Raw genomic sequence first — 72,089 nt, 5'->3', positions numbered from 1 at the left:
GAGCTTTAAATGATGTCTTCTAAGTTTTCCCAAAAATTGCACCAAATTCGAGTTATTTGAGATTGAAAGTTCTCCATTTCGAAGTTCTTCGAAAATAACCATCCTTTAAAGAGCAATAACTCAGTAGTTATTGGTTCACATAAGCCTTTCTGACGCGATTATTTTTGCTTTTTTATTATCCATAATTTTGTTCTTAAGGTGCGATTCCGACATCGACGGCAGGCGGCAGACGGAAACTGCAGGGCGGCAGTTGCTTCGCTGTTAAAGAAATTACTTCCCAAACCACACTAGACCATCCATTAAATAAAGTTGTTCTACGTATGTTGCACTGGACATAAAGCACTATTGCTACTGGGCTTAAAGGTGAATCGGAATTATAGAGGCAAAATAATAATATACTATATTTAAAAATTAAACATTGTCGCACACTATCCCCGTGTTGGACCAATAGGTTTTAACGGGTAGTGAGTAAATGATTCTTTATTTTCCAAAATAAACATGTAAATAAAAAGTAGAATGTAATAATGTAAAACGTAGAATGTAAAATTAAAATGTATGTATTTAATTCGTGTACTGTAAAATTTATAAACTTTATCCAGATTTAGCCATACCGCTCACACTCCCTCTAAGGGGAAAATTGACTCATCCCAGAGACCTACGATATCAAAAGGATTGAGCTCTGGTGGGACTCTTTCCGTGTTATCGAGAGCTAGGTGACCTGGTATGCTGGAGTATCTCTCAAAAATTTTCGTACACAACTGGCCATCGAGAGTAGCACAGCTTTCTGCATGGTCTTATAAAGATCCCAATGACCTCATTGGGATGTCGCCGTGCAGAGGTTTACCTATACAGGTGCGCATTTTTTCGTCTTTAGTGAGGTGGTTTATGCGAATTTCTGGTTCCCTCAGTTTGATCGGAGCTGTGTCATCCACTGCGCAAATAGCGCGCTGTATAGTAGATGTCTCAGCTTGCATCTGAAAATAAGTTCTTAAATTAACAATTTCTTTATCTAATTGCTCACCTATATCCATAAGTCCTCTTCCTCCTAGATTCCGTGATAATGTCGTTCTTTCTACTGCACTTTTAGGGTGGTGTTTTTGTGCCGTTGTGTGAACGAAATGATAAACTTTATCCAGATTTAGCAATACGGCTCACACTCCCTTAAAGGGGAAAATTGACTCATCCCAGATACTTACGGTATCAAAAGGATTGAGCTCTGGTAGGACTCTTTCCGTGTTATCGAGCCCTAGGTGACTTGGTATGCTGGAGTATCTCCCAGAAATTTTCGTACACATCTGGCCGTCACTAGTAGTACAGCTTTCTGCATGGTCTTACATATATAGGTGTTCATTTAGACCTAGCTTTTTATGTTTTTGAGGAGGTTCTTCGGAATGACTCAGTAATAGACATAATAATAGGTATCGACTGGGTACTTTGCATTCTCTATTGTCTTCGTATTTGAATTTCCAGATATCTGTATTTGGCGATATTTTCAGTAAATTTTGTTCGCAGATTATTGTTGTTAGGTATCGCCACATCAATTAGTGTTGTTTGTTCTGTTAATTTATTAACTAGTACGAGATCTGGTCTATTATGTGCCACTGTTTGGTCTGTGAGTACAGTGTGGTCCCAGTATAGCTTGTAATTGTCATTCTCAAGCATACTCTGAGGGACGTATTGATAATATGGGAGATGGTCCGTCTGAAAAAGTCCCAGCTGGGTAGCTATCTCCTGATGAAGCTACTGAGTCATGCCGTTCCTTGTATTCAGTTGCAGCAAATGCCTGACAGCCCCCTGTAAGATGTTGGATGGTTTCTTGGGCTCGGCATCCACATCGGCATTTGTCGCTCTGGACCTGAGGGTTTTTGACGATATATTTCAGGTAATTTTTAGTTGGTCTAACCTGATCCTGAATGGCTAGCAATGAACCTTCTGTTTCAGGGAACATCTTTCCCGATGTCAACCAATAGTTCGACGCTGTATTGTCGACATAGTCTTGGCTGACCTCATTGGGATGTCGCCCGTACAGAGGTTTACCCATTCAGGTGCGCAGCTTTTCGTCCTTAGTAAGGTGGTTTATGCGTATTTCTGGTTCCCTCAGTTTGATCGGTGTTGTGTCATCTACTGCGCAAATAGCGCGGTGAAGAGTACATGTCTCGGCCTGCATCTGAAAATAATTTCTTGAATTAGCAATCTGTTTATCTAATTGCTTACCTATATCCATAAGTCCTCTTCCTCCAGAACAACATTAAAATGCTTATTTTGATAATAATGTTGATGCCCTTTTGGATGCAATTTATGCACTTTGAAATACAATTATGCATTTCCACCCATTTTTGAATAGCAGATAGACTTTTTCTCTGACAGCATCCTGAACATAATGCAAACATTTGAAGGTCTTGGTCTAATAATAAAATCTTTTGCTTCTTCATGTGCCGTGCTCGATTATCGAGCGTTGGCTATCAAATGGGCTATAGTAATTTTGTTGACGGCAGCTCGGAAAAGGGATGTAGAGGATCTGTTATACTATTCTCTCAAATTTTTAAGCCATGACGTTCTTCTTCGACCTGGCCCGCTTCTTCCGTCTACCTTCCCTAAAAATATAATATCATAATATAATATTAACAATAAAATAGTTAAGTGAAAAGCAGAGTATAGTGCAAGTACAGAAGCTAAGGGATACTAGTGAGTTTTGTCCTTAGTCTTAAGTATTTAGTAGTAATTCAGGATATAAAAAGTTGCTGATTGATCGTATTGTTTTATCATAATATGATGTTTTTCAGTATCTTATTGGTGTTTTTTTAATAAAAAATAACATTACGTTAACAGAAATACACTTACTAATAATACGTAAAAAAAATAAATATAGCTTTAGATAAGTGGAATATGATAAAATTAAATTTATAATGTAATCTTACATTTTTTATTGATGTGTACATATATGTTATGATGCCATGTCATGATGATACGTCTAACAATAATTTTGCAATGTATTTTAGAATAGAATAAACTTTGTTAAAATATCTAACGTCTGTCAGTTTTTATATTTGTAAGTGCCAAATTAATCTAGGCACCAAATATGGGTCACCGTGGTATTTTCAATTCTGATGGGTCCCCCAATGTTTTATATATTTTTGGCTGCTCATTACGTAGGTGGATTTTGATCAGAGTGGTCAAAAAATAAGTACATAAATTGTCTATAAATTATTTATAGCTTCTAAACTGAAAGATATAAAAAACATTTTTCAAATAAAATTTGTTTCCCAATAAAAAACAAAGAAAATAATGTTCACTTAAACTTAAAAATTGAAAAATAAGTAGGTTTTGAATGTTTCTCTATCACAACTCTTTAAAGCTTGATTCGTAGACTTTCAAACAGAATTTGTTAAATTACTTTATAATAAATATACAGAGTGGGCCAAATAAAAGTAGCCACCCCGATATTTGGCAGTATTTATTAGATTTTAAGAAAATAAAAAAACAGGTCAATTGTACAGAGTGGGCCAAATAAAAGGAGCCACCCCGATATTTGGCAGTATTTATTAGATTTTAAGAAAATAAAAAACAGTTCAATTTTTGATCTAAAGGGGACACATTTTTACGATACAAACATCTGTCATTTGTCAACTCCCTCCCTTCCACTTCCCATACCCGTTATTTTTAAATAGGGAATAGGGGTCGTGCGCTAGCTCATTTGAAAGGTTATTCAATTCTCTATTCAGTAATATCAACATCGACTTAAAAATGTATACAGGGTGTCCAAGAAAAAAATATTTTAAATTAAATTAATTGACACAAAAAGAAGAATGCATGTAATTTATTTAACTCAGAACACATTCTACTGCTGAGAGAAAGCCGAAAAAATGTTTTTTGATAAATAGACACTGCTTTTTGCTTAATTTTACTGTTCAAGCTTCCACCCATCTACCTCTTGGTAGGTTGAATATTGAATTTAAGCAACAAACAGTGTTTATTTATCAAATAAACATTGTTTTCTGTTTTTTATCAGCAGTAGAATGTATTCTGAGTTAAATAAATTACATACATTCTTCTTTTTGTCAATTAATTAAATTTAAAATAATTTTTCTTGGACACCCTGTATACATTTTTATGTCAATGTTGATATTACTGAATAGAGAATTGAATAACCTTTCAATTGAGCTAGCACACGACCCCTATTCCCTATTTATAAATAAGGGGAGGGGAAGTGGAAGGGAGGGAGTTGACAAATGACAGATGTTTGTACCGTAAAAATGTGTCCCCCTTAGATCAAAAATTGACCTGTTTTTTTATTTTCTTAAAATCCAATAAATGCTGCCAAATATCGGGGTGGCTCCTTTTATTTGGACCCCTCTGTATATTAATTTGTATTAAAGTTATACCCGTTTGCAGTTATAATTTTCTTAAAACATTAATTTGTTTATAATGATTTTAAGCAAATTTGAGAAATAAACATTTTACTTTAATTAACAGTAATGAGAGAAGAACTCAAAAGGAACATTTTGAGTTTAGAAAAATTATTTTTTTATAGTGGCTTTGGCAGTTTGCCATATTAGTCGGAGAGATAGAAGCGGATTTTGTGCGTGATAAGTAATATGGAAAAACTATACGGGGATATGTTGAATTAGTTGTGTACATGACTTTCACCAACTGCCGGAAACCAGAGTTGGGGCCGAGGGTAGTTATAAGGGGTAAAAGACGCGGATTTTATTATTTTTTTTATGACGCTCATGACCCATATAGTGCACCAAGATTTGGGAATAAGTAGGTCATGACGTAACTAAGTATAATCTCTAGGGGCGAAACGCTGCGTGGCCGACAAAGGGGTGGGGGTAGGGGTGAATATAAAAAATATAAAGGGTTTTTTGCGACGTTCGTGATTGACATAGTGGACCAAAATTTGGAAAAAAGTAGATCATGACATTACTAAGTAAAATCCCCAGAGCCGGAAACCAGAGTTGGGGATGAGGGTAGTTATAAGGGGTCAAAATCGCCGTTTTTATTATTTTTTTTTGTGACGATCATGATCGAGAGAGTGCACCAAAATTTGGGAATAAGTAGGTCATGACGTAACTAAGTAAAATCTCCAGGGGTGGCACTCTACGTGGCCGACAAAGGGGTGGGACAGGGGTGAATACAAAAAATATAAGGGTTTTTTTTGCGACGTTCGTGATTGACAGAGTGCACCAAAATTTGGGAATAAGTAGAACATGACATAACTAAGTAAAATCCTCAGAGCCGAAAACCAGAGTTGGGCATATGGGTAGTTATAAGGGGTCAAAATCTCCGTTTTTATTATTTTTTTTTGTGACGCACATGATCGAGATAGTGCACCAAAATTTGGGAATAAGTAGGTCATGAGGTAACTAAGTACAATCTCCAGGGGTGGAACGCCGCGTGGCAGATAAAGGGGTGGGGGTAGGTGTGAATATAAAAAATATAAGGGGTTTTTTGCGACGTGCTAGATTAAGATAGTGCACCAAAATTTGGGAATAAGTAGACCATGACTTAGCTAAGTAAAATCCCCAGAGCCGGAAACCAGAGTTGGGGATGAGGGTAGTTTTAAGGGGTCAAAGTCGCAGTGTGTATTATTTATTTTGTGACTCGGCACAACATTTGTCTCCCACGCAGCGTTCCGCCCCTGGAGATTTTACTTAGTAATGTCATGATCTACTTATTCCCAAATTTTGGTGCACTATCTCGATAACTAACGGCAAAAAAACCCCCATATATTTTTATACTCACCCCTGCCTACCACCCCTTTGTACCCCAAGCAGCGTTCCGCCCTTGAAGATTTTACTTAGTTACGTCATAATCTACTTACTTCCAAATTTTGGTGCACTATCTCCATCATGAGCGCCACAAAAAAAATAATAAAAACCCCGAATTTTACCCCTTATAACTACCCTCGTCCGCCACTCTGGTTTCCGCCTCTGGGGATATTACTTAGTTATATCATGGTCTACTTATTTCCAAATTTTGGTGCATTATCTCAATCACGAACGTCGCAAAAAACCCCTTACATTTTTTATATTCACCCCTGCCCCACCCCTTTGTCGACCACGCAGCGTTTCACTCCTGGAGATTTTACTTAGTTACGTCATGACCTACTTATTCCCAAATTTTGGCGCGCTATCTCGATCATGAGCGTCACAAAAAAAAAATAATAAAAACGGAACTTTGACCCCTTATAACTACCTTCCTTCCCCACTCTGGTTTCCGGCTCTAAGGATTTTAATTATTCATGTCATGGTCTACTAATACCCAAATTTTGGTGCACTATCTCAATCAAGAACGTCGCAAAAAACCCGTTATATTTGTTGTATTCACCCCTACCCCCACCCCTTTGATGGCCACGCAGCATTGAGCCCCTAGAGATTTTACTTAGGTACGTCATGACCTACTTATTCCCAAATTTTGGTGCACTATATCGATCATGAGCGTCATAAAAAAAATAATAAAATCCGCGACTTTGACCCCGTATAACTACCCTCGGCCCCAACTCTGGTTTCCGGCCGTTGGTGAAAGTCATGTACACAACTAATTCAACATATCCCCGTATAGTTTTTCCATATTACTTATCACGCACAAAATCCGCTCCCAGCTCTTTGACTATATAGCCAGTTTTATGATAGGAAAATGTTCGTAATGTTCGTAGGTTTATTTTTTGGCCAAGATATAGATATACAATACAGTGATGAGCGTGCTAATAACAGGCAAAATAGCGCAAAAGATGGAAAACGTATTAAGTTGTGAGATAAAAAGAAATGAAACTAGTCGAGCTGGGAAATTTAGCGATATTAACCTAAAAATTTACATTATATTGATTGTTTCCCACCTTTAGACGTATCGGACGAGTTTAGCAACTGCCACTGTCGCAGTGACAGTTTTAGTTGACATACTCCTATGATACGTGTAAAGGTGGGAAACAATTATATGATAAAAATGTTTATGTTAGCAGAGAACTGCAGTTCTCGCTAGTGGCGCACACCTACACCCCCCTACACGCGACACTATATATACACGAAATTTTCGATTTTCTAAATCTGACTGATTTGAAAGATGGACCAAGTCCCATCTTAAAGCTCAGGAAAAGACTCACCCATTCATATGTCAACCATGCATTTTGGTCCAAGGGTGTGGATTTTACGGCCCTTCCTATTTAGGGTCAGTTTTTCGTTCTCGTCCCCAAAACTTAGAAAATTTAACTCCGACCTTTACGGCTTCTAATAGTACTAATCATTGCCTTTCCAAAGCATGTCTAATTTTGAAAATCGGTTATACCGTTCAAAAGTTACCGAGCTCAGAAATATGACTCAATTTCTATTAAAAAAAGGGAAATGTTTGTGGATATGTATGTATGTATGTATGTATGTATGTAATGTATGTATGTAATGTATGTAGAAAAGATAAACCGATCTTAATTTTTTTTTCTGCGTTTGAAGAGGGGGTGAGGGCCGATTCAGAACCGGTGTAGTTTGTAAGTTTTAACCACCCATAAGCCAGCTATAGGACTTGGTAGGTAAAAAACGGTATATTTTTTGGCTCTATATATCTTCGGTTCAAGAAGAGACATGAAAACAGCAAATACACCAAATCAATAGTGTTGAGTTAAGCTTTCAAATTTAAGCCGTCAGGATCAGACATACACACGGCTTAGCCGAAAAACTGAAAAAAAACTTTGAAAATTTTGGTTTTTCGACAATTACTTAAAATTTCAACCTACAAATTACGCCAATAACTGAGCGTTTGTTTGAAGGACTCTAGACGAATCTAACGGTGTATACCTCATATCCGGGAAAATTTGAATTTTTAAGTTATAGGCTTCATAATTATGATCAAATCTATTTCTTATCAAACGGTTTTTCAAGCTCAATAATTCCTGTAATAGCTTCGTTTATCATACTTGACCTTAGATGCATCAGATACAACTTGTCAATACGATTTAAACTCGTGTTTAGTGAACAAAATCGGTTAAGCCGTTTAGAAGGTATTAAGCTACAAAAGTATAATCCAATTAACGAATATTCCCTAAATGGTTTATGTAGTTGTAGTGGTTACGACGCTAATTTGATCTGGCAACAGGCAATCCGAGTTCATTTACCGGCCATCCCAATATTTTTTTTTCAATCTATTTCGAATAGAAAAAAAATCTAGTGTACATTCGATGGAGACTAGATCATTTGGGAGATATGCGACAAAGGCGACCATTTACAAAGCTTAACGTGTAATCGAGAAACATTGCATTCAACTTCATACATTTAATTTATAAATAACTTTGAAAAACTCCTGATACAAGAATAAAGAACCGCTAAACGCCGTAAAAATGAGTGGCACATACAATATTCCAGCTACAAAAGATCTGATAAGAATATTACGTGGCGCGAAAATTTATTTTCATTTTGATGCAAAACAAAATTCTAGTTTTATTTTAAAAGACTTTTCTATAATATTTGCTAAATTTGAAGTAAACGCGCCACAAAAGAGTTTCAAATTTCAAACTGTATCAAAGTTACTGTTTTGTGGCGCGTTTTACTTCAAATTGGGCGAATAATATGAAAAAATCTTCTAAAATAAAGCTAGAATTTTGTTTTGCATCAAAATAAAAATACATTTTTGCGCCACGTAATATTCATATCAGATCTTTTGTAGCTGGAATATTGTATGCGCCGCTAATTTTTACGGAGTTTAGCGGTTTTTTTATTCTTGTTATATGTATACAATGTAATCATAAATATAATTCTTGTGATTGAATCATCATAAAATACCTCGTATCCTCTTTCTTTCCATCTCTAGGACTGGATCCCGCGTACCAAAAAAAAAGTTTATTAATAGCAAGCTGAAAATTTGTAAAAAGCTTAACGGTGTCTAGTCGGACAAACTTTGATGTACGGAATCACCGGAACAGGGAAAGTTTTAATTGTGGAACAGGTTACAAGTTTCGAACGTCAGACTACGAAAACGTCCCATGTATTTTGTCGGACAGAACTGCCAATTGATTTGTTACTCTTTCATTGATCTCTCACGCAAAAATCAGACTGCTATTTACCACCAACATAATTCCTGTCATTTGACATGTTCTACGTGTCGGACTTATTAAAATGCTTAACATATTTGCCAAACAAATATTTTTTCATATATTTATTATACAGAGTGAGCCAAAGAAAAGAGTCCACTTCGATATTTGGCAGTATTTATTAGATTTTTAAAAAATGACGAAACAGGTCGATTTTTGGTCTAAGGGTGACACATTTTTACGGTACATACATCTTTCATTTGTCAACCCCCTCCCTTCCACATCCTTCACCCCTTATTTTTAAATAGAGAATAGGGGTCGTGTGCTAGCTGATTTGAAATGTTAATAAATTCTCTATTCAATAATAGTTATTTATACAGAGTGTCCAAGAAAAATTATTTTGAATTATATTAATTGACACAAAAAGAAAAATGTATGTAATTTATTTAACTCAAAATACATTCTACTGGTGACAGAAAACAGAAAAAAAAGTTATTTGATAAATAAACATTGTTTTCTTAAATTCAATATTCAACCTACCATGAGGCAGATGGGTGGCAGCTTGAACATTGAAATTAAGCAAAAAGCAATGTTTATTTATCAAAAAACATTTTTTTCTGTTTTGTAACAGCAGTAGAATGTATTTTGAATTAAATAAATTACATACATTCTTCTTTTGTGTCAGTTAATTTATTTTTTTTCTTGGAGACCCTGTATAAATGATTATGTTAATGTTTATACTACTGCTTAGAGAATTGAATAACCTTTCAAATGAGCTAGCACACAACCCCTATTCCCTATTTAAAAATAAGGGGTGTGAGAGTGGAAGGGAGGGCGTTGACAAATGACAGATGTATGTACCGTAAAAATGTGTCCCCCTTAGATCAAAAATCTAACTGTTTCGTCATTTCCTTAAAATCTAATAAATACTGCCAAATATCAAGGTATCAAAGGTTTTCTTTGGCCCACTGTGTACAATGTTTGCTATTGAATAAACTTAAACATAAAAATAACCTGCCAGTTTTTACAATCATAAACTTGTCAGGAAGGGTTCAACAATTAAAATCACGTTTTACAATTAAAATTTCTCCTGCTCCAGTGTTCCCATACATCAAAGTTTGTCCGACTAGATACTGTTAAACTATTAACAAATTTTCAACTTGCCATTAATCAACTTTTTTTGGTACGCGGGATCCAGGCCTATTACTTTTTTTTATTTTGTGTACTAAATGAGAAAAAACATGAAAAACTAAGATTTCAGAAATATAACTTGAAGGGAAATTGGTCTTATTTATTAATAATATTTTTACATTTACATGGTGGTATTAAATTGTTCTTGGAGGCATTAAAAGTGAAATTTTTGGAGCTTCAGTGTCTCATTATATATATGATATCCATATAAAAGTGGATCGAGTTCTTTAACAGCATCATTATTGCACATAAATTTATTTCATGTGTAACACAACGTGCCTTGCGCCTCAGAGCTCGCTATTAATATATCTATATCTTGTCCAAAAATAAACCTACGAACATTTTCCTAAGCTCAAGATATTCCTTTTAAATTTTTCTGATATTATTGTTAATTAAAGTATAAATAGAGACAGAAAAAATTCTCAATAGGTCGGAGTGCAGAATCCTTGTAAACTATATATCTATTATTTATTTATTAAGCTCAAAAGGTCTTGAAGGCCTAGGGCTGAAAGATTTAATTTTTTTTTCAATTTTTAATTTTTCTTACAATTACTATTACATTATATATTTATAACACTATATCCTATACTACTATACTATATACAATATTACATTCATTTATATAAAACACTTAATATTCCTTATAGTCTTTCCATACATTTCTTGACCACTTCCTTCCATTGCTTTCTGTCCAAAGCTTTTTCTTTCCAGTTCACAATATTACTCTTTTGTAAGTCTTCTTATACGCTCTCTTTCCATCTCCTTCTTGGTCTACCTATTCTTCTTTTTTGGATTGGCTTACGTGATAGTACCATTTTTGGCATTCTTTCCCTTCCCATTCTTTCAATGTGTCCTAGTGTTTGATTGCCGTCGTTATTTTTGGTTCGTTATATAGTTCTTCAAGTTCCTTATTATTTCTTCTTCTCCATTGACCATCTATTTTCACGATATCTATTGCCTGAGCTTTTTACAAGATTATAAAGACACAGGTCGATAAGTAGCGGATATGAAAGGATCTACAATATACGTCTATCATCTTATCTAGATAAAATGCCAACAGAATTCTGCTTCCTTATTACTCTTCTTCTTAACGTGCCCTATCAAGTCCCCTTGACGATGGCGATTAACATGGCTCTGTCTCGAGCTATTCTAAATAGTTGATCTGCTTTCTTTATTCCTGTCCACTCCCAGATATTCTTCAACCAATAGGCCTGCTTTCTACCAATTCCTCTGCGTCCTTTTTTTTACCCATCATAATAAGTTGAAGAATATTATACTGGTCTCCCCTTACTATATATATACACCGTTTTTAGGCGTCAACGCCCTTCCGGTAGGGATCTATGGAGGAGTGTCACCGAGCCGCAAGCCCTTATCCCTTGCCGTACCGTTCCTTCATAGGCCGATCAGACACCAGCTTATTCCAGACCAAGTCGTAGATTCTTTTTAGAATTTTAGACTACGACGTCAGTCTTTTTATTTTTCTATTCAACGGGCTGGGGCTCGAACCTCGATCGCCTCGACCGCATATCCACTATAGATTTGTCAATCGTGCGCCTCAGTCCGCTTGGCTAATTTGATCGACATCTGATCTGATCTCCCCTTACTACGTGTCCAAAATAGGCCATCTTTCTATGTTTGATGTTATCAAGCAGCTCGCGGGCAGCAAATGCGGGTAGCATTTGCTCTCTTAAGGACTGCCACATTTGTCAGCATAGCCGTCCATGGTATTTTCAGTATACTTCGGTGCAGCCACATTTCAAATGCCTCCAGACGGTTAATGGTGGATATTTTTAATGTCCATGCTTCGACACCATACAAGAGGACTGAGCAAATGTACCATTTAATCATGCGCTTTCGAAGTTGAAGTTGCAAGGTATCATTACAGAAGAATTACCTCATTTTTTAAAATGTCGTGCGGGCTATCTCGATTCTACATTTTATCTCTTTATCTGGATCTAGTTGTTCAGTAATATGGCAACCAAGATATTTAAAACTGGGTACTCGTTGAATTATATGACCATCAACATATAACCGTAAATCTTGATGGGTCAAACGGCTAAATACCATGTATTTTGTTTTTGCACAGTTTATATTTAGGCCAAACTCTCTTCCAACTGTGTCAATGGCATTTAAAAGGTGTTGTAATCCATTCATATCATCACTTAAAATAACGGTATCGTCTGCATATCTGATTGTATTTATCAGAATTCCATTAACTTTCACACCCCATTCCAAATTATGCAGCGCTTCCTTAAATATTCTGTCTGAATATAAATTGAAAAACAGTGGGGGCAGTATTCGCGGTGTGCAAGTACTTGGAAGGGAATTGAGAAACGATCGTGCGCGAATAGCGGAGAAATATTGCAACTTTCTTAAATAATTCATATTGTCAAATTGACGTACATTTCATATCTACTGTCATTGAAAAAGAAAAAATTATATGGTGCTCTACAACTACAATATTGATATGGTATGCAATTGAAGACCTTGGGACCAGAAGGGGACAAGCCACAATTTCGTCAAAAATGAGTTAAAGTAGAAATCGCACACTTTAAGACCATATTAATGTACCAAACAGAAAATTTCAGCAGTTTTCTCATAGATGGCGCCGCTGTAGTTAATTAAGTCCCGTTATGTCACCATTACTTTATATTGCAACAGAAGGAGACAAGCCACAGTAGTAATCAACATGGCGGCGGAACATTCCCGTGCATGTAAACGGAAAATATACTTTTATGAGTTTAATTCTGAACACAGTGACCAAGATCCGTTTTTAAATAAAACCTAAGATGACAAAGACTATACAGTATCCGGAAGTAACAGTGATTGGGAAAATATAAACTCAGGAACAGTAAGTTTATTAAATGTGTGGCTTGTCCCTTTATGTTATATTTTTCGAACCTAAAAATATTAGGATTGTTCTAAAGGTTTTTTGTGGCTTATCTCTTTTTAGTAAAATACCAACTTTATTGTAGGAAAATGAATAGGTTTATACCCCACAGACTTCTCGAGTTCTCTTGCCAACTCCAGAATAGAAAGCGCCATCTAGATGGAGGCACAAGGATACCCAACGACATAAAAAATTAAGCGCAAGACTAAAAAAAATCTAGTTTACGAATATGTATATAAATACAAAAGGGAAGAAAATAGAACCAAAAAAATTAGGTGCACATTGCGGTTGCAAAAAGCAGTGTAGGCAGAAAATGGTGCTTGCCAACAGATTCTACCAGATATTGAGAATAATGAACCACTGGAAGACATTGAACATTTGGACGACATTTCAGATATTGGAAATTGTGACAACTGAATTATTTTATTGTTGCATTTTATGTTCATATTTTAGAATATAATTTTTTATACAAAAGAGGATAAGCCTCATATTTTTTCAAAAATGTTCAAAAACTCAAAAACCGTTAAATAAACATTTTTGTTACTTTTATTGTGTATTTAATATCATATTTCCAATTGATTATGGGCCTTACTACCAAGAAAATTTTAAAAATTGGATTTCAGGATTTGAAAATAAGTTTAAAATGATGTTTTCTCCAAAATATTGTTTGGTGGCATGCCCCCTTCTGGTCCCAAGGTCTTCAATTATTATATACAGGTAAATTTAATTAATTGTATTTTGCATGCAGTACTGCATTTTAATAACTAATTTTATTTACTACATACAATTGCTTACGTTTTAATAACATATCCTGAATCTTATTGTTTCTGCTTATTATTTTTTTGGACTATGGCCTTGACAATTATCCAGTAGCTAGGACTAATATAATTGGCCAATATAATTAAAAGTGCGAATAAAGTTGCAGAGCGTAGAAATAGGTGTCGCTTTGCTGAACTTGCACGGTCCCAATACAATCCTGTCTGACACCTCATTGTATTTTGTTTTTGAAACTCCTTTATCCTTTAATATTTTAATTTATTTGTGATGTTGTACTCGATCAAAGGCCTTTTCATAGTCAATAAATATAGCAAAGACGTCTTTCCTTTGATCTCGGCATTTCTGCAATAACACATTTAGTGAAAAGAGTGCGTCCCGAGTTCCCAGTCCATTTCTGAAGCCAAATTGTGTTTCATCCTGGTCTTCTTCACATTTATCTCTGATTCTACTGTGGATGATACGTAGAAAGATTTTCAAAGTGTGGCTCATAAGGCTTATCATTCTATAATCGCTACAGTTTTTCGGACGTTGTTTTTTTGGTAGGGTTATGAATTCGGACTTTAACCAATCTTCAGAAATATCACCAGTCGAATAAACATCATTGAAAAAATTGACTAGTATTCCAATGTTTTCCTCATTTATGAGCTTTAACATTTCTGCAGGTATGTTGTCGGGACCAACGGCTTTCTTGTTTTTTGCCAATTTTATAGCATGTAGTATTTCTGATTTTAGTATTTCTGGTCCTTCATCTTCATATAAAGTCTCCAGTTTTTCGGGTCTATCATCATTATACAGTTCATTTATACAGAGTGTCCCGAAAAGATTGGTCATAAATTATACCACACATTCTGGCGTCAAAAATAGTTCGATTGAACCTAACTTACATTTATTATTTTTGTGGCAGGAATATCTTAAAACAAAATTATAGTGAAGTTTGTCCACCCCATAACAATTTTATGGGGGTTTTGTTCCCTTAAACCCCCCCAAACTTTTGTGTACGTTCCAATTAATTCATTATTGTGATACTATTAGTTAAACACAACGTTCTTAAAACTTTTTTGCCTCTTAGTATTTTTTCGATAATCCAGTTTTTATCGAGATGCGGCTTCTTTTTTAATATATTTACATAAACATTTTATGGGGGTTTTGTTCCTTTAAAGCCCCCAAACGTTTGTGTACGTTCCAAGTAAACTATTATTGTGGTACCATTAGTTAAACACAGTGTTTTTAAAACTTTTTTGCCTCCAAGAAACCCATTATGAACGGCCGACACGGCACAGCCCGGCCCGGCACAGGACAGTCCAAATTCATTTGTATAGTTTTAAATGCAACGTAACCCATTATGAGTGGCCGGCTCGGCCCGGCACAGGCCAGCACGCAAACGGAACGGCCAAAATTCTCCGAGGAGAATAAAATCCGTTGAAGTCGAACGGCCAGTCGGCGCCAGTGCGTCATAATTGTTGGTAATAAGCAGATATATTGTTGATTTTTTAATTGAAAGCGCGTTGTTTCTTTTGAAATAAAATAATATGGAAGAACTTTTCATTGAGAGTGTCAGAGAATACCCATTTTTGTATGATGCATCGGACTCAAGTTATCATGATAGTAAGAAAAAGGACAATATATGGGTACAAATATCCGAAAATTTTGATCAATGGACAGGTACGTACATTATCTTTTAACCATCAATTCGTTTTTTTAACATGATGCATATTCATTAATATTGTGTAGTTTACGTCTTTTAAAAACTTTTATTTTACGATAGTTTTTAAAATATATGATAATTTTTCCGGTGCCGTGCCGTGCCGGCCGTTACAAATGGGTTTTTGGACGTGCCGGCCTGTGCTGTGCCGTGCCGGGCTGTGCCGTGCCGGGCGTTCATAATGGGTTTCTTGCTAGTCTTTTTTTGACAAGTCACCTTTCATCGAGATGTGGCTTCTTTTTCAAAATATACCTAAAAATGCAAATTATAAATAAATTTTCAGATTATTAACAGGTCTCTATAATCATACTTAACCATACACAAATATGTGGTGGATTCGACAAATATTCAAAATATATCGATAAACACTGGCTTATCGAAAAAGTACTAAGAGGCAAAAAAGTTTTAAAAACATTGTGTTGAACTAATGGCACCACATTAATAATTTAATTGGAACGCACACAAAAGTTTGGGGGGGTTTAAAGGAACAAAACCCCCATAAAATTTTTATGGGGTGCACAAATTTCACTTTAATTTTTTCATAAGATGTTGGTACCATAGGAATGACACATGTCCATTTTCAATAAAAAATCTCTAGGAGTTTTCGATATATGAAAAAAAATCGATTTTAATTTTGTAACTTCAAAGGGCTGTAACTTTTTTTGTGTGCACTATTGTATATAGGTAAGTGAGGTTTAATCAACTTATTTTTGACCCCAGAATCTGTGGTATAATTTATGACCAATCTTTTCGGGACACCCTGTACAATTATACCAGGTATTTCGAATTTCGTGTTCGTCTATCATTTTTCCCGATGAATCGGTTATAGTATGTGGAGTTTTCTTATGATAAAGACCAGCTACTTCTCTAACTTTTTTAAACATATTAAACGTATCACGTTTTTCATTCAACTTTTCTAATTCCTTGCATTTATCCTCCATCCATTTTTCTTTAGCTACCTTTATTTTTTGTTTAATTAGTTTCTGTTTTGTTATCTTTCAGTTTTCTTCTCTGCTCCATCAATTCCAGGATTTCATCAGTCATCCATTGTTGTTTTTTGTGCCTCTGCATCGTTGTTGTACAACGTTGTTGCCTTATTACTCAAATTACTCAAATATGAGTAAAATAAAATAAGGAAAGACAGCTTTAGATTAAATTGGAATCGGAGCTACCATCAGTTGACCAAGGTTTCTGCTTTTCAGCATCTTCAGAGCCGCCTGTGGTGCATCCCAAAGCGAACTGGGTCGCAGCTGTCTAATTATGCATATTAAAAAAAATATTAAATGCGCACGGACGCGTTAGCGACATCTATCTAGAGACAGAGAAAATTCTCTATAAGTCGAAGTGCAGAATCCTTGGTAACTATCTGTTGTCTGAGGTTTTTGCAAATATATAAAGACACAAGCCGATAAATAGCAGACATATACAGGGTGATCTAAAGGGTGATTCATTTAGAAGTACTTTTTAGCATGAACGGTATCACCTGGCGTTGCGTTTTTATTCACTATTTTTACTTTATCGTACTACATACGTAGTATAGTATAATAGATAAAGTTATAGGATCGTGCAAAAATTTTTTTTTTCAGATTTCACTTTTTTTCGACGTTTTGAGTCCCCCTGAGTCTAAAAGGCAAATAAAAAACGCTGGACGGAAGGGCCGCCCGAGAACTTTATCGTACCGATCTATTATCGTTATCGTACTAGATACTGGCATTCTATAAAAATAGCAAAGTTACTCGTTATTTTGATATTTTAGAAACACCTTGTATACTTGAAAATATTTTATAGTTCTACGCATCATTGATTCCTGCATTTGAGAAAATGTTCGATGCCATATTTCGGAAACACATTATAGATGTATAGATTATTGCATAAATCAATAGAATATTATAGTCATACTTGCATTTCAAATTAGTTCATATTTCTGAGAAATTAATAGTTTAAAATATTTGCATTTTACTGCATGGATTTTAATGAAATTTTGGGATTAGCCCAATCTCTTAATTCAAAGTTTATCCTATATACTATTGCGCTTTTATCATGGGGGCGGTTCCCACCACTTCTCGTGGATATTTTATTTTCGAATTGCATGGAGCAAAAGGAAGAATTTTAAGAAAATTTAAAAATTCCCTCTATAATTTGTTCTTATTTTTTTCAAAAACCTTTCATTTTAATCCCGTCCAACCTTTTGAAAGTAGAAATAACACTATATTAAGAGGTATTGCAAAAGAAAAACAATGCATTTAAATTCTGGTGGATGAGGGGTTAAATGTATGTACTTCTCATTTTTCCTTAAAGTACATTACATTAGTCATATAATTTTTTGCACCATATCTCGCTTAGTTTGAATGTAACCGACATTTAACGGTGCTCGTTTTAAAGGCCTTTTCAAACACTACAAAAGCATGAGCACTTTGAGCATGCACCAAAAAACAAACTCTTTTTACCTACCATATCTCTTTTTGTATTATATGTAAATAGAAAATTTACGAAGGAACGAATCTCTTTGTTATTTATAATCTAAAAAGAAAATTATATAGTGTTTTTAGTTCGATGCATAGTTTTTAAGGTATTCACAAAAAACCGCCCGAAAACGTGTCACCGTCAAACTCAAAAAGTATTGAGTTCTCAAAAAAAAGTATAGATCAATTTTTACTTGAAAATAGGTTCTCTAGCCACTTCCATGCTTATTTTGACCAACAAATTTTCTACCCCCTTGAAGGGGTGGGAATTGCCCCAAGATAAAAGCTCCATAGTATATAGGGTACATTTTGTTTCTTGAGCTATTCCCTACTTACTGTGAAAATATCAAGTACATCGATGTAGTAGGATGGAATTCGGAGCCAAATACTCTCATTGACTGCCCTATAATAATGCCCTGCTATGATCGTGTGAGAGAGGACACACATAAGATTCTAGCAAAATTTCTATTTACTGTAACTTTTTGAGTTTTTGAGCTATAGCAACGAGTTTTACGTCATTGGAAAGGTAATTTTGCATTATTTCAAAATGTGTAAAAATATACAGGGCATATCTAAAAGATTAAGATTTTTTTTTCATTTCCGGTTCAACCGGAAGCCATATGTAGGTAAAATTTATTGGGATAATAGATAATAAAGTACTATATACGTCTGCCAAATTTCAAATTTTAGTTTCTATTACAGAGGAAGTCACGGACACTCGAATATTTTTTTATAAAAAATTCATAACTCCCCTCCCATGAGGAGTTAAGAAATCTGACTAATGTTATTCAATTTAACGATAGGATATCAAAAATACGTCAAAAAATAAACAAATTCCTTGGAGCCATTTTTGAGAAAATCTAGTTCAAAGTTATGTCAAATTTTGACCCTTTAAATATAGGCAACCCATAACTTTTTCTGAGAAACGATAATATTCTTGTTGTATCCCCATCTTTAGGCTATATAAATATTTTTTCAAATTAAATTTATCTTAAACAAGTTTTTAGATTGGTAGGGAAATGTGTCGGGTGGGCGGTCAGCCATGCTGGCCGCCATTTTGGATTTGGAAATGTCAATTTCCGTATTTCTATTTATCTATCGATGAGCTAACTTAAATTAAATTTCATTTGTTTCGGTCAAAATTTGCAAAAATGGGCCCCAAATAACCCCCCTATTTCGGCCCCCTTTGAGAGATTTTTTTCAAAAGCTTAGTTTCTCGACAAAATTCTCTTAAACTTACTCATACCGAAATCATCGAAATCGGTCCAGTAGTTTTTGCTGGGCGGTGGCGACATACGTACGTACGTACATACTTCCGACATGTTTTTTTTATTTGCTTTTTAGACTCATGGGGATTCAAAACGTCGAAAAAAAGTGAAATCTGAAAAATTTTTTTTTGCACGATCCTATAACTTTATCTATTATACTCATACTTCGTATGTAGTACGATAAAGTAAAACATGTCGGAAGTATGTACGTACGTATGTACATACGTATGTACGTACGTATGTCGCCACCGCCCAGCAAAAACTACCAGACCGATTTCGATGAAATTCGGTATGAGTAAGTTTAAGAGAATTTTGTGGAGAAACTAAGCTTTTCAAAAAAACCTCTCAAGGGGGGGCCGAAATAGGGGGGTTATTTAGGGCCCATTTTTGCAAATTTCGACTAAAACGAATGAAATGTAACTCAAAGTTAGCTCATCGATAAGTAAATAGAAATACGGAATTTGACATTTCCAAATTCAAAATGGCGGCCAACATGGCCGACCGCCCACCCGACACATTTCCCTACCTATCTAAAAACTTGTTTAAGATAAGTTTAATTTGAAAAAGTCGTTATATAGCCTAAAGATATAAGAATAATATTATCGTTTTTCAGAAAAAGTTATGTTGCCTATATTTAAGGGGTCAAAATTTGACATAACGAACTAGATTTTCTCAAAAATGGCTCCAAGGAATTTGTTTATTTTTTGAAATAAATTGAGTGACATTAGTCTGATTTCTTAACTCCCCATAGGAGGTGAGTTATGAATTTTCTATAAAAAAATATTCGAGTGCCAGTAACTTCCTTTGTAATAAAAAATAAAATTTGAAATTTTGCAGACATATATGGTACTTTATTATCTATTATCACAATAAATTTTACCCAAAATGTGGCTTCCGGTTGAACCGGAAATGAAAAAAAATCTTAACTTTTTAATACGCCCTGTATACTTTTACATATTTTTAAAGAATGCAAAATTACCTTTCCAATGACATAAAACTCGTTGCTGTAGCTCAAAAACTAGAAAAGTTACAGTAAATAGAAATTTTGCTATGATCTTGTGTGTGTCTTCTCTCACGCGATCATAGCAGAGCATTATTAATTATAGGGCAGTCAATGAGGGTATTTGGCTCCGAATTGCATCCTACTACATCGATGTACTTGATATTTTCACGGTAAGTAGGGAATAGCTCAAGAAACAAAATCTACCCTATATACTATGGCGCTTTTATCTTGGGGCGGTTCCCACCCCTTCAAGGGGGTGGAAAATTTGTTGGTCAAAATAAGCACGGAAGTGGCTAGAGAACCTATTTCTAAGCAAAAACTGGTCAATACTTTTTTTGAGAACTCAATACTTTTTGAGTTATGCGTAGTTGAAAATTGGCCATTTTCATTGAAAAATGACACCTTTTCGGACGGTTTTTTGTGAATACCTTAAAAACTATGCATCGAACTAAAAACACTATATAAAACATTTTTTAGGTTATAAATAACAAAGAGATTCGTTCCTTCGAAAATGTTCTATTTATAATACAAAAAGAGATATGGTAGGTGAAAAGAGTTTGTTTTTTGGTGCATGCTCAAATTGGTGTATTCAACTTGAAATAACAGAGGAACGGTAGGTTTTAGGTGTATAACGCTACCAATGCCTTTTGTAGTGTTTGAAAAGGCCTTTAAAACGAGTACCACTACATGCCGGTTACATTCAAACTAAGCGAAATATGGTGCAAAAAAATATATGTCTAATGTACTTTAAGGAAAAATGAAAAGTACATACATTTAACCCCTCATCCACCAGAATTTAAATGCATTGTTTTTCTTCTGCAATACCTTTTAATATAGTGTTATTTCTACTTTCAAAAAGTTGAACGGGTTTAAAATGAATGGTTTTTGTAAAAAATGTGATCAAATTATAGAATGCATTTTTAAGTTTTCTTAAAAATCTTCCTTTTTCTCCATGTAATTCGAAAATAAAAATGTTCCACCCGAGAAGTGGTGGGAACCGCCCCCATGATAAAAGCGCCATAGCATATAGGATAGACTTTGAATTAAGAGATTGGGCTACTCCCAAAATTTGATTAAAATCCATGCAGTAGGATAGAATTCGGAGGTAATACCTTGTTCTTAATCTCGCGCATTGACTGGCGTAATAGAAATGGAATGAAATGCAAATATTGTAAACTATTAATTTCTCAGAAAAATGAACTAATTTGAAATGAAAGTATGACTATAATATTCTATTGATTTATGCAATAATCTATACATCTATAGTGTGTTTCCGAAATATGGCATCGAACATTTTCTCAAATGCAGGAATCAATGATGCGTAGAACTATAAAATATTTTCTAGTATACAAGGTGTTTCTAAAATATCAAAATAACGAGTAACTTTGCTATTTTTATAGAATGCCAGAGTCTAGTACGATAACGATAATAGATCGGTACGATAAAGTTCTCGGGTGGCCCTTCTGTCCAGCGTTTTTTGACATTTGATCCTGGAAAGCGTCTAGAAATTATTCAGCTGTGTTTCATAAGCTTAGAGCAATTTATTGTCCACATAATTAACCTACCGATCACACAATCCGTTATACCATGACTAATATAAGTTTGAAACCCAGTTTTTATTATTGGATAACACGTGACCTAATATACCATATTTAGCACGTACCTACTGAAGAAAGTGTAGCGGATGGTGTACGCAAAAATAATGAGGATTCGATTCGTCGCCATTTCCAAAAGCTTGGCTTGTTGTAATGCAACAATTTGGTGTATTTTACGGAGGGATTTTGGCTTAAAAGCACACAAAGTTTAATTAGTGCAAGATCTAAAGCCGAACGATCTTTCGAGTCATCACTGTTTCAGTCGATGTGCTCTTGATAAGCTTGAAGGAGATCCACTGTTTCGGAAAAATATTTGTTTTCCGATGAGGCCCATTTTTGTCTTAATATGGACGTAAATAAACTAAATTCCCATACTTAGGGTTATTAACAAGCAGAAGAGGTTCTAGAGTTGCAATTTTATCCAGAAAAAACAACTGTTCGGTGTGGTTTGTGGAATCATCAGTCGATAGTTCTTTAAAATAGAGCAGTGGTGAAGCGTGACTTTTTCTAAAGTGTTACCAAAACTTGATGTAAGAAAATCTTATTAAAAAATAGTTATTTATGAAACAGTTCGTAAAGTACGCTTTTTGCGAACGTACGCGATATTTAGAGCACAAGCGACAACGGAGCGAGTGCTATACATCGCGTAAGTTCGCAAAAAGTATTTCACGCACAGTTACATACAATATTTTATCATCTACGATAAACAAATAAAAAAACTGTAACTCTTCGTCACTGGAATTTATTTCTATTCTACAATTTTTAGAACTTTGACATTTAAAAATCCTAACTACTTTCAAACCACAAAACTGTCAAAAATTTTGTTGTAAATTGTAAGTAATTGCTCATATTGTCATCACCATGACAACGCGAAAGTTAAGGATACTTGTTATATGAAAGTGTACCAAAAAACCCATTGAAAGTGTGCGAAAAAGTAAATGCCATTTAAAATACATTGTTACTTCACGCACACTTTAAACCCTTCACGCACTGCTATCTATAATGACAGTTTTCACAAACTAAAAACAAATCACTATTCCCAAATTATATGCATGTAATTATGTATACATGTATTGTAACGGTCCACGTTACAAAATTAGATCTTTAAATATTTTTATAATTATTTTCTTTTGATTGCTTAATTAATTTCTCTAATTTTCTCGTAAAGGACTACTTTATGTTAATGTTTCAGTATTGTAATAAACAATTACATAGGTAGGTACTTACCTATTTGGAAAATGGAAAATGGACAATGTACCCACCTAGTAGGTAATGCTTTGATTTACATAATTTGATTACCAACAAAATTTCTACCTATCTTCATCATAATATATTCAATATATTGTTTTCTTACTCTATGTTTTGTTGAATTTTAATATTTTAATTCCACAAAAATCAAACTAATTTGAATTAATTCAGAACTGTCAAACAGTAAAACGTTCAGTTGGCCAATCTTCCCATATGACGGATATGTGTAAGTGGGTAAATGAGTAAAGGCTTCGATTACAAATCTAAGCACCCTAACATGCGCGGGTTCGATCTCCAATCCAAGTTTTTATTTTTTTATTTTTTTTATACATTTTATGATTGTAAGTATATTTGTTATATATATATTTTTTTTTTCAGAAAATGCGTATTTAGTTAAAATTTTTGCCAACAATTCTTGTTCAGAAATCATATCTTTGTGGCATTTTTCAATGCGTTTGTGTGTGTTTTATTTTTTTAATTTTTGGTATTGTTTTAATAAAAATTTTTGGAAAGTAGTAAGTATTAAAATTAGTCTAATATTTAAATAAAATATAAATAAACTGTTTAATATATACAGGGTGGGGCATTAGTGTGACAAAGTCCAATTACTCGTTTGTCGTAAGAGATACGAAAAAAAGTTATTTACGTAAAAAAGTTGGGGCACGGACAGAACCATCATTTAAAAATATTTTCAGATATACAGGTCACCCGTATTGACAGGATGACAAAAACTTATGTTTTTTTAAATGGAACACCCTATATATATTTACATTTTTGGATTCTCCTCGATATCTAATTTCTAAAAATATAGGGTTTTGTAATATTATACGAGGTAGTTTAAAAGATAATTACGTTTTATTGTTAATTTTGTAGCAACATTCACAATCCGTAGAATTGTGGTGATTTGACATCGAAGTTTTTATTTATGGTCAAACGATTTTTAATATAGTCTGCTATTGTTAAACATTAATAATGTAGCGAGAAGTTTAATATTAATATACAGGGTTGGTCAAAACTCGGAATGAGTATTTTCTGAGTTTTCTTAAATGGAACACCCTGTATTTTAGTATTCTAATGAAATGATATTTTATGGTACTTTTTTATTTCTTGAGCATTCCTTATATCTAAGTGCTTTAATTTTTGAGTTATTCGTGATTCTTTAATCCAAACATTAATTGCAACAAAAATTACGTGAAATTTTATTAGGTGGCTGTGCAAATATTCAATCAAAAATAATTTTTCGAAAAAAAAGTAGATATTAATCTAGACTGATCCTTAATTTATTAATTTTGGATGAGGATGAGATATACAAATACCTACGTAGTTAAGATTGTTGGTGAGTAAAATATTAATAAAAACATACAAGATTCTACCTAGTTGGCTATGACAATAAATTTGCTAAAACATTTGACATTATACTATTTTCATAGTTCCAGTTGCTTTGTTACCATTACTAATATGAATTTTTCTAATGAGTAACTGATCAAAATGGTTTTTGTGCTAGGAGAGTGTAACAAAAATGTGCTACTATATAGCAATAAGAATTTTTCATCAACAATTCGCTGATAGATGAAAACCAAGAAGAGAAACTTTTGAAAAAACACTAAAACGATTTCAACAGTCTAGCTTTAGATAGTTAGATTATAAGAACGTTCTTCCTAATATGGAGATCCTCAGTTACACTAAGGATTACATTTAATTCATTTTATTCATTTACAATAGATTCTATTCGATCAGGTTTCTGTTAAATTAAGTATCCAGTCCGTTGAAACCATTTTAGTAGACTTTCAAAAGTGTCTCTTCTTGGTTTTTGTTTATCAGGGAATTGCTGATGAAAAATTCTTATTGCTAGTAGCACATTTATGTTATACTCTCCTAGCAAAAAAACATTTTAATCAGTTACTCATCAGTTACTTATTAAAAAAATTAATATTAGTAATGGTAACAAAGCAACTGGAACTTTAAAAATAGTATAATGTCAAATGTTTTAGCAAATTTATTGTCATAGCCAACTAGGTAGAATCTTGTATGCTTTTATTCATATTTTACGCACCAACACGTAACTCTCGTTATTAACTACGTAGGTATTTGGAAGTCTCATCCAATATGTGTTAATAAATTAAGGATCAGTCTAGATTAATATCTACTTTTTTTTGAAAAATTATTTTTGATTGAATATTTGCACACCCACCTAATAAAATTTCACGTAATTTTTGTTGCAATTAATGTTTGGATTAAAGAATCACGAATAACACAAAAATTAAAGCACTTAGGTATAGGAAATGCTTAAGAAATAAAAAAAGTACCATAAAATATCATTTCATTAGAATACTAAAATACAGAGTGTTCCATTTAAGAAAACGCAGAAAATACTCATTCCGAGTTTTGACCAACCCTGTATATTAATATTAAACTTTTCGCTATGTTATTAATGTTTAACAATAGTAGACTATATTAAAAATCGTTTGACCATAAATATAAACTTTGATGTTAAATCACTACAATTCTACAGGGTGTGAATTTTGCTACGAAATTAACAATAAAACGTAATTATCTTTTAAACTACCTGGTATAATATTACAAAATCCTATGTTATAAGAAAGAAGAGATTGAGGAGAATTCAAAAATGTAAAAATATACAGGGTGTTCTATTAAAAAAAACATAAGTTTGTGTCATTCTGTCAATACGGGCGACCCTGTATGTCTGAAAATATTTTTAGATTATGGTCCTATCCGTGCCCCAACTTTTACCTAAATAACTTTTTTTTATCTCTTACGGCAAACGGATAATTGGACTTTGTCATACTAATGCCCCACCCTGTATAATCCGGTTCTCTTCTACCGTGAGGTGTCGAGAAATAAACTGTTTAAAGTACATATATATCAATTTCATTGAAATCACATAATATAAGTATAACTTCTTACGTGCGTACAAAGTACACACACATTCTTTTTTTTTTATTAAGGAACAAATTTGATTTGAAAATTTGTTTTTTTTTAGTTTATGAACTAGAGAATTATAAAAACATAAATTATTTATAACAATTTTTGACCACTCGAATTGAAATCCACCCTCGAAATTCGTAATCAACAGTCGAAAATACATAAAAACAACTTGGGTGTACTCTTCAGAATTGAAAAGGCACGGTGATCTAGCTGGCGCCTAGACTAAAGTAATAAAGTTGATTCGTAATGCATAACATAAGATAAATTTTTATCTAATAGTTACTGCAAAAAATGTTGATAACTTAAATCAGGTAAACGAATAAATAGCTTGCAGTTAGTATACTTCGATATTCTCTTACATATCTCTGTACTTTCCGTCACATATTTAAAGATGCCTCTGTTATACATGATTGATGGCAGTCCGCCATGTCGAGCTGTACAACTGCTTGCTCAAGAGTTATCTATTCCACTTACTCTGAAGAATGTGAATATTCCAGCCAAGGAACAATTCGCTCCAGAGTTTTTAAAGGTATTGTTAATTTGAATATATTTTTAAATTCATTTTATTTAATTGCTTATTTACAGGTGCGTTTAGTTTTAAATATTTTCAAAAAATATACACTTATTTAGATATATTTAGACTGTATTTATATTTGTGCTTTGTTGACTATTTCAAGGTCTTCGATAACGTAAAATGGGACAAAATGTGGCATATACTTAGAGAAATGGGTACGCCAGAACATCTAATCTATCTATTACAAGAACTTTATGTAAATAACACCGCTAATGTAAGAGTTAATAATGTGATTTCGAAAAACTTCAAATTAAAATCTGGAGTACGGCAGGGATGTATAATATCCCCCATTCTATTCAATATATATAGTGAACACATTATGCGTCAAGTTTTTGAGGAATGGCAAGGTGGAGCAACGATAGGAGGAACAAAAATAAAAAACCTACGGTATGCTGATGACTGTGATGATACTGTTATATTGGCGTCTTCACCAGAAGAACTGGAAGAAATTATGAATAGGCTAGGAACGGTGAGTACGGAATATGGTTTGAAAATAAATATACAGAAAACCAAAGTAATGATCATCGATAGAATCAGAAACAACCAACCGGAGATAAGAGACTTGGCAGGTTACGAAGTGGTCAGACAATTTAATTACTTAGGCTCCGTTATTACTAACAGTGGAGGATGCGAAGACGAGATTCGTAGGCGCATCATAATGGCCAGATTGGCAACAGCCAAACTCAGAAAAATATGGAAGAATACTGACATTACAAAAAACACAAAATTACGCCTTGTCCGAGCGTTAATATTTCCTATCGCCACCTACGCTTCAGAGACTTGGACCATCAAAAAAGCAGATTCAAAACGTATAATGGCATTTGAAATGTGGGTCTACCGGAGAATTTTGCGCATACCATGGACCGCAAATCGCACAAATAATTCAATATTAGTCGAACTTAACATAAAAACTAGACTCAGAACAACTATCAACCAAAATATACTGAGATATTTTGGACATATAACTAGAAGAAGAGAAGGCATGGAACGAATGATAGTTGAAGGCAACGTACAGGGCAAAAGATCCAGAGGAAGATCTCCATTGCGATGGTCGGACCAAATAAAGGACATGACCGGTTACTCATTCTCCGAAGCAAAACAACACGCACAGGAGAGAGAGAGAACTGGACAAAAATAGTCAAACGACTTACATGACGCCACTACATCCTTACGAAGGAGAACAGATAGAGGAGGAGGAGACTGTATAAATATCAATTATGTATATTCTTACTTTATATTACTATACAAAAAACTATTGTGAATGTGTGAGTATTCAAAAGAGTACTGCTGGTATTAGTTAACCATCTAACCACCATCAGCATCATCACCATCACCATTATCATCAATCAGCCCTGATTTGTCCATACTTGAAGAACAGGGCCGGCGATAACGGGCCTGCAAGGGATGCACTGCAGGCGGGGACCCCTGCTTGGAGGGCGCCAAAATGAGCTGTTTTTGGCTGGTATTATACAAAATACTTATGTAAAAACAACGAAGGACAGCTAGTCCTTCCAACTAGTTTTGCAGCCGGGCACCTTATACCATAGCGCCGGTACTGTTGAAGAACATAGGTCTCATCCAGATATTTCCAACTTTTTCTGTTCTACGCCTTTGCTATCCAATTGGTCACAATTATTTTATAGTCGTTGGTCCATTTAGTTGGAGGTTTTCCCCAAGCGGATGCTTGTCTGCCCGTGGTCTCAACTCAAGAAACTTTTTGTCCACCTATCGTCACTCATTCTTGCAACATGTCCCGTCCATCTCTTTTTGCCTTGTAGTACGTTCGATAGTATTTTCCACTCCGGTTCGTCTACGAATTTCCTCGTTTCTTAGTATATTTCTTAAGCTTTTTCCAAACATTGATGTCCATTTTACGTTGTGTCCTCAATTTTCCGCTGGTGTTTTTGTGAGAGTCAAGGTTTATTCTCCGTATTTGAGGACAAGTCGAAAACACGTTCTTTTTAGAAGGATTGGACATTTGTTTTAAACAGATATCCAATTTTTCCGAATGCAGCCCAACCCAACATTATTCTTTTGAATATTTCGCATGCTTAGTTATCTCGTCTTAATTTCTATTGCACTTAAATGCGTACTCCATGACTGTTATGTATAGTTTTGTTGACGAAGTATCTCCCTACCGCACCCCTCTGCCAATTTTATTAATGGCGAATCAAGACTTTCATTTTTATCTTTCTTTCCGATATAATACAAAATGTGATTAGACTTAGATTTAAAAGTGATTAGACTTTATCACCATATACAGGGTGTTTGGTAAAGAATGGGCCATAGCTTAACCTCAGGTTCCTGAGGTTAAAATAGACCGATTTAAGTTAACTTACCTTAGTACAAAGTTTATAATAACCGAGATACATGTTGTCAAAGTTAAACTTTTTTTTATTTATTATTGAATATTTCCTGACAGGTATGAGATAACAACATGAAATTTGGTATGTGGAGGTTTTTTGGGACGAGAAAACTAAATTCCCTACCAAAAATTATGTATTGCCCAGAGAGCGCCACATACGCCTTTGAGCACTTATTTATTACTTTCAATTTTTTTTTATCCCTCACTCTGTATAATTTTGACATTAAAATTTTTATTTTCCTATTAGTTCTACTTAAAAAAGGTATACTTGTTTCATCTCCCTAAACTCAACCGTTTTCGAGATAAACGCATTTTAAATCTGCGATATACCATCATTTTTAGCATAATATATTACACCCGAAAAATAACTTAAAACCATAAAATTATCCAAAAATGTATCGTAAATGTCTTCAAATGGAATTTGCCATGCAATGACATAAATTATTTGAGAACTGACACAATTATTATGGTTTTAAGTTATTTTTCGGGTGGAACTACAATGATATGCTAAAAATGATGGTGTATCGCAGATTTAAAATGCGTTTATCTCAAAAACGGTTGAGTTTAGGGAGATGAAAGAAGTATATCTTTTTTAAGTAAAACTAATAGGAGAATAAAAATTTTAATGTCAAAATTATACAGAGTAAGGGATAAAAAAAATTGAACGTAATAAATGAGTGCTGAAAGGCGTATGTGGCGCCCTCTAAGCAATACATAATTTTTGGTAGGGAATTTAGTTTTCTCGACCCAAAAAACCCCCACATACCAAACTTTATGTTGTTATCTCATACCTGTGTCAGGAAATATTCAATAATAAATAAATAAAAAGTTTAATTTTGACACCCTGTATCTCGGTTATTATAAACTTTGTACTAAGGTAAGTTAGCTTAAATCGGCCTATTTTAACCTCAGGAACCTGAGGTTAAGCTATGGCCCATTCTTTACCAAACACCCTGTATATACAGAATTTGTGTGGGCAACATAGATAGTTTGATGTTATATCGGTTGCTCTCAAATGATCATTTATTTGATATAATCATTATCAGTACAATAAGTTACTATGTCATCTTATTTTTGTCCTTCCTAAGTGCTTGAATCACGTCCTCGTTTTTTATTTTTTTTTTCTGTAAAATTATTAAAAATAAACTATCAATGTTGTTCTGAAGCTATTTTCTTGTGGCATTTTTATAATCAAGTATATTCAAATGGGAAATAAGCCACAATTTTACCTAAAAATGATTTTATTAACGTTTCGACGCCCAAGTCGGGTGTCGTTGTCAAAATACAAATTGATTTCATGTAATCGAATGAACTATCTTTTAGTAAAGTCGTCCCAGGAACGCAACTCATCAATATTGGCAATATCATTTTAAAGTAGTCTACTTTAAAATGTATAATACGTGTCTGAATTGCCGATATAAATGAGTCAGATTAAATAAATTATTAGAAGAATTTTTTATTAAGCAACAACATTTTTGTTTATTTAGTATTATTTTGTATTTTGACAACGACACCCGACTTTTTTTTTATGGCATAGACTTGGGTGTCATTTAGCCAGTCACAACTTTTTTTGTTTTCTGTTCATACATAAGGAAGGCAATGAGGTCCTTAGAGATCCATAGCAAACTCTTCTACAGCTCTCTACTCAGTTCAAAAGCTGGCCGCTATGGACTGTCCAAGTTGCTCACCACATTTTCGATTATGTATCTTCTTCTTCTTCTTTTTTCATATGTACATAATATACCAAATTATCAGGATTAATAAGTTTAGAGGTTAATTTTAGTTTCACAGATAAATTTCATTAAACAATCATATATGTTTTTGCTGTTCAGAGACAATAGATAGGATACATTCAAAGGTGGAAAAACATTACATTTTATTAAATCTTGGATTAAATTATATGTGCATGGAATATATTTTGCGCACTCAAAGAAAGTATGATTTAAGTCACCAACCTTCTGACATTCTGTACAAAGATTTGAATCAAAAACTTTAATTCTTGCTAGATGTAGAGGGAAACATGCATGTCCAAACTTCATCCTAATTAATGTTGTTATATATCTTCGAGGTACTACATAATTTTTAAACCAATATATATTTGGAACAGAAGGTTGAATCAGTGAATACTGAGATTTGGATTGTTTACAAAGATCTCGCCATGATTGACTCCACTGATTTTTAACTCGATGCTTAATAGTGTTAACTAAGTCAGATATGCAAAACTTACGATTATGTGAAGTACCATATTCAATGGCTTTTTTAGCCAAACTATCAACATATTCATTATGCGTTAGTCCTATATGAGCCTTAACCCATAAAAAGTTCACTCTTCTTTTATTTTTATGAATTTCAAAAAGGATTTTCTTAATTAGTAGGATATAAATATTTGAATTGTTATTGGGAAAATCTATAGTTTGAATAGCAAGAAGAACAGAGAGTGAATCGGAAATAATTGTTGCAGATATATTTTCTGATTCTTTAAAATATTGCAGGGCCTCATAAATTGCTATGGCTTCAGCACTGAAGATAGAAAAATCATGGCCTAACTTAAATATTTTTTCTGTTTTAGTAGCAGGTATGAAAAAGGCACATCCAGTGCCAACTAACGTCTTAGATGCATCTGTATATATATTTATAGAATCTGGCCAATTATCTAAGAATGTTCTTAAGATGTTAGAGCTAATATTACTGTTTTCATGGTAACTTGGTTTTACTAATTTAACTGTATGTAAAAAAGAATGAAAATCTTCAAGTCCAAAACTATCAATCATGTTAAAATCACAGTCAAAATTTAACAGATCTCGAAAAGCCTCGCAAAGTGGAGGAGAGTTCTTTAGCTTCCAGTATTTATTAGTTAAATCCGCTACATTCAGCTTGTTAATATTTTGGTAAAGACCGATATTTAGGTAACGAATTTTCATTAAAAATTTCTGGCTGAGATATTTCCTTCTATAATTGAGTGGAATTTCTAAAGCTTCTACATGTAAAGCTTTATTTGGAGTTGATTTCATAGCTCCTAAACAGATACGGAGTCCTAAGTTCTGTACAACGTCTACTTTGTTTAAAATATGTTTAGAAGCTGAGCCATATAGAATACTACCATAATCAATTATAGATCTAATATATGATCGATAGAAAAGCAAGGAAGTTTCAACATCAGCTCCCCACCAAATCTTTGAAACTGATTTAAGAAAATTTAGACCCTTATTACATCGATTTATCATAAAGTCAATATGTAATTTCCAAGTCAATTTACGATCCAAAATCATTCCCAAATACTTAATGGAAGAAGCAGATGCGTAGTCGTAGCCATTAAGTTTTAAATTCTCTATTTTTGGGATATTATGTCGAGTGAAAATACAGACAGTAGATTTATTTTGAGCTATTTCGAATCCGTTTTGATTGAACCATAAATTAACACAGCATTGAATTCGTCCTAAGGTTTGAACCGAGTTATCATAAGTTTTGGCCTGTGAATACAGGAGAAAATCATCAGCATACTGTATTATTTGAAATTTAAAAATGTCAGTAGGGACTTTATGCAAATCCGCAGTATACATATTAAACAAAAGGGGACTCAATACTGATCCCTGTGGTAGTCCTAAATTATTATATCTAGGGCCTATCAGTTTATTATTATTAGTTCTTAGATATATCTTTCTGCAGGAATAAAAATTATAAAGGGCTTCAGCCAACTGAGGCGGTATATGAAAATGTTTTATCCATTTTTCCCTTAAAATGTCAAGACTGACATTGTCATATGCACTTTCAATGTCTAAGCATATATTAGGTAAATAGGTGTTGTTGGAAAATGTGTTTTGAATATCTGTTACTAGTGTAGAAAGTGCGTTTAAAGTACCATATCCTTTTTTATAACCAAACTGAAAATCTGGAAGTTTATTTTTTTCTACCCACCATTCCAACCTGTGTTTTATCATTCGTTCTAGAGTTTTCAACATACAGGACATAAGAGAAATCGGTCTATATGACTGAGCCAAATTTGAGTTTTTACCTGGTTTTAATATTGGTAAAATAATTACATCGTGAAATTGATCAATAACTGATTTATTGCTGATTACACAATTAAAAATATCTAACATTAGAAGTTTGGCAATTTTAGGGAAATGTTGAATCATTGGATATTTAATATTATCAAATCCTGGACTCGTGTTATTTCGATTTTTTAGAACATATTCTAGTTCTGTAATATTAAAAGGTTCTAGTAAAAAATGGCTTTGCTTATCTGGAATATAATTATGGGTATTAGGTGGTTTAACAGATGGCGGAGCAATTTTATCAAAGATTTCATCCTCTAAGGTGTTATCCAAATTGTATGCATTTGGAATTGATTTTCTATTTAGTTTTCTGGCTTGCTTCCACAACGTTGTAGTTGGAGTATTTTTGTTTAGAGAAGACACAAAATCTTTCCAACTCTTTTTAGCTATCAATTTCAGATTCTTCTTAGTTTTAGCCATGCTAGCTTGACACTTTATATAATTATTAAAATTAGCATTTTTTTTATATTCTGTCAGTGCTTCTTGCCTTTCTTTAATAATTGTATCACATTCTGTATTCCACCAAGGTGGGGAACAACGAATTTTATTTTTAAAAGTTTTATATTGCGGGATTGAAATGTGCGCAGCATGATTCATACTATCTATTAGAAAGCTATATTTATCAGATGTACTGTCCATTTCGTAAACACTATTAAAAAAATTTTCAACTGATGTTGTGTATAGAGTCCAATTGGCTTTTCTAATGTTCCACTTACTTCTGGGTATAAACTCTTCAGTTGTAGTACTATCTAATATTTCCATATTGATAATAAAATGATTAGAGCCTAGTGTGTCAGAATGTATGTACCAGTGGATTTTATTAGCTATGTCAGGAGTAACAAAAGTTACATCAATTGCTGAACTATTTTGATCTGGTCGAGTAAGAACAGTAGGCTCGCCATTATTTATTACGATAAGGTTGAGATCATCTGCAGTATTAATAAGCTGTGTTCCAACTGTGTCATTGTAACTAGATCCCCAAATAGTATGGTGAGCATTAAAATCTCCTCCTATAATTGCTGAATTATTAACTTGCGAGAAGAGGTTTGTCCAATCATTTACTGAACTTTTACTTTTAGATGGTCTATATATAGATAAAATATTCAGATCCTTTGTTTTATATTTAATTGTTACACCACAAACTTCTATTTCCGTATTAAAATTAGAGTTTAAATTTAATTCACTAAAAGTAATTGAATTGTGGATGGGAATAGCTACACCAACGAAGCCATCATTTCTGTCTTTTCTAACCAAATTATAATTTTAAAAATGATAACTAATATCTTTTTTGAACCATGTTTCACTAATTAGGAGGATGTCTATACTTTTATTATTTAAATAATGCATTAAACTACCTTTGTTTGATATAGCAGATCTGGAATTCCACTGACTTATTTTTAAATTATGTTGTATTGACATTATGAATTATTTATGAACTGTTCTACTTCTTTAATAATTATTTTGTTGTCTAAGGTTTTTATGTCTTCTACTGTATGAATATTTTTTAAAAAGTTTATTATAAATGTTGCTAAAGATTTAGCTAGTTCAGTTTTATTTTCGATATTATTATTCGGTGTATAAGAATTAGTTGGCAAAGGTTGAGACGGTCCAAAAGTGAAGGGGAACATCGGTTTATGAGATGTTGATTCTAAAATAGGTGAATTTGCTTTTCTTTTCTTTCCTGAGTGTTCATTTAAATTATTTATATTAGAGTTTGATTGAGTCAAAAATTGAGATCTATTAATTTCTACAGTTGGCCGAGTCGGACCAAGATTTTTATCATTATTATTAATTGGTAGGGATGGAAATTGTTTTTCATTATTATTTAAACAAGAGAAAGAGTTGGGACTGATGAGTGCTGAAAAGGAGTTTTCACATATTAATCTAGCTTCCACAAAAGTAGTTTTTTGTTCTATCATAATATTCTTAATTTTCTTTTGTTTTTCATAAAATGGACATTTTTTTGATATTGTCACATGTTCGTTATTTTTGCAATGTATACAAAACATACTTTGTTCGCAATGATGGTCTTTATTTTTAATTTCACCGCACTGTATACATAGTTCCTGTGTACTTCGACATTGCCCTGAAACATGCCCAAATTTTAAACACTTATAACATTGAACAACTCGGCCAAAAAACTGTTCAACAGAAAAATATACTCTATTAAAGGCAACATAATTCGGTAAAATATTGCCTTCAAAAGTTATAATTATAGTTTTTTTGTCCACATATTCAATTTTATCTTCTTTTTGTACCCTACGCTTAGTTCTATACATACTCAAAACATTAGAAGGAGTTTCGATGTTATCCATGAGATATTTCACATCATATCTAGTGTCAACGTCTTTCACCACACCTTTTATTTCTAGTAAATGACTAGGAATATATGCTTTCAAATTTTGTTCTTTAAGTGAGCTGTTATTGACGAGGTTATTTGCCTCTAACCGAGAAGTAAGCAAAACTTTTACACGGTTCCTACCTATACTTTTAATTTCTCGAACATTCGTTAATTTTAATTTTTTAAAAATAAGGTGCCCAATCGTCATTGCATGTAATTTTCCCAAATTAAGATCATCACCAATCCTTTCAATGTAAACACAAATATTATCAAGATTATACTTATCTGAAAGCAAATTGAATTGTTTAATGTTCGGTCTCGCATTTTGTCCATTATCTTGCATATTTAATTCCATTTTACTAATAATATCACCATTATCCGCAGTCACTCGCGTCAAAAGAGACGTCCCTGACTCACTTTTATCCCCCATTTAGGGGGAAATAAGTTTTAAACCACTATATACTGAAATGTTTTTGTTTATAAACACTAAATTAATTATTAACCACTACTTTATCTTCCAAAAAACACCAAAACTTTTATCTTTTACAGGAGCAGATCAAAATATCAACATCAACTTTGACAGTTATTTTGACAATATGACACCCGACTTGGGCGTCGAAACGTTAATAAAATCATTTTTAGGTAAAGTTGTGGCTTATTTCCCATTTGAATATACTTGATTATAAACTATCAAAGTAAAAAACTTTGTCCATCTCCATTTGACGTTCTTATCTCATTTTTTGTTTAAATCTTTAGGTCTCTTTGCTCGTTGTGTTTGACTATTTTATATATCCTTCTCTGGTATCAAGCTTTTTTTTTGCCCATTTTTGCTTTCTCTTTGGACACTCCATAGTTTTTAAACTTTTTCTATTTTTTTTTTTAATTTTGTTTGATCTCTCAGATCTCTTTATTCTTAAAGTCCTTTACTGACGTTATTTTCAAGTATTTCAATAGGGTTATCTCTAATGATACTGGCCATCTTCCTCCAAATTGTATTGGTTCTTCCTTTCAACTCCTAACCCATTTTTTTTTAGTATTTTTGCTTTGAATATATGTACCTTCTATCTCATCTTTTAATACGAACCACTTGATTTTTGTGACTTTTTTTTAGTTTCTCTTTTTACTTCGATGCCTTATCTTATTTCAAGCAACTTACTCCGATTTCGTTGAACCTCCATTGATTTGCATGAAAATTGGTAAGTGGTTAGAGGATATCTCAAGGAACAAAGGTGACATGGTGCCAACTTGCGCTTTTACTCTGGGGGTGGATGCCACCCCTTCTTGGGGGTAAAAAATTATTTTATTAAAAATAACCCCATAATTAGATAGACGGACAAATTCCAAGCAAAATTTGTTATATAAAAATTAATAATATATCAAATCTTTTTGAGCTAAGGTCAAAAATTTAAATTTTTTCTGAGAAAAAAGAATACCTCAAAAAATATGCATTTAATCAAAAAAACTGTAGATGTGAAAATTGTATCTTTTAGTAACACAAACCAAATTATTTTTCTGTAATATCTTTAAGACCAATACAAACCGAGATACGGCATGTTAAATGTTAGCTTTTTTGCGTCAAATGCATAATTTGAAATATTCAAAGTAAAATAACCGAAAAACTTTGCATTTTTCGAGGAAAACTTAAAAAATATTTTTTCAAGTATACAGTTGGGCCTTTAAAAAAATAATAAAAAGTTTCTAGCATGAAAATTAAGCGACTTATGATCAAAAAAAGGTCGGTACCTGCTTTTCTCTATGAAAAAATCACTGAAAACAACCCCCTAACTACCCTCCTAATTAAAAATTGGTCTTCACCTTTCCGTAATTCCTTTTATATTTGTATTATCAATACCTCAAAGAAGTTTGACCTATTTAAAAGGCCTCATTTTAGAAAAATTGGAGTTTAAAGAAAAATTAATTTTTTGGAATTTCCCATTTTTTACCATTTACTTTAAAATATCTCAGAAAATACTGGAAATACGAAAAAAATGAGGGACTACTAAATTGTAGCTTTTTTAATAACTAAAATTTCCTTTTACATAGATTTTCATTACAGTGAACAGTTAGCGAGATATAGCTGTTTTAAACCTCTATGTACAAACAAACACCCCCTTATTCGAGCCCTTTAAACCTACCCTAATTAAAAACTAAGGGATCTTACGGAATTTAGTTTACACAGTCTTATAACTCTTCAAAACATCCTACAAAGTAATTTTTGAAAAAACTTTTTACCGCCAAAAATGAAGGAGCTATGTTTATAAAACGAATTTTTTTTTCGAAAAATTTGGATAGTCCGCTTATGGATAATTTTCAATGTATGTATAATACCACAGAACTGGTTCGTATACTGGAAGATAACTAAAAAACTATTTGTACATATTTGTATTTGTACATATTTGTAAATTCGTATTTTTGTGTAAATAAATGTTTTTGTAATTCTTTAATTCTACTTTTTTTCTGTATAGATCTATTAAAATATCTACTTATAAAAACTTTAATGTTATTACGGGTGGTTTTTAAGAGTTGAAATATTATATTATATCCTAAAGTATAAAACAATCATTATTTAACCAATCAAAACCAAACTTTACCCATATTAAAGTTTACAATGTTTTTATATAATTTTTGACAATAAGGGGTAGTTTACACCCCTAAAATAATCAACGCCCTTAAGCATGATATAGAATATGAAGTACAGGGTGAGATGATCCTAATCCCAAATTTTTATGTAAATGGATGCAAGCCGAAATTATTCTTTTAGGATAAGTAAATTTTTTATATAGCTCCAACAGGGGTGGTTTTAGTGGTTTTAAGGATTAAAATATTATGATAGTATATCTTAAAGCATAAAACAATCATTATGTAACCAATAAGAACCAAATGTTGACAATATTAAAGTTTAAAATGTTATTTTATAATTTTTTACAATTAGGGGTAGTTTTCACCCTTAAAAAACCAAAAGCGTACAAATTGCGAAGTTTTGCCATTTTTTCAGCTTCATTTTCTCGACTATTTATGATATAAGTGTTAAAAGTACACGTTTGGCACGCATGTGAAAGTTTGCAGAATGAGCGATAGCGAGTTCTGCAATTCACATGAGTGCCTTAAAAATGTTCTTTTTAACACGCATATCATACAATATTTTTTCTACAAACGTAATTACAGGACAATATCTACAAAAACTTTTACTTGAACTTGACTGACATTCCAATTTTATATTTTTTTGACATTACATCAAAATTGCATATACGAACTGCAGTGCCTTAAAAATTTTTTAAAGCACTAGTGCCTTAAAGTAGCATTTTTAACGCTCGTATGGAGTGCTAAAAATTGCATTTTTAACACGGTTGTAGAAAAAAAAATATTATTTTTGAAATAACAAATTTCCTAAGTTCAAACTCAAGCCTTATTTTATCAGGTATCGATAAGTAATTTGGGCTTATTACAGTTTTTAAAACACTGTTTTTAGTTGTTAAAGCAGTCCGATCGCCCGTCCTCTCATATATGAGCTTCATTAACAATTAAAAAACAATGTTTTAGGATAAAACATATAAAAACTCTTATACGTAGCTGCCAGAAGAAGGTTTGAGAATGAATTTTATTTAGGTACTTCGTAATTTCAAAAATTGTTTTTTACTTGTGTTTTTAAAGCTTGAAAATCGGAATTTTTTGATTTTTTTTCAGCTTTAAATTGTTTATAACTCTGAAACCATTAACTTAAGAGAAACATTACAAAAGACCTTTTTTGTTCCCAATGATCTAAACAACTTAAAATAATGTCTATCCGGGCCAAAAAAATGGATTTTTATAATTTGTTTAATTTTTTTTTTTTTTTAGTAAGTGTAATAAGAACTCCGAAATTATGGCATTGAGGTGTAGAGAATATAACATAAAAAATTATCAGTATTTCTTAAAGACTTCAAAACGCAAAAAATATACAGGGTGTTCCATTAGAAATAAGAAAGTTCATTAGATTTCCAGAACAACGGAAGATTTGACAACAATGTAATTACCACTATGATATCGTCCTTATTAGAAGACCCTTACCTAACAAAACTTATTAAAAATCGTTTTAGCGATTTCCGAGAAATTACCATACTTTGTCGCTGCCCTGTACCTATACACCATTTTAAACATTTACTTTGATTTATATGAGTTTAAATCCGCTAGAAAAAATTTGCCTCTAAAAAAGTCGATTACAAAATTCTTTTAAAACATAGAAATTGAAACAACAGAAACAATTTAGTTTATAATTTTATATTGTGTCCTATAAATAACAAAAACGTTTTATTATACAAAGTTCTTTTTTATAAAAGTGTAATTATTTCAGATAAATCCACAACACACGGTACCAGTTTTAGATGACAATGGCTTTATATTGATCGACAGTCATTCTATTATGACTTACTTCGTATCAAAATATGGAAAAAATGATTCTTTGTATCCGAAAGATTTACAAAAGAGAGCCATCGTTGATCAGAGACTTCACTTTGATTCTAATATCCTCTTTGCAAGAGGTGCTCGTATTGTGGTATGTATTAAACAAACATTTTTTGTTACGTGAATATGCTTCATTGAATCTTCTGTTTGTTTTTGAAGTGAAAACTTCTTTAGGGACGTTGTGCGATTTTTGGATAGGGGGAAAAGCATTGAATTCGCGACTGTCATCTCGACCGTCATCGCGACCGTCATTGCGACCGTCATCGCTTATGCTATATATTATTAGTATGTATATATAAATTGTATACATGTATTTAAATTTAAAATAAATGTAAAACCTATTTTAGAATGGGAAAAAAGGATTTATTTCGCGACCGTCATCTCTTCGGCGAATAAATTTTGTACGTATCTATATTATGTGAAGGTATACATAAATTGTATAGAAGTATTTAAATTTAAAATAAATGTAAAACCTATTTTTGGATGGGGAGAAAGGATTTATTTCGCTACCGTCATCGCGACCTTCATCTCTTCGGCGCAATAAATTTTGTACGTATATGTATTAATGTATTGAAGTGAAAACTTCTTTAGGGACGTTGTGCACTTTTTGGATGGGAAAAAGTATTAGTATTAAATTGGCGACCGTCATCGCTTCGACGAAATACATTTTTAAAGTGAAATCGTCTTTTGGGGACGTTGTGCACTTTTTAGATGGGGAAAAAGTATTGAATTAGCGAACGTCATCGCGACCGTCATCGCTTCGGCGAAATAAACATTTGAAGTGAAAACTTCTTTAGGGACGTTGTGCTCCTTTTGGATGGGAAAAAAGTATTAAATTAGCGACCGTCATCGCTTCGATGAAATAGATTTTTGACGTGAAAACTTCTTTAGCAACGTTGTACACTTGTTGGCTGGGAAAAAGTAATAAATTAGCGACTGTCATCGCTTCGACGAAATAAATATTTGGAGTGAAACTTCTTTAGGGACGTTGTGCACTTTTTCGATGGAAAAAAGTATTAAATTAGCGGCAGTCATTGCTTCGATGAAATAAATTTTTGAAGTGAAAACTTCTTGAGGGACGTTGTGCACTTTTTGAATGGGGAACAATATTCAATTAGCGACAGTCATCGCTTCGACTAAATAAATTTTTGAAGTGAAAACTTCATTATGGACGTTGTGCACTTTTTGGATGGGAAAAATTATTAAATTAGCGACTGTCATCGCTTCGACGAAATAAATATTTGAAGTGAAAACTTCTTTAGGGGCGTTGTGCACTTTTTGGCTGGGAAAAAGTAATAAATTAGCGACCGTCATCGCTTCGACCAAATAAATACTTGAAGTGAAACTTCTTTACGGACGTTGTGCACTTTTTGGACGGGGAAAAATTATTAAATTAGCGACTGTGATCGCTTCGGCGAAATAAATTTTTGAAGTGAAAACTTCTTGAGGGACGTTGTGCACTTTTTGAATGGGGAAAAATATTCAATTAGCGACAGTCATCGCTTCGACTAAATAAATTTTTGAAGTGAAAACTTCATTATGGACGTTGTGCACTTTTTGAATGGGGAAAAATATTCAATTAGCGACAGTCATCGCTTCGACTAAATAAATTTTTGAAGTGAAAACTTCATTATGGACGTTGTGCACATTTTGGATGGGAAAAATTATTAAATTAGCGACTGTCATCGCTTCGACGAAATAAATTTTTGAAGTGAAAACTTCATTATGGACGTTGTGCACTTTTTGGATGGGAAAAATTATTAAATTAGCGACCGTCATCGCTTCGACCAAATAAATACTTGAAGTGAAACTTCTTTACGGACGTTGTGCACTTTTTGGACGGGGAAAAATTATTAAATTAGCGACTGTCATCGCTTCGGCGAAATAAATTTTTGAAGTGAAAATTTCTTTAGAGACGTTGTGCACTTTTGTATGGGGGAAAATATTGAATTAGGGACCGTCGTCGCGACCGTCATCGCCTCGACGTAATAAACTTTTGAAGTGAAAACTTCTTTAGAGATGTTGTGCATTTCTGGATGGGAGAAAGTATTAAATTAGCGACCGTCATCGCGACCATCATCGCTTCGACGAAATAAATATTTGAAGTGAAAACTTCTTGAGGGACGTTGTGCACTTTTTGCATGGTGAAAAAGTATTTAATTAGTGACCGTCATCGCTTCGACGAAATAAATTTTTGAAGTGAAAACTTCTTTAGGGACGTTGTGCACTTTTTGGATGGGGGAAAATATTAAATTAGCGACCGTCATTGCGACCATTATCGCTTCGACGAAATAAATATTTGAAGTGAAAACTTCTTGAGGGACGTTGTGCACTTTTTGCATGGAGAAAAGTATTAAATTAGTGACCGTCATCGCTTCGACGAAATAAATTTTTGAAGTGAAAACTTCTTTAGAGACGTTGTGCATTTTTGGATGGGAGAAAGTATTAAATTAGCGACCGTCATCGCGACCATCATCGCTTCGACGAAATAAATATTTGAAGTGAAAACTTCTTGAGGGACGTTGTGCACTTTTTGCATGGAGAAAAGTATTAAATTAGTGACCGTCATCGCTTCGACGAAATAAATTTTTGAAGTGAAAACTTCTTTAGAGACGTTGTGCATTTTTGGATGGGAGAAAGTATTAAATTAGCGACCGTCATCGCGACCATCATCGCTTCGACGAAATAAATATTTGAAGTGAAAACTTCTTGAGGGACGTTGTGCACTTTTTGCATGGGGAAAATGATTAAATTAGCGACCGTCATCGCTTCGACGAAATAATTTTTTGAATTTAAAATTTCTTTAGGGACGTTGTGCACTTCTTGGATGGGGAAAAATTATTGAGTTTGCGACCGTCATCACTTAGCTGAAATAAATTTTGTACGTCTATAAATTATGTGTATGTATACATAAATAGCATAGCGCAAACGCATCGCGTTTATGATATAGATATAGCACTTCGTTTTGATGAGGAAAAAGCATTGAGCTCGTAATTTATATACTATAAGAAGTTTTCACTTCTGTCGGCACTCCCACGAGTGCCTTCATTTTTAGTTTAACACGTTCCCTGCCACGTTAGTCCCATGGGACTAACACTAGTGTTGCCTTAACGCGCCACGTTGGTCCCATGGAACCAACACCTTTTTAATGCTTGTTAGGCTGCTTTATAATAATGTCATGTAAGAAGATATATAGTCATCATCACGTAGCGCTACAACCCTGGGTGGGTCCTGGCTCACTGGACAACTTTTTTCCAATTTGTACGGTATTCCATCAACCTAGGGTCAAATGGAATGTTTACTTTTCGGAAATTTGCTTGGATTTTATCTCTCCATCGCATTCTTGATCTGGGACATCCGAGTGGTCTTTTGCCTGTAGAAATCTCCTCCCATACCAGTCTTAGGCCCGTATTCATAGTCGGTACTCAAGTCTGAGTCGATGCTTAAGGTCGACCTTGAACAAATTCTTATACAAATTTGTATACAAAGTTTTTCAAGGTCGACCTTAAGCATCGACTCATACTTGAGTACCGACTATGAATACGGGGCTTAGAAGTCTTTCGTTATGAAGTTTGTACACGTGGCCTGCCCATCTTAGTCGCTGTGATTTAATTTCTTGGACAATATCGGTGTCATTGTAGAGTGCTTTTAATGCGATGTTGGTTCTGATCCTATACTGGTTCGTGTTAATGTCGTGGTAAGGTCCGAAAATTTTTCCAAGTATTTTTCGTTCACAACGTTTGAGCTTTTCTTCCTTTGGTTTGGTCATGGTCCACGTTTCGCATCTATATTTTAGTACAGGTGTGACGATGGTTTTATAGATTTTGATCTTGGAACTTCTTGTAAGATTTTTTGATTTTATAAGCTTATCCAGTGCGAATAGTCGCTGACTGGATTCTGTCTTTTATTTCTTCAGTTACATCGTTGTCAGCTGTGATTATGGCTCCCAGATACTTAAAACGTTGTACTCTTTCGAAATTGAAGGTGTTGACCGTCACATTTTGTCGTATCCTGTCTCTTTCGTCTTCTCTTCATTAATCCTCAGCCCTACTTCGCTTGTTGCTCCTTCCACCTGGTTGAAAATGGCTTTTGTGGATAGGATGAAGTCTCCAACGAGATCAATGTCATCTGTGTATGCTAGTAATAACTTGGGACCTTGAATCGATAGCATGTTTGTTTTTATTTCGGCCGACCTCATGGCTTTCTCTAATACATACAAGGTTAAAAAGTAGTGGAGATAAGGCATCACCCTGTTTGAGTCCACTGTTGATTTCAAAGCTGTCAGACAGTTTATTATTTACACGTATTTTTAATATCCCACCCTCCATACAGACCTTAGTCATCCGAATGAGTTTCTTTGGTATTGAGAACTCCGCCATAGCATTCCATATTAGGCTTTTTCTACGCTATCATATGCATGTCGAAAGTCTATGAAGAGATTGTGTATGGGTCTGTTATACTCCCATCCCCTTTCTAGAAGCTGTCTCAGCGTGAATAGTTGATCTATTGTGGATCTGTTTGCCCTAAAGCCGCCTTGATATTTTCCTAGGACATTTTCAGCAAAAGGGGTTAGTCTACCAAGAAGGGGTCTACTTTCGTAGAAAAAAATAGGTACCGACGTTGCTTTGAAACGTTTTTTTTGTTTTTGTAACGTCTAATTTTATATTTGAAAAAAGATTTTGTAAGTTTTCCTCTAAGAATGCAAAGTTTTCCCGTTATTTGGCTTGGAATATTTCAAATTATGCATTTGACGAAAAAAGCTAACCTTTAACATATTAACATGCCGTATCTCCGTTTCTGTTGGTCGTAGAAAAATTATAAAAAAAGGATTTTGTTTGTACTTCTAGAAGATACAATTTTGGTATCTACAGCTTTTTGATTAAATGCATATTTTTCGAGTTATTCTCAAAATACCCTCTAAAAAAGTAGATTTTTCGTCGAAAAACTGTTACTTTCAACCGCGAATAACTCGAAAAATATTAGTTTTACGAAGAAAACGTAAAGAACATTTTTTTCTTAGAATCACTATTTACATCGATTTCTATGGTTAAAATGTAACGAAAAATTGTCACCCCCGAGATGGGGTGGCAACCACCCCCAAGGTTTTAGTGTACAGTGGCATGATATAGAAAATGATCTTTGGGCTATTCCCTACCTTCTGTGAAAACTTCAGGTAAATCCATGCTGGACGAAAAAATTGCGAGCCAAAATGCTTCATTTCTTGGCCTATTAACTTTGACGAAATAATCAAACGGCAAGACTTTATAGTAGGTAAGCGTCACGCTAGTAGAGACACGGGTACCTAACTGCTAGACTTGGGCTAATCCCGCCCGTTCTCACCTGTGACTTTCATGTCTGTCATGTCATGTCAATGTCATGACCTGCTGTCATGACAAGTGAAGGGTCCAAGACCCCAGGATGTATTAGCTCAATGTACCCGTGTAGATAGTAGTGTGGCGGTTCATCATCATTCAATCTTCGCTTGTCCACTGGTGCACATTGATCTTTTTCATAATTTTCCATCTATTTTGATCTTGTGCCTCTCGTATCCAATTTCTACGACAACGTTTTAGATCATCAGTCCAACGTGTTGCCCGTGTTGGTGGACGACCTCTGCTTTGGTAGGCATCATGTCTTAGTCCCCATTCCAGTATCAGCTTTGTCCATCTCTTATCTGTCATGAGAGCTAAGTGACCTGCCCAGTTTCATTTCAGTGCTGCTATTCTCTCTACTCCATTAGCCACTCATGTTCTTTGTCGTAGCTGGCGCTTTGGGATCTTGTCTCGTAGTAAAACGCCCAACATAGCACGCTCCATCGCCCTTGGAGACAAACGGATCTTTTGCACTGTTCTCCTTGTCATGATCAACGTTGCCGGACCATATGTCAACAGTGGCAAAACACACTGATTAAAGGTTTTTCTTTTAAGGCATATTGGTATGTCAGATGATTTTTAAAGATGGTTCAGCTTGTCGAAGACTAGTGTTGCCCAAATGCAAGACCAAGACGAGACTTAAAGAGTCTTGGTCTTGGTCTTGCACCAATACACCTGGTCTTGGTCTTGGTCTTGGTATTGCACTCCCGGTCTTGGTCTTGGTCTTGGTCTTGCAGCAAGAGTCTTGCAAGTCTCGCAGTTGCCCACTAGCATATTACTATTTATTAATCGTTACTTTAGATCTTAGAACAACGTAACAGTATAGGTACATTTTCAGCTTGACTTAACATACAGGGTGAGGCAGATAAACTTTCCTATTAAAAATATCTCCAGAACTAAAGACAACAGAATCATGAAAATTGGAATGGAGTGTTTTGAAGAGTGGTCTATTTAATGAAAATATTTTATCTATTTCCTACTTTCAGTTATACCGGAAGTTGCTTATAACTTCGTTTTTTTTAATGGAACACCCTGTATATTATTACATTTCTGAATTCTCTTCCATGTCTTCTTTCTGAAATATGAGGTTTTTTAATATTATATAGGGTAGTTTAAAAGATAATTACGTTTTCTTATTAATTTCGTAGCAGTTTTCACACCCTGTAGAATTGGTTATTTGACATCAAAAACTTTATTTATGTTCAAATCATTTTTAATATAGTCTACTATTGTTAAAAATTATTAGTGTAGCTAAATGTTGAATTTGGTATACAGGGTTGGTCGAAACTCGGAATGAATATTTTCTGAGTTTTGTTAAATGGAACACCCTGTATTTTAGTATTGTAATGAAATGATATTTTATGGTACTTTTTATTTCTTAAGCATTCTCTATACCTAACTGCTTTAATTTGTGCTTAATTGTTAATCGCATTAACAATCTTAACTACGTAGGTATTTTAATAGCTCAACAATTATTGGTAATTTTTTGGATCAGTCTAGACTTCTCGACTCTAGATTAATATGTATCTATTTCCGAAAAATTAATTCCTATTGAATTATTTGCGAACATTTTATGTTCACGGCTAACCTAATAAAATTTCACATATTTTTTGTTGCAAATAATATTTGGCTTGAATCACCAATAACTCACAAACTAAAGCAGTTAGGTATAGGAAATGCTTAAGAAATAAAAAATTACCATAGTATATCATTACAATACTAAAATACAGAGTGCTCCAATTAAGCAAACTCAGAAAATACTCATTCCGAGTTTAGACCAACCCTGTATTTTAAAATCTGTTTTGTATTATCGCGACGACGAATATTTTAGTACGCAACATAAGAAGTACGAAAGTATTTTGCTCTAATATTTACTCCAATAATTACTCCAGTAAAATATTCGTTGTCGCAATAATCCAAGAGAGTCGTATATTCGTGGAATGGGGTATACTAACAATTCTTAACAATAGTAGATTATATTAAAAATCATCTGAACATAAATATAGTTTTGGATGTCAAACTACTACAATTCTACAGGGTGTGAATATTGCTGCGAAATTAAGAAAAAAAATGTAATTCTCTTTTAAACTCCCCTATATAATATTACAAAACATTTTAACAACGAAGACATCGAGAAGAATTTAAAATTGTAGGTAAAAATATACAGGGTGTCCCATTCAAAAAAATGAAGTTATAAGCAACTTCCGGTATAACCGGAAGTAGGAAATAGATGAAAACATTTTCATTAAATAGATCACTCTTTAAAACTCCTTCGTTCCAATTTTCATGATTCTGTTGCCTTCAGTTACAAAACCAACCAAATTCATAAATGTATAAACAATTCACATCGGGTGGGGTTTGAACCCACGATCTAAATTATCCCTGCATATAGCTATCTACGATGTCCCATGGGAGTCAATCTGTTTCTTAATAAACATTTGCATTTAATGACCTTACATGTGCTAAAGCATGGTTACAACACAAACAATCCAATAAATGGCATAAACTTGACTGTATTAAAGAACATTTGTCTAGAAAGGTATTTTGTTTGACCCATTTATATAATTGCACACTCTGCAAAAAGTTTATATACCTACGATAGTCTTTAGTCTTTAAACTGATAAGGAAAAACAATTAAGTGGCTGTCGTATTATATCAGCTTTGGTGACATCATAACAAGTTTTAAAAGGATATTTATTACTGTCGGCGTCAAAACACAAGATTATTTTATGAAAGGACCTATTCTCAAAATCTACACAATTACAACGAATTTCAGAGCGAAGGCGTCGTCTGCTATATAAGAAAGAATGTATTATAAAATATTTTATTTTTACATTGTACAAATTTATTATTACCTCTGAGTACGTGTCAAATAAATATGTCACGTGGTCTTTTAATGTATATTTTGATTCGCTATGTATGCTTATTGTATTGTTCATAATGCCCATACGTCCAATTTTCCAAATTTTTTTACTTTTTTTGCGTCTCATAGTCTCTAAGCATATACCCGAACTACTACAGTGCGTCCATAAAGTAAGGCATAAATTCGTTATTTCGTAAACAGGCGACTTTAAGGAAAAATCCCGAAACAGGTCGATTTTTATTTTTAAATTACGATTTTTCGGAATATATCATACTAGTGACGTCATTCGTCTGGGCGTGATGACGCAATCGATGATTTTTTTAAATGAGAATAGGGGTCGTGTGATAGCTCATTTGAAAGGGTATTCAATTCTCTATTCACTAATGTAAACATTAACCTAATTATTTATACAGGATGTTCCAAAAAACATTTTTTTAATTAAAATGATTGAGACAAAAAGAACAATGTGTGTAATTTCTTTAATTCAAAATGCGTTTTACTACTGTCAGAAAACCGAAAAAAAAAATTTATTTGGCAAATAAACATTGATTTTCGCTTAAACGAAATATTCAAACTGGCAAGAGGCAGGTGGGTGAAAGCTGTAACATTGAATTTAAGCAAAAAACAATATTTATTTGTCAAATAAATATTTTTCCTGTTTTCTGACAACATTAAAACGTATTTTGAATTAGATAAATTAAATAAATTCTTCTTTTTGTCTAAATTATTTTAATTAATAAAATGTTTTTTGAACACCTTGTATAAATAATTATGTTAATGTTTATATCATGGAATAGAGAATTTAATACCCTTTCAAATAAGCTGTCACATGGCCCCTATTCTCATTAAAAAAATCATCGATTACTTCATCACGCCCAGATGGATGACGTCACTCGTATGATAGTTATATATATGCTGAGAAATCGAAAATTAAAAATAAGAATCGACCTATGTCGAGATTTTTCCTTAAAGTCGCCGGTTTACGAAATAATGAATTTATGCGTTTCTTTATGGACGCACTGTATATTCCCTAAAACGACACTCAATCCTAACTGCAAGACGCAAGAGTCTTGCAGGCTTAGTCTTGTTCTTGCTCAAGTCTTGCACGGTCAGTCTTGGTCTTGGTCTTGCTAAAATAAAGCGGTCTTGGTATTGGTCTTGGTCTTGCGAAAATGCAAGAACAAGACCAAGACTGCAAGACCAAGACCGATTTTGGGCAACACTATCGAAGACTGCCCAAGTCAGTCTTATACGACGGAGAAGATCAACGGTTTGGTTATCTTTTCCTATGCGAATCTCACGGCCTAGGTATTTACAGACCATTACGTGGTCTATGGATCTTGTTCATACGCATATATCTTCGCTGACTACAAGTTAAAAGTTCTTTGGCCTGATCTATCTTATCAGCTGTAAGTACAATATCATCTGCAAACCTCTGAAGGCTAAGCTTTTCTCCGTTTATGTTTATGAAAAAACCTTATTACCCTGGACTATAATGCATGCCATGTTGCACGTATCCAATATTATGCTTCATTATTCTTCAACATATACCTACGCTTTATTTCTCCCTTTTTTTGACACCACTAATTTACTATAATTCACTATAACATATATATATTTATAATAACTAGTGATTTTATTTCAGAAAAGAGTTTTCTATGAACAAAAACGAGACGTTGTACCAGAAGACCTGGCAGCATTGGTGGAAGCGTATGAAATAGTGGAAAAATTTTTAGATTCGAATCAATACGTAGCCGGTGATAAATTGACCGTGGCAGATTTTAGCTTTTGGACTTCACTTACTACTTGGAATGGGATTGGAGTCTATACCGAAGACAAGTATCCAAGAATAGCCGCTTGGTTGAACAGGATGTCTGAATTACCTTATTCCAAAATAAATAAAGAAGCAGTGGATTCGTTCAAGGGATATTTTCTCCAACTTACAGGACAAGCACAATAAATAAATAATCAATAAATATTATTATTTAAGCGAGATGTACTTTTTAATCTTATTATTAAACTTTATTCATCATTAATATGTTGGTGCAAAAAATGTATTATTCGTCGGCGGACGAAAGGAAAGAAGTCATAATTTGAGTTGTTTTAGTACCTACTACTATTATGTATATAATAGTATATTATGCAACGAGCATTTAATGAGCAAGTGATGCAAATGATGCCATGGTTATAATTAAATGCAAGATATATACACGATTTTTTCTATGATCATTTACAACAAAAAATATATTCAAATTTATTAATTTTGTAACGCAAACAAATTAAGTAGTGTGTCAGTTTGACAGTTCGTTTACATATTGAGAAATGTCAAAGCGTATGTATTTGACTCGCCATTGGTCACTTCGCGTGCGCCACCTTTGTCGCGAATGTCATATCGCGAAAATCTGTATCATAATGATCATTATGATTCAGGTATTCTTTTTCTCATGATCATCTTTCAGTGCGTCACAGTTTTTCGATTTCTTTCTAACGCATTAAATTGTATGTGAGAGAAAAAAAGGCACGTCGGTGATTACATTTCGTCGGTGACATTTATAACATTTATTCTAGTTATTCTAGTTGTCGATAGATGGCGCCATAATAAAAAAATATTTTTTTTTAATTAGATAATAATATTGCAAATATAATCTGTATAATTTATAAGACTATACAAATCAAAGAAAATACCATTTTATAAATGCAAGAAACACATTTGATTCGTTTTTATTCCAAATTTAAAATAAAATGTGACAACTGTCAGATTTAACTAAAATGTCATGTTAGAATAAATGTCATAAATGTGTATTATCACGGACTTACCCTTTTTCCTATCATTTGTTACGCACTGAAAAATGATCATGAAAAGGACAACAGTGAAATTATAATTATTGATATATTATAGTATGAGAATAGAAAAAATTCATTTTTCTATTCATCATCAACCCGTACGCGTCCACTGCTGGACATAGGTCTCCCTCAGCTCTTTCCATTCATCTCTATTTTGTGCGGCTTGCATCCAGTTACCGACAACATGTTTCAAATCATCGGCCCATCTGGTTAGTGGGCGTCCTCTGCTCCGTAGTGCTTCTTCTCGCGGCCTCCACTCGACAATACGTTTTGTCCATCGGTTGTCTGGCAATCTGGCGACGTGTCCTGCCCAATTCCACTTAAGCGACGCGATTTTTTCGACAGCGTCTGTTGTTTTTGTTCTACGGCGTATTTCTTCGTTTGGGATTCGGTCTCTCAGGGAGACACCCAACATCTGGCGCTCCATAGCCCTCTGAGTTACGCGAATCTTGTTCACTACCTTTCTTGTTAGTGTTAATGTTTCGGCTCCATAAGTGAGTACAGGCAACACACATTGGTCAAAGATTTTCCTTTTGAGGCATATGGGCAAGTCCGATTTAAATACATAGTTAAGTTTACCAAACGCTGCCCAGGCTAATCCTATGCGACGTGGGAGTTCGCACGTCTGGTTATCTCGTCCCAACCGAATTTCATGTCCTAAGTACTTATAAGATGCAGTCTGCTCAATATCCATTCCATCAACAACAATATTACGATTTAGCACCAGATTAGTCATTATTTGCGTCTTGTTGATATTAATCTTTAGTCCGACCTCTAAGGAAGCGTAATATAATTTGTTCAACATTATTATTGCATCATCCATACGATCGGCTATAAGGACAATGTCATCTGCGAATCTCAAATGACTGAGCTTCTCTCCATTTATATTGATACCATATTCGTTTAGATCTGCCTTCTTAAATGTGTGTTCTAAAAGGGTTGTGAACAGCTTTGGTGAGATGGTGTCTCCCTGCCGTACTCCTCGCTGTATACAGAATGTATTTGTTTGTTGTTCAGACAGTCTTACGCTAGCCGTTGCCGTTTGGTAGATATATTTGATCATGTTAATGTAGCGATGGTCTATTCGGCATTCTGTCAATGCTTTTAACATTTTCTGCTGGCTTATGGTATCAAATGCTTTCTCGTAGTCCACGAATATCAGTGCCAATGGTTTGTTGTATTCCGCAGACTTCTCTATTAGATTTTTTATTACCAGTAAGTGGTCGTTAGTGCTATATCCAGATCTAAATCCAGCTTGTTCTCTAGGTTGATAGAAGTCTAACTTAGCCTCCAGTCTTTTTTTGATAATTTTTGTGAAAAGTTTATATATGTGTGATAGCAAACTGATAGGACGGTAGTTTTTCAGATCTGTTATGTCACCCTTTTTGTGTAATAAAACAATGACTGCATTGTTCCATTGAGAAGGAGTTTTTCCTTGGTAAATGCATTGGGTGAAAAGTTTGGCCAAAGCCTGGATAATTTTATTTCCACCTTGTTTGATTGCTTCGATTACTATTCCGTCATCGCCAGGGGATTTATTATTTTTCATTTCTGAAAGTGCCTTTTTAACTTCATGTGGTGTTACTTCTGGCATTAATTCTGATCCCTGGTTTGTGATTTTGGGCAGGGGCTGATCTTGCCTTTCGTTGGTGCTCTCATACATTTCGCGATAAAACGATTCGACAACCTTGAGGATTTCGGCTTTATCCGTGGCAATGTTGCCATCTTTGTTTCTGATTTTGTACATATTTTTGTTACCGATGTTATTCGTATTACGCCTCAAAACTTTTAAACCTTTGTTTTCTTGAATTATGTGAGTTATTTCTCTTGTGTTGTTTTCTCTTATGTCTTTTCGGATTGATCGGTGGATATCTTTATTTAATTTCTTCAGTGTTGTGTAGTTGGAGTCGTATTTTTCCGTCAATTGTCTTCTTTTACTTATTAACTCTTTGGTATTTTGGCTTAATTTTTCTTTATGGGTCACGACAGTCGGGCAGCACTCCCTTTCTGTTTCTTTTAGTGCTTTCGTTATGACATTATTTGCTTGTTCAATGTCTTCTATGTCGTTTTCAAGGTCTTGTATACGTCTGGTTAGTACATCTTCATAGAGGTTGTTGTTTTCTGGGGGAATCCATTTCGTCTTTCGTGTTTTGAAGATCATCTTGGTTCTTTCGAAATTGACATTTAATCGTATCTTTGCTCGGATTAATCTGTGGTCGCTTCCTACCGAAAATTTGTTAAGTATTTCAATGTCTTTAATGATTTCTTTTCTGTTTGTTATGATAAAATCTATCTCATTTTTGACACTGCCATCTGGGCTTATCCATGTATCTTTCTATTATCATATTATAATATATCAATTATGATTTCACTACCTGTATCATAATGAACTTCATTATGATACCGGTTTTCATTACGATACAGATTTTTAACCAATAGAATCGTGATATGGCATTCGCGATGAAGGTGGCACACGCGCAGTGACCAATGGAGAGTCAAATACATACGCTTTGACAGTTCTCAATATGTAAACAAACTGTCAAACTGACAACCTACTTAATTTGCTTCCGTTACAAAATTAATAAATTTGAATATATTTTTTGTTGTGAATGATCATAGAAAAAATCGTGTATACGCTGTGAGCTCGTACGTAGAGGGGATATTTAAAAGTTCGCGAGCGCCAATAGTGACAAGTCTGTAAACATTTACTGGAAATTTGACATAAATGTCAAAGTGATTAATTTAAAATTAAAAATAAAAACATTAATTATAAAAAATATTAGTTGGTCAAAGCTGTGGTATATATTTTTACCTTAAATATACTTACGTTTTATATACTGAATTTAAGTTTTTTTAATGTTCCGTAATATGTAATTATAAATTAATTTATTAATCTTAGCGCCATCTACACGATAATTGTGAAAGTATCCGAAGTAAGAAATTAATATTTCATCAATAGAACGTCAAAATGATTAGAAAAATCTTAAAAAAATCGATTACAATTTAATTACTTTTTTGCGTTGTAAATATTAAGCGATAACAATTAAATAATAAATTTAAAAATTACCGGTGAAAGTTGCATTACTAATCCGCTAGGAGCGACACCAGCGAAGCTCAGAGCGTATACAACTTGCATTCAATTATCATTATGAAGCTCGTACTCTATACGAAACTCGCCGCTAGGCGGCTCGTTTCGCATCCCTCATACTCGCTTCATAATGACCATGATTAAATTTTCGTTGCATAATATAATATTAATATAATTCAAAATGAAAAAAAAAACAGAAATGTTAAATATTTTTGTTTTTCATTGACATTGAAGATAAAAATTTACTTTAAATATAAAAAATAGAGGGCAAGATAGGACAATAGTACAAACAAGAGACTGCATACAAAAATTGAACCCGATACTGTGGGATAATAACATCAGCATAAAAACAAAAAGAAGAATCAAAAATTAATAACCATTTTCAATTTAGTTGCAACACGAAACTACAGCCGCATCATTATTCAAGTTCAATCAGAGAGTGCAGCAAACACCTCTACCGGTTTCGAAACTATTTGTCTCTCATCAGGAGGCACATATGCTGCTCTCTCTGACCCAACTAGGACAAACCCCGGCGTGCAGTCATGGATTGCAACGAACGAAATGGCAGGGATGCCCTAGCGGCAACTGCTAGCAAAAGACTAAGTTTTCAATCTAATAGCACATAAAACAACATAAAAAAATGTTACTCTACATCCTACCAGATTGAAAACAATGGGAACCTTCTCTGGTAACAGCTCCGAGGCTTCTACAATTTGCAAGTCATAACGGATGCTGAGACTAAGGAAGATGAGGGAATTTTACAATTTATTATTCACGTCCCATCTGCTCAGCGCGGTAAACTTCCAAACTTGGAACCGCTTCCAAGTTTGGAAGTTCGAAAGTGCTGAGACTAAGGAAGATGAGGGAATTTTACAATTTATAATTCACGTCCCATCTGCTCAGCGCGGTAAAGTTCCAACCTTGGAACCGCTTCCAAGTTTGGAAGTTCCAAAATTCCAAGTTTGGAACTTTACCGCGCTGAGCAGCTGGGACGTGAATTATAAATTGTGAAATTCCTTCATCTTCCTTAGTCTCAGCATCCGTTAGGATTTGCAAATTGTAGAAGCCTCGGAGGTGTTACCAGAGAAGGTTCCCATTGTTTTCAATCTGGTAGGATGTAAAGTAACATTTTTTGATATTGTTTTATGTGCTATTAGATTAAAAACTTAGTCTTTAAAAAATATATAATACCATGACAAGAAGTATCCTTACTTATGGGTGTGAAAATTGGACAATAAAGAAGAAAACCAAAAATAAAATAAGAGCAACAGAGATGGATTTCCTAAAAAGAAGCTGCAGAGTAATAAGACGAGATAGAATAAATAACATGGAGATTAAGAGAAGAATGGGAGTGAACTCAGACATAATAGACTACATCAAACAGAAGAGATTAACCTGGTACGGACATGTCAGAAGAGCAGACCAAAATCGTTGGACAAACTGAATAACAGAGTGGAGCCCGATAGGAAAAACGAAGAGAGACAGACCTCGAAAATCCTTCAGAGATGAAGTGGACGAAACAATGAAGAGAAGAAATCTACAGGAAGGAGACTGGCAAGACAGAGAGAGCTGGGGAGAATGGTTGAGTGAAGGAATACAGTGAAAACTGTGAAAACCCTTAGTATATATATTAACTTGAGAAAACTTTCAATAAAGTTAAACATAATATTCTCATTGAATGTCTAAAGCGAAAAGGACTTGACAAAAAAAAATTATACTAACTTAGTGAGTGAGAAATCTCAATTGAAACCAACACGCTGTGGTAACATTAAATTTAAATAGCACGGATGCGTAACAGATATGTAGAGGAGTGAGACAGGGCTGTGTACTTTGACCATTACTATTTAATGTATACTTCGAAGATCTATTTATGCAAGCACATTAAAACTGTCCAGAAGGGATCAAAATAAATTGTGAAAATATAAATAACATACACTATTCCGACGATACAGTAATACAGGAATTATCGCTGAAATTGAGAAAAACCTGCAGACGCTAGTAAACACAAGTTGTGATACTGGGGAACAGTTTCGTTTAGCAATAAATATAAAGAAAACAAAAACCAGAGTTATCAGTAAGAGGGATAAAGTCATAACATGGATCCAGATAAAAAATAAAGATACATATTCGACAAGTGGACAAAATGAAATACTGGAGTACGAAAGATCTAATCCGAAATAAGAAAATCAATCAACAGTAGAGCAATCAACAGCAGCCATTTTGAAGATGAGGAAATTTCTGAGCGGCTTTTTACGAGAATTTTGAAAATACCATGGACCGATCATATTTCGAATGAGATGGTGTTGGGCAGAATGGGAAGAGACACACTACTTTTTACCGCCATTAAAAGGAGAAAGACAGCTTATTTGGGACACATAATTAGAAATTATAGGTACGAGTTGTTGCAGCTGATTATGAAGGGTAAAATCGAAGGAAAAATGTCCTGGTAGACGACAAATATCGTGGCTGAAAAACATTCGCAATTGGATCGGGTTAAACACACAGACGCTTTTAAGAAAAACAGAAGATAGATAGAGACGAATTTGCAATGGTTACCGTTTTCCTTCATTAGTGGAGTCGGCACTAGAAGGAAACCTACTGTAAAACACCTCCTACCACACCTAGTCCAGGGTAATAAGGATTTTCTCGGGACACTCAAAGATCCAGGTAGCTGACTACTTTTTTAGTTATTGTAGACATATAGGAAGCAAACCTACCTGTTTCCAGCCTAGAGTTCGCGTCCGTTTTTTAATTATTAACAATTTAGTGCAAAAATGGCTATTTTTTCGATTTTTTACACCCCATTTAAAAGCTAGATAGTTGATATAAAATTACAAAATTCAATTTGTTAGAACATTGAAAAACCTTTAAAATTCCGATTTTTTTAAAGTTAAAAAGTTAATTTGTTGCTACGCAAACTGCAAAATAAGTGAAAATGGTTATTTGTTAATAACTTTTACCAAAACTATCTTAGAACTTTAGTGTTTCACCCAAAGTTGGGTACTGGGTATGTACTTAACAAACCTTTAAAATTTGAAACCGATCTATTAATTAGTTTAAGAGTTATTCTATTTGTTTATCCCAGATACCTTAATTTTGCAATAACATAAGACATAAAATAATGAAGATAGGGTAATTTTGATTATGCCAAATGAAAGTAGAAGAGTGATAGTATCAAAATGTATTAAAAATTAATAAAAAATTAATCAATATATTCAAAAATCCTAATGCCAAATTTTTGAAATGTTTTAGTTTATAAACATTTAGAATAACTTTACCAATTTTGTCCATAGAAACAATCTTTTTATATATTCGAAAAGCTAGTATTTTTACACGAATTTTCAAATAAAAAAATTTAGCCTGGGTTCATTAGGGACAAAGTTAGCCATGTCTTTTTTTTAAATTCACAGCTAATTTGTTTAAATAATTAAGGAACTTCATTGATGCCATTTTAAATAATGGGATTTGTATTTTTTGTTAAAAAAATTGCATAAACATTGTATCTTCACAGCACCCTCTACGATTTTTCAAAATTGTAGTTCAAACGATTACTAGGGGGAACCTACAAATCCACGGAGTTAAAATACCGAAAAAGCAATTTCAAACTGCTACAATTTTCTGTATCTCCGGATCAACTCAATGGATTTTCATCTTTCTTTTTTTAATTGGTACGTAATTTCTACGTACATTACAAATATGTAATTTGTTTATGAATTTATTAATTATTAATCAGCCTAATTTGTTTAAACAATACTTGAAAAAATATTTTTTACAAAAATTTAATACAAAAAGTTAAAGTTCACTTTAATACATTAAATATTTTTATTAGATAAATATTTATTGAAGATAATTTATTTATTAAAGTATACCTTAAATTTTTGTAAGATTAATAATGATAGTCTGACTAAAAACATGGATTTTTGGGAAAAAATATTTTTTCAAAAATTGTTTAAACAAATTAAACTTTTTATTAATTAATAAATGTCAAATTGCAAATGGACGCATTACATATTTGTAATGTACAGCAAAATTACATACAAATTAAAAAAAGAAAGATCAAAATATATTCAGCAGATCCCGCGATATAGAAAATGGTAGTAGTTTTAAGTTGCCTTTTTTCGTTTTTGAACTCGTGCATTTGTCGGCTCCCAGCTCCACCCTCACTTACCACGACTAGTCACCAACTGAACAACATTTTTAAAAATTCGTGTAAAATACCAACTTTTTGAATATGTAAAATGATTTTTCTACGGACAATATTTTTAAAGTTGTTCTAAATGTTTATAAACTACAAAATTTCAAAAATTTGGCATTAGTATTTTTGACAATATGAGATAATTTATTTATCTTTTTCTAGTACGTTTTGATAGTATTACTGTTCTACTTTTATTTAAAATACGCAGAATTGCCTTATCTTTATTATTTTCTGTCTTATGTTATTGCAAAATAAAGGTCTCTGGGATAAACAAATAGAATAACTTTTAAACTAATTAATGAATCGATCTCAAATTTTGAGGGTTTGTTAAATACCCCAATACACAACTTTGGGTGAAACACTAACATTCTAAAGTAGTTTTAGTAAAACTTATTAAAAAATAACGATTTTCACTTATTTTGCAGTTTGCGTAGCAACAAATTAACTTTTTAACTTTCAAAAATCGGCATTTTGAAGGTTTTTCAATGGTCTAAAAAATTAAATTTTGTAGTTTTATGTCAACTGTTTAGCTTTTGAATGCGGTGCAAAAAATCGAAAAAATCGCGATTTTTGCACTAAATTGTTAATAATTAAAAAATGGACGCGAACTCTAGGCAGGAAACAGGGAGGTTTTCTTCCTATAGGTCTATAATAACTAAAAAATTAGTCAGCTACCTAGATCTTTAAGTGTCCTGAACTTGGTCTATTTCTAACTTTTTACCCTGGACTAACCAATAAAGGAGCTAAATAAGTAATTTTAATAATATACTATATTACCGGAAAAATATATTAGAGCAACAAAACAATCCAAAATAGATGATTACTGGTTAAACTCACCAATATCGACCTCCAACAAATTCTCTGTATTACAAAAAGAACAAAACGATGCAAATCAGGATACAGCTACAGAATAACAAAACGATGCAAATCAGGATACAACTACAGAAGAAAACCAGAGCCAAAATACAAATACAACTACTAAAACGCCACCAATATTTGTCTACAGTGTTAAAAATATTACTCCGCTTACCAAACTACTACAAACGATTGCAAAAGATGCTTATGTATTAAAAACTCTCGCCAATGACCAAGTAAAAATAATGCCTCAAAATAATGAAGTCTACTCTGTCATAACAAAAGCACTAGAAGACAAAAATACTGAATTTCATACCTACCAACTCAAAGACGATCGCTCATTCAGAGTTGTACTAAGAAATGTATATCCATCTACAGATATCAACGAAATTAAGGCGGAAATCCAAAGCGTAGGGCACGAAGTCATAAATATCAATAACATTCGTCAATCAGGTACTAAAAAGCCATTACCACTGTTCTACGTTGAACTAAAACAAGCCGAGAATAACAAAGATATATATGAGATCGATTCATTGTTGAACTATAAAGTAATTTTTGAACCTCCACATAAAAAGCGTGTAGTACCTCAATGCATAAAATGCCAACGCTACGGCCACACCAAAAATGTTTGCTACCTTTCTCCAAGATGTGTAAAATGCGCGGGTAACCACAGATCTGATCAGTGCTCTTACAAAGAAAGAAACAACCAGGTGAAATGCGTGATGTGTGAAGGAAATCACCCAGCAAACTATCGTGGGTGGTTAGTCCACAAAGAGCTGCAAAAAAGAGCATTTCCACAACTGAGAAGCAAACCAACAAGTCAGCCTGTCCAATCAAACCAACACTTAGTAGTCCCGAATGTAACCTATGCTCAGGTAGCAACCGCTGGTAATCAAATACCATCAAATACAGCTCCCAGTCTTCAACAATCCACTGACATGCTCGAACTTAAAAATATGATCAAACAATTGGTAGAACAAATGAGCACAATGTTAAACCTCTTAACCGCTCTCATTGCTAAAAAACCCTAAGATGGAGGCGTTTCTAAAACTAGCTTCATGGAACGCCAATGGCTTATCACAACATACACAGGAAATCAAATACTTTCTACACCTTCATAAAATAGATATACTGCTAGTATCCGAAACTCACTTTACACAAAAAAGTTACCTTAAAATTCCAAACTATACTATATATACTACTAATTATCCAGATGGATCAGCACATGGAGGCTCTGCTATTATAGTTAGAAATACAATAAAACATCATAATGCTGGCGAGTACCAAACAAATCATATTCAAGCGACCAATATTGTGGTTGAAGACTGGGATGGACCACTTACAGTATCTGCGCTGTATTGCCCCCCACGACACTCTATCACAAACGAACAATTTAAAGATTATTACAATTCACTTGGGAGCCGCTTCATAGCAGCAGGGGACTATAATGCCAAACATACCAGGTGGGGATCAAGACTAATCACTCCGAGAGGTAGAGTTCTCTTAAATATCATAGAGTGAAATAATATGGATTATTCATCAACCGGCGAACCAACATACTGGCCCTCGGACAGAAATAAAATCCCCGATTTGGTCGATTTTGCTGTAGTTAAGAACATCCCTAGGTCTAATATAAAAGCTACATCATGCTACGAATTATCTTCTGATCACTCGCCTATACTATTCACAGTTGGAACCCAGGTACTTATTAAAGAAATATCCCCCTCACTTTATAACAGACGCACACACTGGCCAAAATTCAGATCTATCCTGGAGAACAAGGTGTCTCTAGACATTCCACTAAAAACCAAAGAGGACATTTTTCTTGCTGTGGAACCACTAACTACAAATATCCAATCAGCTGCCTGGCAAACAACACCAACAATACAAAATAAATGCATAATAAATGACTGCCCACAAGTTGTCAAAGAAAAAATTTTGCTAAAGAGAAGACTGAGGAAAAGATGGCAACAGACCAGAGATCCTGCTGATTCAATAGTGCATCAAGGGAATTAAAAAAGCGTAGATTCAATAGTGCATCAAGGGAATTAAAAAAGCTCTTCGAAGATCTCAAAAACCAATCACTTCAGTACTACTTGGAAAACTTAGATTCCACTAAAGATACCGATTATTCGCTATGGAAAGCCACGAGAAAACTGAAACAACCCCAGAAACCGTCACCTCCAATTAGAAAATCGGACAGAGAATGGGCTCGTAGTGCACAAGAGAAAGCAAGTTGTTTTGCAGAGTATTTTTCCGAAGTATTTACTCCCAATCAAGTGAATTCACCTGTGGAAGTAGACGTATTCTCATTTCTTCAAAGTCCATATCAAATGAGTTTGCCTATTCCGAAATTTAAATCGTCCGAAGTCATCTTGGCTATTAATAATTTAAACGATAAAAAATCTCCAGGGTACGATTTGATCAGTGGAAAAGTATTGAAAGAATTACCTATCAAATGCATAAAACTTATAACGTTTATATTCAATGCCATATTAAACTTAGGTTACTTTCCTGATCAATGGAAAGTGTCTCAGATAATAACCATTCTAAAACCGGGGAAACCTCAAGAAGAAACTACATCGTACAGGCCAATCAGCCTCTTGCTAATCACGTCTAAAGTTTTCGAAAAACTATTAGTAAAAAAACTCGAACCCTGGATCAAAAATCTAATTCCAGACCACCAGTTTGGATTTCGATCCCATCACTCAACAATCCAACAAGTTCACAGAGTGGTAAAACATATAAATGCTGATTTTGAGGCCAAAAGGTACTGTTCAGCGGCATTTCTTGACGTTAGGCAGGCATTTGACAAGATATGGCATGAAGGCCTCCTATACAAGTTAAAAAAGACATTACCGCACAGCTTTTACATTCTTCTTGAGTCATATTTGTCAGGTAGGTGTTACTTTATTAAATACCAAGATGCAATTTCCAAACTCTATTCTATCAAAGCTGGCGTGCCACAGGGTAGCGTGCTGGGACCTACCTTGTATCTCTTCTTTACCGCAGATATACCTCCACCTCTTCAGGAACCACTAGAGGAGAGACCACTTACAGAAGAAATGATGCTAGGAACATTTGCCGATGATACTGCAATCCTAGCCTCACACACAGACCCTATTTATGCCTCGCATATCCTTCAAGCGTATCTAGACAGAGTACAAATTTGGTTTTTGGAATGGAAAATTAAAGTGAATGAAGGAAAATCTATTCAAGTTACATTTACAACACGAAGAGGAACTTGTCCTCCTGTAACTTTAAACAATCACCAATTACCATCAGCCAACGAGGTAAAATATCTTGGTATTCATTTGGACAGAAGTCTCACATGGAGGAAACATATCTGGACCAAGAGAAAGCAACTAGGTCTCCAATTCAGAAATATGTATTGGTTAATGGGCCGTTCATCAAGACTATCTCTGGATAATAAATTGCTGCTCTATAAGGCAATACTTATGCCAATCTGGACATATGGGTTGGAACTATGGGGAACAGCCAGTCACTCCAACATCGAAATCATCCAACACTTCCAATCAAAAACCCTCAGAACCATCACTAATGCACCTTGGTACATCAACAACAGAATTATTCATCGAGACCTTAAAACTGATACGGTACAAGAAGTCATCACAAAACGTAGCGCTGCTTACATTGCCAAGTTGGAGGATCATAAAAACCAGTTTGCACTTAACCTCCTAGACAATTCCCAAGAACAGCGTAGGTTCAAGAGGTTCAAACCATTGGACTTACCATTTAGAGTAAACTTTTAAACAAATGAGTTAGTAGTTATGAAATGTAATTATTTTGTACACAACTTTATAAAAATTGTACTTTGATTTTGCCAGTGGGTAAAATCTTTCTTGTCCTTAGTCAATGTAATTACTTTTGTTTATTGTTGACACTCAACAGATTGCAAAATAATTTTAAATAAATAAAAAAAAAATAATATACTAAACTAAGTTAAAATGTATCTACCTTATAGCGTACATGATGTACATATATAAAATGGAATATGTTAGCTAAATCTCTAAAATCTACAATACGATATAAATATGCTATTTAAAAAAGAATATAAGGGTCTTTCTCTATTTTCAAACTATAGCAAAGCTCCTAAGACCCCGTATTCTGAAAACCATTTATTTATGTACATACGGATATAAAAGATTTATAGAAATGACATTTCCAGAAAAACAAATAATACTTGGAAATCACGTTCAGACTTAAATCACTCCATTATTAAAATGATAGAAGCACAAATCCTTCGAGAGGCTGCATTTTCCTTATTTTCTTTTACAACTCAAATAACTATCTTAGCTTTCATATTATACCGTTTTTGGAATTTATTTTTATACTTAATATAATACATAATATATTCACGTGAACAAAACCTTAATCAAAGTAGCTCTTTTGTTGTAATGATATTGCTAAAAACATTCATTTCTGAGAAATGTTAGTTAACTCAATTAAAATAGTAGTTTTTGAAGATATTCTTCTTTAGCGGCGATTCGATTGAGGGTAAAATTGTACATAAATCTGCGCGCCTGCGCACACAGACAGCATGTAGTTCATTGCTAATCTTTCAAGATAGGTAAGTAATGTATATATCTGTAACCGTGCAAATAAGTCATTAAAAGAATATATTAGTGTTTTTAGTAAATGTACTATTTATTATAATTCTTGTGTTTTTGGATTTGTGTTTCTCTGTAGTAAAATAATAAAATATGTAGGCATAACATTTTTACACTTTGTCGCCGTGTTGTGTAATTATATCCGAAACTTACATGTCAATTACAAGGACCTCGCTGGAGTAGTTGGTAGGGCGTTAGCTCCGAGATTGGAAGGACGCGGGTTCGAATCCTGGACGATTCATATTTTTTTTTATTTTTGGTTGTTTTAATAAAAAAAATTTGAAAGTGGTAGATAAGAAAGTTAGTTTAATTTTTAAATAAAATGCAAAAAACCTGTTAAGTATATTTACTTCGTTTAAATTACCTATATAATAGAAGAATATCTTCTTACGTGCGTACAAAGTACACACACATTCTTTTTTTATTATACAGTGCTTTTCAGATAAAATTATCCACCTTAAATATCTTTTGAAACACTGATTTTTAGAAAAAAAAAAAACGCAAAAACACGTCAAATAATACTTGAAGGGGGAGACCTCATGCCATATTTAAGCTTGCCGGGAAAGGCACCCTCTCACCCCCCGTATAATCTCTTAATTTTTTTTTAAATAACTTCCACCTTTTTTGCATTTTGATATTTGTACCTATTCTTCTCTTTGTACTGATTTCAAAAATGTAACACTTGATGCTTAAGGGGAAAAGCGCAAAATGTCGCCTGTCAAAATTTTCAATGTGTTTTAAATGTACCTACTTATTTATGTTTCTTTTGAATGAAATATTTGCAATTAAAAATCACACTAAATTTTCTTTTCGATTTTCACTCCTGTAGCTTATTAAAATAAATATTATAGGAGTTTTCACGAACTTTCCGCGGTCAGTAATAATGTAGTCTTTCATTCTGCGTTTAAATTATTCAAAAATATTTATTAGTTTTCTTAGGATTCGAAAAAATAAAATAATACAATTAAAACACATTGAACATTTTGACAAGCGATATTTTGCGCCTATGCCCTAAAAGTGATAAGTATATGAAAAATAAATACAAAAGCACGGAAGCGGGATTAAATAAAAATTATTTTTTAACAATTTTATAATCTTTAGAACGAACATTTCACTACCAAAAATTTTAACAATATTTATTCAAAATTTTAACAATAAATATTCAAAATTTCAAAAGTCATTTTGAATAATTATTGTTAAAATTTTTGGTAGTGAAATATTCATTCTAATTGTTTGTATGCAATAAAATTGTTACAAAAAAGAATTTGTGTGTACTTTGTACGCACGTAAGAAGTTATACTTCTATTATATAATTTAAACGAAGTTAATATACTTTTTATTTATATTTTGTTTAAATATTAAACTAATTTATACTTACTACTTCTCAAACATTTTTATTAGAACAGTGCCAAAAATTAAAATAATAAAAGAATAAAACACACACAAACACATTAAACAAGCCACAAATGATGTCTGAACATTAATTGTCGAAAATTTTTTTAACTAAATACGTATTTTCTGAAAATACAATTATATAATAAATATACTTACAATCATAAAATGTATTAAAAAAAACAAAAAAGAAAGTTTCTATTGGGACTCGAAGCAGCGCTGATAAGCGCGGTTGGTATTGGAATTCATTCGCCTTCAACGCTTAGCCACGGACACTATGTGTCATTATTTACGAAGATCGACTAAATAAACGGATTAAACTTGTGATATTTTGATATTTTGAAAATTGATCAAATTATTTTAATTTTGAATTGAAATGATTTAGAATTGAAAAAATACAACAAAACATAGAGTAAGAAAACAATATATTAGGTGCATATTGATAGAAATTTTGATGGTAATCAAATTATATAAATAAAAGTATTACATACTATGTATTTTGGCAGATCAAATAGGTAGGTTTATACCCATGATACATTAACAATTATTACGTACCTGTTGCTTTTAAAAACTATTTAAAAGTCACTACAATATTATAAACTTTTTTGTTTCTGTCCTCACAACAATAAAACTAATATATTATACATTTGTTTACCTTTACCTTTACCTCCAAACCACAGCTGTCTTACAGCTGCCATATCGCATAATTTTTGACATGTCATTTGAACATCCAATCAGAACAAAGTTATAATGCGCATGCGCCGGGCTGATAGGTTTTAACATATAAACATTCACCCTCTATCGCCGGTAAAGAAGTATAACTTCAAAAATAATTGTTTTCAATCCAGTTTTCTTGCTTTTTTTATTTATTTGTCTCATAGACAATGTGATGTTTAAGCATCATGTGTTATACATTTTTGAAATCAGTACAAATAGGGCAGTCAATGAGGCTATTTGGCTCCGAATTCCATCCTACTACATCGATTCACTTGATATTTTCACAGTAAGTAGGGAATAGCTCAAGAAACAAAGTCTACCCTATGCCGATGTGCGCTTTTATCTTGGGGGTGGTTCCCATCCCTTCTCGGGTGTGAAAAATGTTTTGGTTAAAATAGCCACGAAAGAGGATAGAGAACCTAATTTTAAGGAAAAACTGTTGTATAATTATTTTTTGAAAACTCAACACTTTTTGAGTTATTCGTGGTTGAAAATTGGCCATTTTCAATGAAAAATTACACCTTTTCGGACGGATTTTTGCGAATACCTTAAAAACCATGCATCTAACAAAAAAACTATATAAAATATTTCTGTAGGTTATAAAAAAACAAAGAGATTTGTTCCTTCATAAATCTTCTAGTTAAAATACAAAGAGGGGTATGGTAGGTAAGAAGAGTTTGTTTTTGCTGCATGCTCAAATCGGTTTATTCAACTTGAAATAACAGAGAAACTGTCGATTTTAGGTGTATAATTATACAAAGAACTTTTGTAGAGCTTAAAAAGACCTTAAAAATGAGCAATATTAAATGTCGATCACATTCAAACTAAGCGAGGTATTCTGCAAAAAAGTTGATGACTAATGTATTTTAAGAAGAAATGAGAAGTATATTTAACCCCTCATCCATCAAAACTTAAATATTGTAACAAAAGAGAAATCTTGGCCGACCGCCGTATAACAGTAAACACCTCGAGAATGACGTCATCGAATGATCTAGGCCTCGGCGGAAACGAGGAGGAACTTCTCGAACGTACGACCCGTAGGCGGAACACGCTGATAGCTAGAGATGGGCGTCGATTGTTCCAGAATAACAACTGGGTATAAATACGGGCATATTTGTAAATAGTTTTTAGTCTTAAACTAAAGTTTGTAAAGTAAACTTGTATAAATAAATAGTAAAGTCGTAAATAAATACCCGAACGCTCGTTTTTGTTACAGTTGGTGTCGGTGTTCGGTAAAGTTAGTGCGATATAAATAAGTGAATTACAGAGAGACTTTAAAAGACTTTTGAACTTTATTCGTCGGGAATAACCGGAGTGCGTTAATTGTTCGGTATTCGGAAAGACTTTAAAAGACTTTTGGACTTTATTCGTCGGGAATAGTTAAAGTGAGTTGATTGTTCGGTATTCGGAAAGACTTTTAAAAGACATTTTGGAAAGTACGTGTGTGTCCACCAAAGATGTTGCTACAAGAACTTACAGTAAAACAGCTCCGTGAACAGCTAGAGGAACGGGATCTGGACAGCAGTGGGCTGAAGATAGTCCTACAAGCACGACTCGAGGATGTCCTCACGAAGAACGGAGAAGACCCAAAGACGTTCCACTTCCAGTCAGCAGAACAAGCAATCTTATCGAAATTAAAAACTGTTTCTGAAACGATCGATGATACTTCTAAGATAAATAATGAGAAATTCGAAACCATTTCTCAAAAGATCGACGAGACTTCTCAAGTAATTAAAGAAGTTTGTAGACAGAGCAACGAGAAATTTGAAAGTGTTTCTCAAGTAATTAAAGACGTTTGTAGACAGAACGACGAGAAATTTGAAGAGGTTTCTAGAACATTCGATAAGATACAGAAAAGCGTAGACGACAGTAAAGAAATGTTAGAAGAGAAGATCAAACAACTAGAGACTATGGTAACCAATACGAAAGTCCTACCTTCAGTTAATGCAGTAGTTTTGGCCGTAGAAGAGAAGATCAAAGAATTAGAGAGCATGATAACCGATACAAAAGTGCAACCGTCAGTTCATGCAGTATGTTTAGATCCTGTAGTGAAAGATGAACTACCGAGAGATGAAATGTCGCATAATATGAGATTCAAATTACCACCATTTGATGGAAAGTCCTCTTGGTCCATATACCTTAGACAATTCGAAACTATTGCGACCGCCAATCATTGGACCGAACAAGAAAAGGCTGTTTCATTGACTGCTGCTTTACGAGGTGATGCTGCAGATATCTTAAGGTCAATTCCGAAGGGCCAAGAAAAATGTTACCAGACCTTGTTCACTCGTCTAGAAAAACGCTATGGAGATGCTCATCTACAACAAGTATACAAAGCACAACTGCGAAGTAAAAGTCAACGAGCAAGTGAGAATCTGCAAGAATTTGAAGCAGATGTTGCTCGTGTGGTGCGGTTGGCTTATCCGGAGGCGCCAGACAGTATTTTAGAAGAAATTGCCGTAGATACCTTCATCAATGGGTTGAAAGAGAGTGAACTACAGAAAGCCTTACGACTAGCAAGACCGAAAGTTTTAGGTGAAGCACTTGCTATTGCCTTGGAACACGAAGCAGCTAGCCAAGCTTCACGAAACAATCGAGTAATAGCCGTGGAAAAAGGCGATAAGAGAAAAGATGAACGTTTGGTGGAAATGGTACGGAGGGTAATTCGTGACACGATGCCGAAGAGACGCGTGAAGAGGGCTGGAAGAGTTCGTTCAAATACAGATGCTTCCTCGATACGGCCATGCGGTGAAAGTTGTAATCACCGGCTTAAAGTAGAGGAACAGCGTTGCCCTGTGAGACGAACTACCGTAGTTAATGAACAATGGCAGCCCCAACAGTTACAACACGCCCAAGAAGATGATCCATGTATAAAAAGAGTATTGGATTGGATGCGGCAAGGTGAGAAACCTAGTTGGCAGAACATTAGTGCATGTAGTCCAGAAGTCAAGGCCTACTGGAGCCAATGGAATTGCCTGGTACTAAAAGATGATCTTCTGTACAGAACCTTTGAGAACGATGATGGTACAGAATCTAAGCTTCAGTTGATTGTACCTAAAAGTAAAGTGTCAGAAGTATTGCGTCAGTTGCATGACGGTACATCAGGTGGACACTTTGGTATTACGAAGACTCTGCAAAAGGTTCGAGAACGGTTCTATTGGGTGAACTGTAAAGATGATGTAAGAAGATGGTGCCAGAAATGTGAACTGTGTGCATCCGGTAATGGTCCAGTTGGTAAAAAGAGAGCACCCATGAGACAGTATAATGTTGGCAGTCCTATGGAAAGAATAGCAATCGACATTGCAGGTCCATTTCCAGAAACTGATGCTGGAAATAAATACATCCTGGTAGCCATGGATTATTTTACGAAATGGACCGAGGCATATGCATTACCAAATCAAGAAGCTGCTACCGTTGCAGAGGTACTTGTTAAAGAATTCTTCAGCCGATTTGGTGTTCCCTTGGAGATCCACTCCGACCAAGGGCGAAACTTTGAGTCAGCTCTTTTCCAAAACGTTTGTAAATTGATTGGTGTCAATAAGACCAGAACAACACCCCTGCATCCTCAATCAGATGGGATGGTCGAAAGGATGAACCGAACGATGGGTAAACACTTGTCCAAAGTTGTATCTGAAAATCAGCGAGATGAAACGCATGAGAGCGCATTTTTAAATTTTCTTAAAAATCTTCCTTTTCCTCCATGTAACTCGAAAAAGATAAGAGATACGAAAAAAGATACCACACAAAAATGTAGGGCTTTTTTAGATATAAATTTTCTTTTTATTTTTCATTACTGTATCTCTTATCATTTTCAAGTTACATGGAAAAAAAAGGAAGATTTTTAAGAACATTTAAAAATGCGCTCTATAATTTGATATATTTTTTTCAAAAACCATTTATTTTAAACCCGTCCAACTTTTTGAACATAGAAATAATACTATAATAAAAGGTATTGTAGAAGGAAAACGATGCATTTACATTTTGGTGGATGGGGGTTAAAATTACTTCTCATTTTTTCTTAAAATACATTAGTTTTCAATTTTGTTTGCAGCATATCTCGCTTAGTTTTAATGTAATGGACCATTGGCTCATATTGGCCATATATAGCTCGTTTTAAAGGTCTTTTCACGCACTTTAAAGGTATTAGTAGCATTATATACCTAAACTTAACCGTTTCTCTATTATTTCAAGTTGAATACACCAATTTCCAACAGGGAATGTACCAAAAAACAAACTATTTTCACATACCATATCTCTTTTTGTATTATAACTAGAAGATTTATGAAGGCAAGTGTCTCTTTGTTTTTTATAACCTACAAAATGTTTAATATAGTTTTTTTTATTTAGATGCATAGTTTTTAAGGTATTCGCAAAAAACCGTTCGAGAAGGTATTATGTTTCAATGAAAATGGCCAATTTTTAACCACGAATACCTCAAAAAGTATTGAGTTTTCAAAAAAAAAATATAGAACAGTTTTTGTTTAGAATTAGGTTCTCTAGCGAATCCCGTGGTAATTTTAACCAAAATTTTTTCCACCCCTAAGAAGGGGTGGGAACCACCCCCAAGACAAAAGCTTACATCGGCATAGGGTAGACTTTGAATTAGGAGATAAGTAGAGCCTATTCCCAAAATTTCAATAAAATCCATGCAGTAGGATAGAATTCGGAGGTAATATCATATTCTTGCTCCCATTGATTGGCGTAAAAGAGGAGAAAAAAGGAATATTAAATAAAAAAGGTAGAAGTAATTAAAAAAAAATAAGGGATGATACGTGGGTTGAGGAGGTGCCTCTCCCGGCCAGCTTAAATATGGCATAATGTCTCCTCGTTCAAGTATTACTTGACGTGTTTTTGCGTTTTTTCTAAAAACCAGTGGTTCAAAAGTTATTTAAGGCGGATTGTTTTATCTGAAAATCACTGTACTTATAAGGGGCAAAAAATAGCAGATTTTAGCGCAATACATGAAAGTACAAAAAACCTGGTATTTTTACATGAAAATTATTACGGATGTAATCGTGAGCGAGCTTAAATCTGCATTTTGCCTCGTGTATAATAAAATATTTTTTTCTATAACTCGTCAGAAGCAACGTTTCAACAATTTTGCCGTAAAAAACAAAAATAAATAGATTGTCAAGACAAAATCAGGAAAGTTGAGACGTTGCCTAGGTCACTATTAGAATAACAAAAAAATGTGTCAGCCTGTGGTCAAAATTTAGCAAAATCTGAGCGAAATGTGCAGTGATTCCTGCGCCGCCAGAATTAGTAAGGGCTGAAAAAGAGAGAATTTTCGTTGAAAATATTGCCCGCAATATCTAAGAATTTATATAGATATTTTTATATATTTAGATGCAAAATTCAGTGAATGGCACTCCAGAAAATAATATATTTTTCTATGAATGATATACAATGTGCAACTTCTCTCACCACTTACATACATTCAAAACGAAAAATTTCTCAGGCTGTGAGAAAAGTCGGCCATTGCATTGAGAAATATTTTTTCTCACGGGTTCCATACGTGGAATCGCGGTTTCCATGATAACATGCACAATACAAACACAAATATTTTTGTCAAATGAAATGTGTCAAATCAAAACTTACCAGGAATTACCTTTCAAAACTGTTCAAATATAACTGGTAACTATAATTTTAAATAAATAAAAGTATATAAATATTAATAATATTAAATACTAGTCCAGGGTAATAAGATTTTTTCCATGACACTTGAACAGCCAGGGTACTGAAGCGTTTTTTCGACAGGTAATACCTAAAAGAGCAAATTGTAACTATTTCCTGCGTAGGATCTGGCGGCCATTTTTATTTATAAACAATTAAGTGTCAAAAATGGCATTTTTCACTTTTTTTTTCAAATCAATGGAAAACAGGAAAACTTATGGTTTTTTTAGTACAAATATCTTCGAGATTATGGAAACAGCTTTAAAATGACGTTTTACAAAGTTTGATATACTCCTTTAATGTTAATACAATTGCGAAAAAAGGTCGGAATTGCAAAAAAAAATTATTTTCGCAATAACTATTGTAAAAAATTAGTGTACAGCTTTGAAATTTTTGTCAAATAAGGGTTCTTTGGTGCTTAATATGTGATAAAAATTTCAAAGCGATTCATTCAATTGTTTAAATTTTATTCAAATTGTTTTTCCCAGAGTGCATTTTTTTGCAATAACATAAGTCATAGATAGATAGATCTTTATTTTTAAATAGAAAAAAACCTAATATACATACAATATAAAGAAAAGAAAGT

General features: G+C 33.6%; 1 protein-coding gene across 1 annotated transcript; it reads left to right on the top strand.

Moving 5' to 3' along the window:
* The first annotated feature begins 26,400 nt into the window (after window positions 1-26,400).
* On the top strand, window positions 26,401-50,101 carry LOC126890347 (glutathione S-transferase 1-like). Its single transcript, XM_050659219.1, has 3 exons — window positions 26,401-26,627; window positions 39,764-39,964; window positions 49,754-50,101. The coding sequence occupies exons 1-3, from the start codon at window positions 26,490-26,492 to the stop codon at window positions 50,066-50,068; spliced, it is 654 nt and encodes a 217-aa protein (XP_050515176.1). The 5' UTR covers window positions 26,401-26,489; the 3' UTR covers window positions 50,069-50,101.
* The last annotated feature ends 21,988 nt before the right edge of the window (window positions 50,102-72,089 follow it).

The sequence above is a fragment of the Diabrotica virgifera genome, chromosome 8 (genome assembly GCF_917563875.1).
Source record: "Diabrotica virgifera virgifera chromosome 8, PGI_DIABVI_V3a".
NCBI classification, from domain to species: Eukaryota; Metazoa; Arthropoda; class Insecta; order Coleoptera; family Chrysomelidae; genus Diabrotica; species Diabrotica virgifera.
This window is presented reverse-complemented; position numbering and strand designations above follow the sequence as displayed.

What these genes read in the sequence shown, in the direction of transcription:
- LOC126890347 (XM_050659219.1), top strand. Translation starts at nt 26,490, where the DNA reads ATGCCTCTGTTATACATGATTGATGGCAGTCCGCCATGTCGAGCTGTA. An exon ending in TCGCTCCAGAGTTTTTAAAG is followed by an intron (nt 26,628 to 39,763) that starts GTATTGTTAATT and finishes TAATTATTTCAG; the next exon opens with ATAAATCCACAACACACGGT. An exon ending in CAAGAGGTGCTCGTATTGTG is followed by an intron (nt 39,965 to 49,753) that starts GTATGTATTAAA and finishes ATTTTATTTCAG; the next exon opens with AAAAGAGTTTTCTATGAACA.